The sequence below is a fragment of the Peromyscus leucopus genome, chromosome 5 (assembly GCF_004664715.2).
Source record: "Peromyscus leucopus breed LL Stock chromosome 5, UCI_PerLeu_2.1, whole genome shotgun sequence".
Lineage (NCBI taxonomy): Eukaryota > Metazoa > Chordata > Mammalia > Rodentia > Cricetidae > Peromyscus > Peromyscus leucopus.
Window position 1 is genome coordinate 76,652,305 of NC_051067.1, and position 72,089 is coordinate 76,724,393.

Consider the following 72,089-nt stretch of genomic DNA (forward strand, 5'->3'; position numbering starts at 1 on the left):
GTTGGAGAGAAAATGAAATGGGACTAATTAGGACTCAGTGTGTTTTTATTTTGCTACACAAATCTTAATATATGGGAAAACACCGAAATGGGCATTTTCTTACAGGTAAAACCTTATAGTATGGAAACCATAAAGTGATGTCCTTAAGGCACTTACAAGTCAAACAACTTCCCTGTTTGCAAATTTTTCTTGTTCTAGTAACAAGAGTGAGTAGCTGGGGATTGCTCAGTGGGGAAAGCAGCTGTTTGGCATATACATGGGCCTGAGTTCAGTCCCCAGCACCACACCCACCCACCCACCCCCCCCACCCACACCCTAGGCAGAAGAACTGAAGACTGCTGAGCAACTGTTTTATAAACCTTTATTGGAAAGGCTACAAAGTTTATATTATCACTGCATTGCTTAGGCTTAAAGAATGGGGAAATAACCTCAAATACAAAGCCACTGTGCTGCTGGCTCTTGCCCAGGCTTGTTGTGAAATATTTTTGTACAATGGAGGTAGAGTGAATAGGGCAGTAATTTAACACTCACAGGTCTTGATTAGTTTGGGGACACTTTTTTCATCCAGGTTCTAATATCTCTAGAAATGTACTCCAGTGCCATTAGGCTCAGAGATGGTATAATACACTGAAAAAGAATCTGAATTTCCTGTTGTTCCTTTGACAAATGTAAAATGTCTGTACTTGGTGTCGCTTGGACCTCAAATGATGAACATGTTTTAAAAAAATACTCCAGAGTGAAAAAAGTAATCATCAGAAGATGGAAACACATCCTTTCATTCTATTAGGATGGTTGTAATTAAAGCTAGGTGCTGATCAGGACATTCAAACTGAATATTCCTCACCGCTGTTTCAGCCACTTTGTGAACATCCGCTATCCTAAGCGGATGAGTTTTCTACGTTGACTATCAAAAAGCCAATGCTTCCTCAAATTCAGAGATTCAACTTAATGAGACAGCAATTTCTCCTAATATTTAATTAAAACAATGTTTCAACAGGTCTGTGTAAACATGGTTCTACTATTTATCTGCTATTACCTTATTTTTCAAAAAGTGGGGTGCAAGAGAATAACAGAGGCCTGGGCTTGTCCCAATTTTTAGGGTAACCTGGGAGTTAGATAACTTGGATGTTCTTGGTGCTCGAGTCAATAAAGCCTGTTTCAACCAACCTTAGTGTTTGTAAACTATAAAATGGGCAGGTACCTGAGGCATAAGCTTCAGGCCAATGGATTTTTAAGGGCTGTTTAAAAACCAGAACCAAAGACTCCCTCTTCAGTGTAAGGATACTTTTTTATAGTTCAAAATATGCTTTTCTTTCTAAAAATGTGACACAGAATAATTTACACCAACTGCTTTTTATTATCAAGTTTCAGAAACCTTTCACAAAATGGTTTTTAAAAAAAAGCCAAAAAACTTTACAACCATGGCTAATGTAATTTTTTCTACTGTTCTCAGTCAGCTTCAAACCCATTGTGTGCAAAGCCCATTTTTCCATGCATCTGAATGATAGATACAGGCTATGAATTCTTTATTCTAGTTGTAGCAGCTTATGCAGGTGCAGCCAAACACAAAGCTTCAGGACAAATTGTACAAACTTTACAATGCTGGATTTGAGTTTAAAATATGAAACATAAAGTCTACACAAAACTGATAAAAATCAAGCAGATACCAGGACTGAGACTTGGAACCCACATGTGAAAGGGAGTCTTATTTCAAGTGCTTTACTCTGCTACAGAACAGTCGAAATGAAGATGGAAAGCTTCGTGTTAGTTTAAATTATACACTCTGTGGATACTATACCAATTTTAGAAGTTACACATAGATCAACAGACGTCCGTCAGTTCATCTGGACTCATCAGGTACTCCAGCAGCTGGCAAATCCGGCAAATGTGGAAAGAAAATCCACCTGTGCAGCCGCCACCTGCGGTTTACTGATGGGCACACTGCACTCCAGGTCCATGATGGCTGCTGCTCTCTTCATCAGAGCTATCGTTATAGGCCTCACGCCTCTGACCACCTCCAGAGCCTCGAGTACTATCAAATTCCTGAAGCTCCACTTCTTCCGTCTCTCCAATTACATTAGGAACTTCCGGTCTAGATGGCAGGAGATCTTCTAATTCCTTCATGAAACAAAACAGGAGATATGTCTCATGACGTATCTGACATTCGCCCAAATTAAACATCCATATTTAAACACTAGAAAACTGCAAGGAGGAAAGGTTCCCTGATACTTCTAAACAGAATGCCAGCTGAGGGATCTGCTCTCCAGAGAATTTAAAGACTCTCACCAGCACCTCATACCCAGCCTGCTTGGTCCCACAAACATTTATATTAGCCAATTTCATCTTCAGAATGACCAGAAAAAACATCAACCATGCAAACATTAAAAAAGCCACCATGGGGACGAAGTCTCAAAAGAGCTGGGAGTGGTTGGTCACATCTATAATCTCAGCAATCAAAAGGCTGAGACAGAGGAACCGCCATGAATGAGTTCTAGGCCAGCCTGGGGTGCAGGCAGAGGTCCTATATAAAAACAAAACAAAGAGAAAAGAAGCACACAGGGAGGAAGCAGGAGCGAGAGGAAGCAGAATGGACAACCACATTAGCTGCATGAGGAACTGAAAAACACTTACAGAAAGCTTGTCTGGGTTAATCCAGTTGTTTTCAGGAAACTGCACATCAAATTTTATGTAAAGATCACCCTTTTCAAAGGGATTACGATACTGCGGCATTCCTTCACCTCGAACAACACGAACACATCCTATTATTTAAAAAAAATTAGGTAAGAATTTTACCCAAGAAAGGTATTCAAAAATATTCCTTTGTTACCCACCATAAAATTTTAACAACACATGAACAACCTGGATCAGATGAAATCCTTTACCTGGTTCAATTACTTTGCCAGGGGGGTATTTCACCACAATCTGACGAGCATCAAGATGCTTAAATGTGAACTGAAATCCACACAGAGCTTCCACAAGTCCTATCTTATATGTCATATGCAAATCATTCCCGTCTCTCTGGAACACCTAGGGACAAAGCACATGCAAAGCAGGGTTTTTTGTTTGTTTGTTTTTAAAGATTATGAACCCATACCATCCTGTTGCATTCAAGTCAATTTCAGAATCTTAATTCTACCACCCACTGCAAGAGCTAAAATGCCACTGTCTCTAATTTCCAAAATTTTTATTGGCAATGCTAGGTATTCTAAAGGAGTATGCCAGAAACTTCTATTAGGAAGGCCTGACTATTAAGAAAAATACGTAGGACACAGCTGAAGGCACTGCTGCAATTGTATTCCATTTCCTAAATCTAACGCCAAATGGGCTTCACAAGAACAGATTCAACCTGGAATGTCCCCTAGACATGATCCCAATGAAGCAAGAAGGAAATTCAAGTTCAATGTTAAAAGTGCTCAATTAGACCCAGCCATTTAAGTTACGGATTTAATTCTGCACTTCATACATGTATAATGAAATTTTATCTCACTTAAAATTCAAACTTGGGGATGGAGACAGTCAGTGGTTAAGAATATTTGCTGCTCTTGCAGAGGTTTAGTTCCCAGCACCCACATGGTGGCTCACTACTATCCATAACACCAGTTCCAGAGGATCCAACAAGGGCCTCTTCTGACCTCCAGTGGGCACCAAGGCACACATGTGGTACACATATATACATGCAGAGAAAAATGCATAAACATAAATTAAACAACAACAACAAAAAAAAACTAGGCCAAGTATAGTGGTGCAAACTTTTAGGCCCAGCACCCAGGAGGCAGAGGCAGGCGGATCTCTGTGAGTTCGAGGCCAGCCTGGTCTACAGAGTGAGTTCCAGGACAGTCAGGACTGTTACACAGAAAAACCTGGTCTCAGAAAAACAAAAAACAAAAAAGAAAAAAACAAAAGGCATGCACCTTAATACAACAGAGCAGCATCTCTGTGATTCAGCAGCTACAATACTCAAAAGCAAACTAACAGAAACCGTCTCGAAAAAAAAACAAAAAACAAAAAAAAAAAAAAAAATTCAAACTTGCTTAATGTAAATTACACAGCAAATGCTAAAGTTGTCTTATTTCATCTTATAGTATAAGCTTATAGACTACAAATTGCAATTGCTGTGATTCAGTTTCCAGAAAGAAGCTACATCTGTGAGGATGATAAAACCAGAACACTGCAGGTCCAGAGCTCGATGACAATTTACCTTGGGCTATCTTTAGTCCCCAAATTAGCCATTTGCCTACTGCTGTGTTAGACCTAACATCCCGTGACTTAACAGATAAAAGCTTTTTGGAATGTATTAACAAAAACCTGTAGTTTCTACCTAGCTAGGAGTCATCAGACAAGCCTCCGAGGCCTGTCGCTGAGGTTGCTGTACTTTGCTATAACTGCCTACATTTGGATATGTATTTCCTGTGTTTGGATAGTGTTTTGGCTTATGACTTTCTTTGTTCTATTACTGCCCCCATGTTGGAACATGGATTTTGCTGCAACCTGAATCCATGTTACAGGTTATGGTCATTCATTTAGCTCCAGAATAAATTCTCTTGTCCCCTTGGAGGTGAGAGCTGTGTTTCTACACCAATGTTGCAAAGGTTACGGAGTAAGTGCTAAGAATGTCTTGAGCTTTGATGTTTAGAGAAAAAAAAATCAATTCCAAAATATCTAACTTGTAATTTTTACTTAAACTTGCCAAATCTACACTTAAAATTTGAAATTTAAGTTGAAATAAACTTAACTGTAGTGAAAAGGTCACCTATATTTGTTCAATAGAAAGCGTGCTGGAGCCAAGAGTGGTAGCACACATCTTTAATCCCAGACGTTGAGAGACAGCCTGGTTCACATAGTGAGTTCCAGGACAGCCAGGGCAACAGAGACACTGTCTCATAAACAAAAACAAAACAAAGCAAAACAACAACAACAAAAAAGTCTTGGTTATCCCGAGTAATAAATGAGCCAGCTTAATTTCTACCCAAGCTAATCTTAGATATCTATAGGCAATAAATAGGCTAAAAGAAAGTGGTTGGACCAAAGACAGGTACCAAAATGGCTACCAGATCATCTTTAATTTCATTTAATCCCATTTGTACGCTAACTGACCCTGCAACGCCGAAAGAAGAGACATGGCAACCACTAGAAAGAACCACGAGAAGAATTAACACCTACATATCAAGGAAATCTCGTCTCGGTCCTAGAAAACACACGACTACTTCTTCCATTTATAAGCCTCTCCCATTTCTTTTCTTTTTTTCCAAGACAGGGTTTCTCTGTGTAGCTTTGCACCTTTCCTGGAACTCACTCTGTAGCCCAGGCTGGCCTCGAACTCACAGAAATCCCCCTGCCTCTGCCTCCCGAGTGCTGGGAATAAAGGCGTGCGCCACCACCGCCCAGCACTTCTCCCATTTCTTCAGATGGGCTTTCTCTTCTGAGTGTGATTTATGCAAATGTGTGCACAGAGGTGTAGAGAAGACTTCCGGGTGTCCTGCTCTATCACACTCACGGAACCTAGAGCTAGGCTAGTGGCCATTAAGACACAGCAATCCTGTCTGTCATCCCCATGTCAAAGGGGCACATGGGGTCATGCCAACATTTCATGTGAGTGCTGGAATCCAAACTCAGGTCCTCATGTTAGTTCAGCCAGTGTTCTTATCCACTAAGCCAGCCCTCCAGCATGGTCTCCCATTTCTTCATTAACCTCTAGCCCTCTGAGGGTTTAATAACATGATTTGCAAGTTCATTTCATACTTCTATTTTGGCAAAGAGTAGAAATGCCCTCTGTCAGTCAATTGGTGCTCTCTCTTACTGGTTCCAGAAATCTGAGATGCAATACCCAGTAACATCTCTGAAGAACAATCTTGGCTGGTTTGTAAGATACCTGAAAAAAATTATTCTTTTCCTAAATGATTCTCCTACATTTATCCATGAAATAAATTATCCTAAGCATGGCTTCAGAACATCAGCTTCAACAGTACTAGAAGCATGTTAGAAATAATGTTTTGGCCCAGCAACCCAGAATGTAGGTTTAATGCACATTTACTCAGGGTCTCTCATAACAGGATCATCAAGACTTTAAAAAAGCAGGATGCTTCGGGGCTGGAGAGATGGCTCAATGGTTAAGAGCACTGGCTGCTCTGCCAGAGGACCTGGGTTCAATTCCCAGCACCCACATGGCAGCTCACAACTGTCTGTAACTCCAGTTCCAGGGAATCTGGCTCCTTCACACCAATTCACATAAAATAAATTTTAATAAATTATTAAAAAAAAAAAAGCAGAATTCTTCAATGCTATTAAAAAAAACATGCTAGCCAGGCAGTGGTGGTACATGCCTTTAATCCCAGCACTCAAAGGCAGGCAGATCTCTTTGAGTTCCAGGCCAGCCTGGTCTACAGAGTGAGCTCCAGGACAGCCAGGGTCACACAGAGAAACCCTGTCCCAAAATACCAAAAAAAAAAAAAAAAAAAAAAAAAAACAAAAGCAAACAACAACAATAAGCTATAAATACTACAAAATGCCAATGTTTCAGGATACCAATAGTCCAAGAATAATTTTTACCAAATACCAAAGAAAGAGCAAGAAGTAACACCATGTTCTGGTCTAGAAGCGTTCAATCAAAAGTAACTACAACTAAAATAATACCAGAGCGGTGGTTGTTGTTTGGGGGCAGGAAGAATGAATGACTTGATAATTTGACACTAATATTTAAACAGATAAATGTCTAACTCCCCCCCTCTTTGTGTTGCCAGAGAACGTATGAAGGACTACCAAGCACTACACAATAAGACATTCAGAAGCTGCAATCATTTCTGAAGCAGTTATGCGCTTGTGCCGTACAGACAGACACCAGCACTCAGAGAGCAGCACAGCAAGGATGAACGCACACAACACAGCACTCCCAAAGCTCATTGGCTTTTATCACATTTATATCAATTCCACCCAACCTAATAATGGTCTCAATTTCTTCAGTTAGCTACTTGGAATGAGGGGAGAAAGGTCAAAATAACCAATGCTTTTCTTGAACATTAGCAAGCCCTATGTTCTAGTTCAAACCACAGTAGGTTTGTTGGTGGTTTTTTTCTTCCAAGAGAGATGAATTAAGCAAGCTGTCTAAACCTTATCCTTGGCTCACACTGACTGCCCTGGTCACAATAAAACCAGAACCTGCACTCTAACTTCTGCCCTTTACTACTTTCTAGCCTAGGCAATCAATTCCATGCAATCCTACTGCTGATTAAAGGTATGTGCAACACTCAGAATACCCAAATGACATCTGTTCCATAGAACACTGTTGTTTAATCTACACTATCAACTTTCAACAATGTGGCTATTTATTTAGCTTTCTACCTCTTATGTCTTATAGGTATTGTGAATACTAACATTGAATAAATGAGGAAGTAGCTAAAATGCCATCAAATAAGAATCTTGAATAATAAAATTTAGGGCTTGGAAATGTGGCTCAGAGACAGAGCATTTTCTAATACCTAACAAGACCCAGGCTTCATCAAAGAATGATGAACATTTTATCCTTTATGACCTAAAGCAGAGTTCTGGAAACTGTCTTTATTTTCCAGCCGTCTAGAAGATCCTTGTCATCTCAAATATGCAACACCAAGTGAGGAAAAGGGAAAACAACCAGGAACACACCTCTCTTCATGAGAACAGAAGGGGCAGTCCAGAGAGCAAGTCACAAGTTTGTGAGAATAAGTCAAATTCTACAATGTGCTTTTTTTTTCTTTTCTTTTCTTTTTTTTTTTTTAAATTTTTCGAGACAGGGTTTTTCTGTGTAGCTTTGCGCCTTTCCTGGAACTCACTTGGTAGCCCAGGCTGGCCTCAAACTCAGAGATCTGCCTGCCTCTGCCTCCTGAGTGCTGGGATTAAAGACGTGTGCCACCACCGCCCAGCTACAATGTGCTTTTCAATATGGCCTAGTTCGCTACTGAAATTTCAAAAATGATTTTACTTTTAAAATTGCAGCTTCTTCCTCAGGGGAAAAAAAACAAATGGTGAATAGAGGAAGGCTTGGGAGCCCACAGTGGCTACAGGATTTAGCCCTGTGTTGGTATCTAGCACTGAGGTCATGGAACACAAGGAACACAAAGCCTAAGAAGGCAAAGCCTAAGACAAGGAGTGGATCCCTGTAACCAAGCTCGACTGCCGATCAAGGACATGAAGATCCAGCCCCAGAGATCTACTTGTCTTCTCTGCTCCTCACAGAATTTGAGATTGCAAAATTTTACCTAGCAATTATCTCTATGTATGCTATGTTAATTGTGATGACTGTTCTTGATTGTCAACCTGACTACCTAAAACCCAAATGGCTGGGCACACATTTGAGCTTTTTTTTTTTTTTTTAAATTAGTTAAATCATTTGAAATGGGAAGACCCACTCCTATTCCGGATTTGAAATGGGAAGATATACTTTTAATTCAGATCTTTTCAAGTGGAAAGACCCATCTCTGGTCTAGGCCACACCTTCTGCTAGCAGCCTATATAAAGGATATGAAAGAAAGCAGCTTGCTTTCTCTTTGCTTGGTTATTCTCACTCTTGACAGCAAGTCCATTCCTTCACTGGCATTAGAGCCTACTTTGGGATTCCAGTGTACACTGAAGACCAGCTGAGGCATCCAGCCTTGTGGACTGAGCAGCTACTGGATTCTTGGGCTTTCTGTTGGTAGACAGTCATTGTTGGACTAGCTGGACCACAGCCTGTATACCATTCTAATAAATCTTTGTGCGCTCTTGCGCTCTCCCTGTCTCTGTCTTTCTCTCTCTCTCTCTCTCTATATATATATATATATATAAATCACATATATGAATATATATATGAATATATACTATATAAATATATATTCATTCTATAAGTTCTGTTCCTTTAAAGAACCCTAATACATTAATTTTATTTGTGTGTGTGTGTGTGTGTGTGTGTGTGTGTGTGTGTGTGTACACGTACATATGTGAACCACATGTATGCAGGTACCCAAGGATCAGAAGAGGGCATCTGATCCTCTGGAAATGGGAGTTAAAGAAGATTATGAGCCACCACGTGGGTGCTGGGTACTGAACCAGGTTCCTCTACAGCAGCAGCAAGTGCTCTTAACCATTCAACTATCTCTCCAGCCTCTGGCAAGCATCTCTTAAGGATGAGGTTTTAAAAGATCGAGCCAGTGCAGAAGCAGATTTGGCCTGGCCAGTAGACAAAATCAAGGCTACTGGGGGATCAAGATTAGAAATCTCCACACTACCACATGATGGGCCCTGGGGCTCTGTGCTGGTGCATCTCATTCTTGCCAGAGGCAATGGCACTGTCTCTTCTCCTGTGCCCAAGGAGCTGCTGCTGACGGCTGGGACAGATGCAGCTACAGGCCGCACTGCCAAGGGCAACTTTGCCAAGGCCACCTCTGATGCCATCTGTAAGACCTACAGCTACCCGAACCCTGACCTCTGGAAGGAGTCCATGTCTATCAGAAATTCACCAACCACCTTGTGTGAACCCACACCAGTCTCCAGGAACCAGCTATGGTTAGCACATTCTTATTCTTTCGAAACAGGGTTTCTTTGTGTTAACAGTTCTGGTTGTCCTGGATCTCACTCTGTAGACCATGTTGGCCTTGAACTCACAGAGATCTGCTTGCCTCTGCCTCCTGAGAGCTGGAATTAAAGGTGTATGCCATCACTGCCAGGCTTTTAAGTTTTTTGTTGTTTTTTTTTTTTTTTTTTTTTTTAATTTTATGTGCATTAGTGCTTTGCCTGGGTGTGTATCTGTGTGAGGGTGTCAGATCCCTTGGAACTGGAGTTATAGACTGTTGTGAGCTGCCATGTGAGTGCTGGGACTTGAACCCAGGTCCTCTGAAAGAGCAGTCAGTGCTCTTATCTGCTGAGCCGTCTCTCCAGCCCTGCACATAGTTTGTGTATGAGAAAAACAAAGTGAATCAAGTCTGTCTAGAACCCTGTGTCAAATGTTTTCACATGCAAGGACTGTGTGCTTCCTGAACAACTCTTTTATAAACAAACAGCTGCAGACACATTCTTTAGGACAGAAGTTGACAGGATACTACAATGTAGGCCATTAATTTTGTTTGAGGAAGAGTCTCCCTATATAACCCTGGTTAACCTCAAATTTGTTTTCTCCTGTCTTGGCCTCCTAAGTGCTGGGATTATAGACATGGGCCACCAGCAATTACAAATTATAGGTGAGTCAAGCATGGTGGTAGAGGACAGAGAAAGGAGGATGGCAAGTTGGAGGTCAGCCTACTGATAAAACAGAAAAGGGGGTAAGGGGAGTAACTAAAAAACAAACAAAAAAAACATGTTCAGTGGTATGATCAAAATAAAAACGGCACACAATGACCTCATTGCTAGACAAGTTCATTTTGCTCAAACATAATAGATATAACCAATACACATTCAATCACAAACTAATTAAAAATGTTTTAAAGCTCTAGAACTTGGGCCAATGAGACAGCTCAGAGGATAAAAGTACTTGTCACAAAAGACTGACCACCTGTGCTTGACCCCCAGAGCCCACTGTGGGAGAACCGATTCCAGAAAGCTGTCCTGATACACACTGTGACATGAATAAGCTTCCTGCTCCCGTCACACCAATAAAACAGAGTAATTTAAACAACAAACTCCTGACCTCAGAAAACTTAGCTGCCTATCCAGTTAGTACAATCAATTAGTCAAAGGGGAGGTGTTGAGAGTGAAGCTCTCTCCACCCACCATGCATCCAAGGAGCTCTACAGTGAAACTGTTCCTGACACTATCCAGTCCAGCGCTCTATGTACATAAGGAAGAGGGAGGTGCAGAGACAAAAGGACTGTTTAAGGCACGTGCTGAGCTACAGTCACGACGGGGCAAAGGGACACTAACACTGATGGCTTCTGACTACACCTGACATAATGGTTTTATTTACACAAGTCGTTCTTTAAGTAAGCCAGGCTCACCGTGAGCTACAAATTAACTACTATCCTATTTCTCATAAGCAAGGTCAATTTTTAATGAAACAAAAAGGGGAAAAAAGGGTAAAAAAAAAAAAAAATCAAAAGGAAATTACCTCATGTTCCTTTTCCTGTAGCAAAAGAACAATGTCTCCAGGTTCCACTCCTGGGGCCTGGTCTGCTTCCCCAGTGAACGTAATCCTCTGTCCGTGTTTCATGCCTTTGTCGACATGAACTTCAAGAATCTTGACTTCCTTGATCACCTTCTTCCCCTCACATTTTTTACAGCGGTCTTTCTCATTAATGACCTCTCCTGCAAAGAGAGGGCATTCAAGCTTGTGGAAGAAAGAATACCCCAGTCTTAAGCTGAGTCTTGACAGGGCCATTAATTCAGAAAGATACAGTTTAAGCATCAATGGTTACAGTTACTGTGAATGACAAAACTTCTATCTTACTAGGGGTCACCCAAAGGGTCCAGCTACCCAAGAGTACAGAGTAAAACACCTTGACATTTTCTTAATTCCTGGCTCTACTCCCTAAAACTAATGAACAGGAATATTTGGGCAGTCAGATGCTGGAGCATCTATGAACACTTCTGCAAACGTTTTCAGTTTCAACTCCAAGCAGGTTACTACCAGACAGAGACAGTCCAAGCCAAACTTTTTCTTTCCAGTAGGGATTACTGAACCTAAAAAGCTCGCTATAGATCTGTATTCAATCCTTAAGTATCCTTGATGGCCCATTACTAAACTGTATAGTTGGTACTGGAGTTTATTTGAAGACTAAATCTTGCTTAGATACTAGCTGGGCATTAGCTCTAGAGCTCTGCACAGGCTCTACCACTGAGCCGTCCTTCCTACCCCAATCCTGCTTTTATGTAGCTTGATTATTACTGAAAATTCTCAAAACCAACTAGAGATGTCTGAGTGTTTAGCTAGCGCTGAACACCTCTGTACCAAGTTCAGGACAACAGTTTTTCTTTTGCAGATATTCTCCTCTAATATTTGTTTATGGTATAATAAATTAAAACCCAGATGTATGTAACAGTATAAAAAAAGGCAGGCTTTCTAATCACTGAGCACTGGTGCACTTGTGACAAAAAGAGGTCATGTTATGTTGCACCGGCAGGCCTGAACCTCACTATCCTCCTGCTCTGCTGACTTTGGTTTCTTGATAGTGAAGCTAGTAATTTTAACAAGGTAATGAAGAGGCACCTCAGGAGAATACAGCATGCAGCCGGGGAGGGTGACACCCTCAAGGTGTCATTCCTCAGCTGTCCTCCACTCCACTTTTTACAACAGAATCTTGCACTGACCTAGAGGTTAGTAGGTTAGGCTGGCTGGTCAGTGAGCACTTGGGATCACCTCTCTCCTGAGCACAGGGATTTTAAGGGTGCACTACTGGCTTTTCTTCACATGGGTTCTGGGACTGTACCCATGGCTAGGCTCTCAGGCTAGCAAGGCAGGCACTTATTGGTACACTTATCTCAACACTTCAGAATTCAAGATCATCCTTGAATACACAGTTCAAAGTCAGCCTCAGTTAGAGACACTACGCCCAAACAGTAATGGTATAATAATGTTCTGTTAGATCTCACTTTTAGAATAAAATGAATATAAGCATATTTAGAAAAATTACAAATGTTTCCAACTTCCATGTTCCCAACAGACTCTAAAAGAAAAACAATGAAAACACTGGTGCATTTACCTTCCCCATTGCAATCGGAACACACAGACTGCATCTGCTGCACCATCCCCGGAGCCAGCTGTCTGATCATAATGCGCACACCTCGACCCCGGCAAGCACTACATTTCTGAACAGCTCCAGACTTTCCACCTTGGCTAAAGCAGAAGTATAAATTACACTCTTGTCCACAAACCATTACAGTCATTAAAAAATAACAAATTGTGTTCTTTACTCCCCGCTATATTACTTTAATTGGCCTTCAGAGGTATCAGAAAATGCCTGGCTGCTTATTAAGCTTTAAAATGAAGAAAATATTTTACCTGGTATAGATTTTGAGCAGGCCATTCAAAAAGCAGACAGAGATACTGCCTAAGCAGCAGTGTACTTACCCACTGCATGCACTACAGAGCACATTCTTGCTAAGCTGTAGTTTGGTTGTCTTGCCATTATACAGGTCTTCTAAGGATACTCTGAAGAAAAAGGAACAAGGTTCAACCTAATGTTACACACATTATTAAAAGATAGAAACAGCTTACAGAGCAAATTTCACTCTGACTTTATAACAAAGAACCCAAGAAAAACTTTATGAATATGGACAATACACGTGGTGTTATTACCACTCTTTAAAGGACAAAAGCTTCTTAACCCCACACTGGACCACCTGTAACTACATCTCTAGGAGATCCAATGCCTGTGATTTTATCAGGCACTTGTACACACATGCACATACCCAGAAGCAAGCAAGAAGGCAGCGCACGAGCACGCACACACCCCCTAAAAACACACACACACACACACACACACACACACACACACACACACACACACACCCTAACCCAAAACAGGGACTCTCTGTATAGCTGCCCTTGAACTTGCTCTGTAGACCAGGTTGGCCTCCAACTCAGAGATCCAACTGTCCCTGCCTCCAAGTGCTGGGATTAAGGAAGAGTGTGTTGCCACCACCACCCAGCAAAAATAGTAAATCTTTGAACCTACTTGCTGTAATTTATACAGTGATGACTCCAAGTCATTAGTAACACCCTAAAGACAGGATTTTGTTGTTCACACTGGCTTCAAACTCAAAATGCAGTCAAAAATTACCTTGAACTTAATGGATGTCCGTGCCTCTACTCCCAAGTGCAAGTATTACAGACATACACCATCTTGTCCAGTTTTATACAGAGAGAACCCAGGGACTCCTTTGTACCAGACAAGCACTCTAGCAACTAAGCTAAATCCCCAGTTACTAATCGTAATTATTATCCAATTTTATATGATAAAACCAAAGGAGAAGTTAACTAACTTGATCAAGGTCAGAGCTTTCAAGTGGGAGCAAGCTATAGAAGATTAGATTACAAATGTATATTATAGCTTAAGATAGGTTCTTAGGGAGCTGGAGAGATGGCTCAGTGGTTAAGAGCACTGCTGCACTTCCAAAGGACCTGGGTTCAATTCCCAGCACCCACATGGAAGCTCACAACTGTCTGTAACTCTAGTTCCAGGGAACCTGACTCTACTTACCTCCACAGGCACAAGACACATGTGGTGCACAGACGTGTATACAAATACTCATGCAATAATTTCTTTAAAAAAAAAAAAAGGCACTTAGTTGTGTATGTTTTAAAAATCACATACTGGCTGGGCAGTGGTAACGCACGCCTTTAATCCCAGCACTCGGGAGGCTGAGCCAGGCAGATCTCTGTGAGTTCAAGGCCAGCCTGGTCTACAGAGTGAGATCCAGGACAGGCATCAAAACCACATACACAAAGAAACCTTCTCTGGGGGGTAGGGGGTCACACACTGTTGAAGAAGAGGAAAGAACAATTTCAACAGAGAAACTTTCAATCTTTTCAGTTTCTAAAGATCCTGCCAAATCATAATACAGTATATCTGAACAACTTTTATTTATTTATTTATTTATGTCTCTAAACCACTGATTTCTCCTGTTAGGAGGTAGACATCACTATGGGTATATGAACACGGAACACTGCATGTAGCAAGGCTCCAAGAATGGCAGTGCAGATAAGTCAGGTCAGTATTCAAGTGAAGATGGAAACATTCCAGCCCTGGTTGGGCAAGTTCAAGTCACAGAGTTGATGTAGATCTGGTTTGGGCTGATGCACAGGCAATCAGGCCACTAGGTCATATAGCAGCTTGCTATAGGAGTGGCCAAATGTGTTGTGATGTACTGGGTCAGCTTGCTGGTGGCCTGTGCTAGCTGCTGGGTGAGCACAGAGAGGAGGCCCTCTGACATGGAGTCAGGGGCACCTTGGTGTTCATGATGAACAAGAGCATGGTGGCCCTGAACATTTTTTAATATATCTTCAAAGTACCTAACTCAAAAGGTAAAAGGTTGAATAAAAATTACCAGTCATTTGTATATATCAAAAGTATACAATATTTTATATTTTCATCATACCTTAAAAGTGGTACAGAAAAAAAAAGGCTACATAAAAATATACATGGAGGCTACAAAGAGGGCCCAGCAGTTACTTGCTGTTCTTGCAGAGGACCTGGGTTCAATTCCAAGCACCCACATGGAGACTAACAACTGTCTGTAATTCCAATTCCAGAGGATTCAACATCCTCTTCTGGCCTCCACGGGCACTCACTGCACATGGTACACAGATATACATGCAGGCAAAACATCCATACACATTTTTTTAAAGTAATAAATGGGGGCTGGACGGGCGGTGGTGGCGCATGCCTTTAATCCCAGAACTCGGGAGGAGGCAGAGCCAGGCGGATCTCTGTGAGTTTGAGGCCAGCCTGGTCTACAGAGTGAGATCCAGGAAAGGCACAAAGCTACACAGAGAAACCCTGTCTCGAAAAACAAAAACAAAAAACAAAACAAAAACAACAAAATGGGGGCTGGAGAGATGGCTCAGAGGCTGCTCTTCAAGGGGACCTGGGCTTAATTCCCAGCACCTACAAGGCAGCTCACAATTGTCTGTAACTCCAGTTTCAGGGAATCGGACACCTTCACACCAATGCACATAAAACAAAGTTACATAAACTACAAAAAGAGCAATGTTTCTTAAACATCAAACAATTTAAAAAGTGGATCTGCTAGGTGTGGCAGTGATACCTACAATCCAATACTGAGACAGGAAGACTGCCAAAAGTCCAAAGCCAGCCTTTTCTACATAGGCCAGACAAGTTTAAGTAGGAACACTTAGTCCTAAGCAAACAAACTATATGTACATGTGTGCATATGTACATAAATAACTCATAAAACACAACTCAATTCTATTCATATTTAGCATACTTCAATTATAGGATCAATTTCCAAACTAATCTCAAAAAACAAAACAGCCCCACCCCTCCCTGAGGAGCTGTAGCTAATGGTTGCTGAGGGAGGGGACTCATATTCTCAGTGATGCTGCCAATGGTAAGTTGCCCTTGTTCAAGTAAATAACCCCACCATCCCTGTTCATGGAGGAAACTGTAATTAAATACAAAGGACCAAGGGAGGAACAGACAGAAAGCAGGAGGGCTTGTTGGGAAGAAAGGAGGTTCAGCTGGAGGGGAAAGCATAAGGAAATGTAACAGGAAAATCATTTGTGTATGAAATTGTGAAAGAATTAAATAATCTAAAGATTTACCAATATCATCCACTTATAGATTTAACAATACTCTTGTGTGTTTTTTGATTGGTTTGTTATACAGAGTTTTACTATGTAGCTGTATAGATCAGGCTGGCTTCAAACTCAAGAGATCCACTTGCCTCTTCCTCCCTTTGTCCTCAGTGTTGGGATTAAAGGTGTGAGCCATCACGCTTGGCTATTCTTGTGTTTTGAAATCTTTTTTACCCCACATTACTTGGGGTGAACCCAGGACCTCACCCATGCTAATAAGTAGGTGCTCTGCCACTAATCTATTCACACCCAGCCTTTAAGCCTTCCTTACTACTTTAAATCCCTTGAATTTAGGTAAAGGAACAAAGAAATAGTTCAAAATCATTCTCCAAGGCACCAACATTAACAATTTTTACAGAATTGTTACTTTAAGCTTAAACTTTCCTATACTGCAGGCAGTATAAAAGGAACATTTATAGGTGGGCAAGATGGCCCTTGCTGGTGACCTAAGTTCAATCATGGTGGAAAAGAACTCCCACAAGTTGTCCTCTGACCTTCGTATCCTCTCCCTGGTTCATGTGTCAGTGTGAGTGTGCAGTGAAAAATGTAAAACCACTATGGATAAAAAATGATCAACAACACACCATCACATCCAATTTAATGACATAGTGATCTACATCTTGAGTCTTACAAAACAAGGAAAGGAAAACTGTCAAGAATGATCTGAACATTGGCACTCTCTGGTGAGGTGTAAACTGGCAAAATTCCTCTATAAAGCAAATTATGTGGGTTTTTTAAATCAGCTTCAAAACATGGATGTCAACTCAGGAATGGTGCCTCACACCTGTACTGCTGTGAAGTCAAGGATAGCCTTGGCCAGTGTGATACTCTATCTCAAAAAGAAAGCAAGCTATGGATGCTTGGCTGGGAATCTGCCAAAGAGAGATAAAATTATACAAAGAAATGCACAGCAACAATATCTATTATAGGTCACCTGCCCAGCACATAAAAGATGAGTGATTAATCATCATGAAGTGAAATTACAAAGCCACTCAAACGAATATGTTAGCAGGCAGGTATGGTGACAATACCTGTAATCCTAGCATTCGGGAGGGAGAGATAGGACTATTGTGTGTTGGAGGCCAGCCCGGACTACTTAACAAGCTCCAGTTCAAAAAAAAAAAAGAGGGTGGCTCAGCTGGTAATGTACCTGCAGCACAAGCATTAGTATCTGGGTTCAATCCTCAGCACTTGTATAAAAAGGCAAATATCACCGGTGGGGCTGGAGAGCTTATTCTTGCAGAGGACCTGGGTTCGATTTCTAGCACCCACCTGGCAGCTCACAACCACCTGTAACTCTAGCTCTAGGGGACCTGACGCCCTCTTCTGATCTCCTTGGGCACCAGGCACTCGTGTAGTGCACATACATACATACGGGCAAGTAAACACTTCAAAATCAAATATATACATCTAAACAAACAACAAAAAAATCAGACAGGCAAGATGGCTGCAGATAAAGGCACTCACCACCAAGCCTGCCTCCCCGAGTTCAATCCCTGAAACCCACAGGGTAGAAGGAAAGAACCAACGCAATCACTTCCACATCTGTCCTCTGATCTTCATGTGCACTGTAGCAAGCGCGTGCCTCCATAACAACAACAACAACAACCATAACTGAAATACTTTCAATAAATAGCTGAGAGCCAGGCATGATCATACACCCCAGTAATCCAGCACTTCTGAGGTGGAGGCAGGATATCAGAAACTCATCTCACACACACACACACACACACCCCTACCTCTCAATTCAGTCTCTAGCATTTGTTACTAAAACAATTATTCATGAAAAAATTTACAAAATAAAGTGAAAGTACAAAGTGAAATGGATATTTTCAGATTGTAGAGGGATTGTGGAGTCTTAGTCCAAAATCAAGGTCCACATCATTTGTTTGTTGGCAGGTTAATGCCAAGCTGAAAGCCAGTAAGCTCCATGGAAACCAACTTAGGAGAGTTAGCATTGAGGATCAAGTAATGAGGGACTTTACCATGTAAATAATCTAAGCAAACAACCATTCTTTTTAAAGCTTGGATTTAAATGCTTCAACAAATATAATCTTCACACTTCGAAATTGTAAATCACATAATAACAAGCAACCTCAACAACACATGAAAAATAAATCTCAAACAACAACTATTCTTTAAGATCTTAGTTGTTTTGTTTACAGACAGGCTCACATTTATCTCAGGTTAGCCCTAAACTAGATACTCAGCTGAGTATATATGACCTTGAACTGCTGATCCTCTCGTCTCCCCCTCCCCAGTGCTGTAATTATAGGTAAAAACCACCAAACCTGGTTTACTAGCAGTGCCCAGATTGTGTGTGTGTGTTCAGCACTTTACCAACTGACCTACATTTCTAGAGCACCCCCTTCATCCTTTAAGATCTGAAGCAAAATACATTCGATTAACTAATTTATTTAGTTACTTTCTGAAAGCACAGTAAAAAATCTAAAATCAATTCGATAGTGACTGTGCTCTAAGCACCAGCACTTGGAAAAGCACCTACTGGAAGACAAAACAAGACTCACTTCAGGGGATGCATCATGTCCTCGCCTCTTCTTCTGCCATTCCGACTTCGACTCTGGTTGCCCATGAAGCCAAACAATCCTCCACCAAAAATATGTGAGAAAATATCATCCATGCCACCACCTCCGCCGCTACCTTCTCGTAGACCTTGTTCTCCATATCTGTCATATAGCTCCCGCTTCTCTGGGTTTGACAATACTTCATATGCAAAACTTATTTCTTTAAACTATAAGGAAAAAGTAAAAATGAAAACAATTAGGTTTTTCTGTGCAAGAAAGTAAGAAAAACTTCAGAAACACAGAATCCATTTAATTCTAATAAAAAGCTTCAAGTTTCCTTTGGTTTCATTTTGATCTCTTTATCACCTATTGCTCAAAATCTTAGTATTCTCACTGTAAAACTAAACTATTCCTCTGAAAGTCATCATTATTATTGTATATACGTGGTGTGAGTGTGGAAGCATGGTGGAGGTTGAAGGACCACGTGGATCAAGCTCAAGCTGTCAGGCTTCCGTGGCAAGGACTTGTAAGGTTGAGCTATCTCAGTTGCTATAATTTCTCTTTCTCTTTTGAGATAAGGTTTCTCTGTACAGCCCCTAGCTGTCCTGGAACTTGCTTTGACCAGGCTGGCCTCAAAATCAGAAATCCACCTACCTCTGCATCCCAGGCGCTGGGATTAAAGGCATGTGCTACCCACCACCTGGCTAATTTTTCTTATTTTTAAAGAATATTACAAGCATTAGGTTTCATTATGGCATTTTCAAGTAACTTAATAACACAAGTTTTGCTCTGTAGGCACAAATGGATTTTCTTTCCCTATCACATTCCTTGTTTCTGTGAAAGTGATTTATTTTAAATTTCAGTTTAAATAAAACTTCAAATAACTTACTTTGTCTCCAGCATTTGGATTCTTATCAGGATGGTATTCTTTGGCTAACTTTCTGTACGCCTTCAAAAAAAAAGATTTTTGAAAAAGAGTTATACACAGACAACAATTTAAGAAATTCACTTTTCTGAGATACAATGTTCTAAAGTTACAAGCCTTCCCCAAAACGCCACTTACTCATCAGAACCTATTTGACATTTTCCATTTCAATATTGCTTACTTGCTAATAATGTACCAAAACAAAGTAAGTTATTGCTGAAAAAAAAATTATACTGAAGAAAACTACAAATAGAACAAAACTACAAAGAAAGATGCAGAAACATTATTCCTTGGTGTTTTTCTTTTTTTATTGTTATTAAATGTCTTTGATGGCCAGTAACCAGACCACGACCACAAACCTAACAAATTCCAGATTAAGTGACTACATTACAGAAACCTAAGCACTTATACAAATTAAGCAAAGGTAGAAGAAGTATCCCTGCCGGTACTGGCTCCTGCCTGCCCTCTAACAGGAAAAGCCCCAGATGGTCCTAGGTGATGATGTACTAGCACATGGTAGGTTGACTGGGGTCGGAGGTGGTAGTGAAACCACCGATTTGGGCAAGCACCATTTAAGTCTTCACACAGACTCATGAATTATATAACACAGCCTACCATTTCCGGTAGGGTAACAGGAAGTCTATTTTACTTTGGACTTTACCAGTCCCACTGCTTACGGGACAGTCTCATTTTTTTCCAGGTTCACAAATTCAGATTCGATACCGACAGCCTGAGAAGATGCTGCGGGACTTTTTTTAATACGTAAAGTGCTCTGAAGTCCCGAGATGGTTTTGTACCACTACGAAGGGCAACAATGAGATCTGTCTCATTTTCAGTGAGTGCACACTCAAGTGTCTGGCTGGGACACACGACTCATCCCTGCTGCCACCGCGGGGTATCTGGATCACCTGCCCACAGAACAATGCTTCCAAACAGACCCACGCTGCTCCGGCTGCCGGGGCGAGCGAGGCAGAGGGAGGAGCTTCAGCGCCGGAGACTGCGGCCCTCAGCCCCACACCGGCGCCGGCGGTCAGCTCCTCCCCGGCCGGGCGGCGCGGGCACCGCCGTCCGACCTGTTTTTCCGGGTGGCCCGGGGCGCCGGGCTGGCGGGCCGCGTCTGCGCAAGGAGGGCGGGCGGGCGGAGGCCCAAGGTCAGCCGAGCCGACTGCGCCCCCGGCGCCGCCGGGCCTCAGCCCGGCTCAGGCCGCCCCGACCGCGCAGGCCCCGCGCCCTCGCCCCGCCCGCCCGCCGGCTCGCTCCAGTACCTTCTTCAGCTCGTTCTCACTGGCGCCGGGAGGGACGCCCAGGATGTCGTACAGCTTCGTGTCGGCCACGTTCGCCATGGCGGCCTGCCGGACAGCACTCGCAAGCAGGCGGCGGAGCGGAAGGAGCGCGACCCGGACCACGAGCGGCGGCGGCGCAGGCCGAGGAGACGGCGCGGGGACGCGGGCGGGGCTGAACTTTGACCCGGCGCAGCGCCGTGACGTAGGCGCACAGGCCCGCCCCCGGGGCCGGGCGGGGCGGTTGGGCGGTGGGCGCCGGTGAGCGGCAGGTGGGTCCCTTCCCTGGCGCCGGTCGGCGACGCGCGAGCTCGGTGGACGGGAGCTCGGTGCGGCGTTCGTACGGAACTCTCGGTGCGGCTGAGGCCCGAGGGAAAGAAGCCGGCCTGGAATCCTCCTAGGGTGAAAACCAGCACGTGGGTGTGAGTGTGTGAGGCTCCCATATAGCGTGTGACACCCCTAATGTGATTTTATCAATCCGTTCACCAATTCATTCCATCTCCTTAACTCCCCGCTTAGCACCCCCGAGTACGGGAAACACAGGAAACAACTAAATGTTCATTCTTAAACACTCAAGTATATCTATCTATCTATATATATATACCTAGCAGATGAATTTTTAAAGGCATAGCCACGCTGTCACATCGAAGAAAGGGACAATTCTTTACACATTGCCAATAGCGCCCTTTTACAATTGGTTTGGGGCATCCAGATAAACCAAGGTCACCCTGTTCCACCGGGATCACGTGTGAAAGTGTCTCACTTGACAGCTTTAAAATTAGCTAACAACAAAGGTTTGGTTGGCATAAGGCAGTATGGCTGCGTGCCCTCACTTGGTGATTGTCAGTCGATTTTCATTTGTCTAGCTCAAAAGATTTCTGTGCTTCTACCACGTGCCAAGATGTACAGCTTGCCTTCTAACTGGTTTTTCCGATAGTAAACCTGGTCCGTTGAAACCTGAACTGGTAAACAAATGCTTGACGCAAGTCAAGCCAATCGAGGTAATATGCCTTTCTTGTCATTTTTCCTGGTGGAGTTGTGGAAGGCCAAGGACGTCTGAAATTTAGCCTGAAAACTCTGAGGAGTCTGATGAGCAGTTAAGGTGCTCCTCCTACCGTTCAACACGCTCCTTCACCTGTGACATTCTCCTTGATTCGTAACCTGGTGGACCTTGTCTTATTTGAGGCCCTACTCTGCTTGTTTTGTAGACAAGTATGATCTATAATATGAATGCTCTTCTCAAATGTGAGTCTAAATTCTTTATCTGGCTTTGAAAACTTATTTGCAGGTTCTAGCAAATGATCACAGCTATACCTAGACCAAAGACAAGTCTCCCTCTATTGGGGAAGGTCATCCTTTTTGACCAAATATCTGGTTTCATGGGACAATGAAAAGGAAAGGGAACACCCAACTAGACACCCAGATCAGCCAAATCAACCCTGCTGACAGATGTCAAGGCTAGATTCACTTACGGCTTTGGGTGTTACAACCCCCCCCCCAATAATTCAAGAGCGTAATTCCTATTACTGTTTAAAGGTTGGCCAGGAATTTTCTCTCATGTAATACTATGAAATGCCTTTCTCCACTTTTCACCTATCTGAGGTGTTCCTATAAAACAGTATAAAAGTGCGAAGTTAGACAATATAAGCTGGTAGCCTGGCCCTGCCTTCTTTTAACAGGGAGCTGTAGCAATTTGTTTTTCTGAGGTTATTTCCTTAGTGTAAGATGGTATTTATCAATAGTATTTACGGTCTGGGGGTGTGGCTTAGTTGGTAAAGTGCTTGTGTAGAGCACACAGAGACCCTGGGTTCAGTCTCTAGAAAAAAGAAACAGAGAAGCTAGAAACACAAAAGGCAACTTTTGATTCAGCTGCTCTAAATTTCTCATTTAGGCTGCCCTTTGGCTTTGTAACAAATCAGCGAATAAATTGGCTTTTTGAGGCCCTGATTCTATCCCCAGAACCACTTGAATGCAGTGTGGTAGCTCACACCTGTAGTCCTAACCCTTGACAGTAAGAGCAATGAAGTGTTAGCTTTATTTTTCACCCACTTACCTACAGGCTATTTCTGCCTGTTTCTGTATTCACCGACCTATCTGACTTCCCTGCGCTTCCTCCAGTCCTCCATTAATGATTAATGCTCTTCCGTCCTTCTCATGTTCTCACATTCCTAGGGGTCCTGCTTGCTGATTGGCTGCGTTTCTTTCCCCTTTCGGTCAGTTTCAATGCAAGTACCTTTGTGTAGTTACTATTTTTATCTTATTTCTGTCCATGAACAGTTGGAAACAGCAGGATGTCCCCTTTGGTTTCACTTTTAGTTTAGTTTATCCTTTTTCTTTTTGCTTTGTTGTAAGGAAAAAAAAATCTCCACTTGATTCAGTTTCGGCTTATGATATTCTGGTGACCAGTGTCTGGAAATTCCCTCAGCTCTGTTATTTTATTTGTTTATTTATTACTTACCTCTAAACAACCGTTTTTTATTTTCATTTATTTATAATGTTCTGTTCACTTCTGAGTTGTAATTGTAGTCAGCATTTTATCTGCTAGTTTCGTAGGGCTACAAGTTATTTCAGAATAGCTCTGTGCACCATCTGCCACGTGCTGACGTCCCTGATCACGTGAACCTGAGTTAAACCTCTGTCAGGGTGAGCATCTTTTCACTTCAGCCATTTTCTGCGTGTCAGAGATGCTTCATTTAATTTAGCTCGGTTATTTAGTTAATGCCAGGAAAGAGGAAATACCTTCATCTCATTTCATGACTCAGGATCCTAAAATGCTGAGTCACAGTGCATATGAGGGCTGTTCTCATTAGGCAAATAATTGAGTTTGAGGCTAAAGTGATTTCCGATTTCTGCCAGGCATCCACTGTTGTTCAAATCCTTTATTTTATTTGATTCAGTATGCTTGTGATTGGGTGCTATTGGGTTGAGATAAGGGCCTAGGAAGGCGTGTATGAATTACATTGTTATATTTTGAAGGCCATTCCTATTCACAGGTAATTAAATGTAGAAATGTGCAATTGATTATTTTAGTCAACACTGTATGTATCATTCAGGCTACTCAGAAAGTAGTCCTGCTTTCTGCCTTTAACTAGCTCTTCGTTTTATTTAACTTTAAATTTTTCTTTTCTCAGGGCTGACCATTTGGTACTGGATAATCGGTTGGTTTCTCTTTCCTCAGTTGCCTGAGGTCCTTGGTGTAGAGCTGAGGCTTCGTGGGATCCCCCGTCATCTTCAGCGTGTCTGTTGCTGTTGTCCTTGCTCAGCCCATGGTTGGGCAGTCACGTGGGTGAGACTGTGGGTGTAGCTTCTGACCTTAGTGGAGATGCAGTCTCACAGCAAACTCCCTGATCCTCTGGCTCTTACAGTCTTTCCATCCCCTTTCTCAATGTTCCCTGAGCCTTAGGTTCAGAAGTTGTTTGGTAGATGTAGCCATCGGGTCTGGGCTCCACAAGTCTGTGCTTTGTTGTGGTTTTCTTAATGGCCCCTGTCTGTTGCAAAGAGAAGCTTCCTTGATGAGGATCGAGGACTGCACTTACCTGTGGGTATTAGGACAAATATTTAGAATGTAGTTAGGGCTTAGTGAAGTAGTGGTTGGAGGTTTTCCTCCAAGATCCGTGACTTCACTAGGACGAAGGAGGCTAGGTTTCCAGGAATGGTTTCTCTGTTGTTGAGCAGATCTTGAGTCTAACTAGGAACTGTTGGTTAGCACCAAGGAGTGTGTGTGTGTGTGTGCTACTGCTGTACCCTAGGGCTGCTAGGCCCTGCTGGCTGCTGTTGTAGTTCACAGGCATCATAGCGGGGCAGGACTCTTCGTTGGTTGCTTCCCTCCTTTGGAAGCTTGCATGGCAATCTTCTGCTGCTGTGAAAGCTAGTCCTCAAGGAGGTTTGCTTTCTTTTTAAAGATGGGGGTCTTTTTTAAATTCCTTAAGAGTTTCGTACGTGCATATGTTTTAATCAGATCCATCCCCCATTTCTTCCCTTCCAGTTTCTTCCTTATCCTCTCTACCACTTTTTCCTCCTAACTTCATGTACTCTTTTTAAAAAGAAATTTATTTTATGTGTGTATGGGTGTTTTGCCTGTGTGAAAGTCTGCATGCCATTTGTGTGCCTGGTGCCCACAAAGATCTGTAAAGTATTTTCGGTCGCCTAGAACAGGAGTTACAGATAGTCTGGAGCCGTCAGGTAGGTACTGGCAGTCAAACCCAGGTCCTTTGCAAGAGTAGCCAGTGTTCTTAAGCCCTGAGCGTCTCTCCAGCCTCACAGTGCTTTCAGTGCCGCCTATATGTGACGGGTGTAGGGCCATCTGCATGGTAACCTCTGAGACTATATCCCTGAAGAAAACTGACTCCCCCAGTGGTTATCAGTTGCCAATTCCACAGTTATGGGTAGGAGAGACTTCTTGATCTCCTCTCCCATCCATGCTGAAATTGTGATCTTGTACGGGCAGTCCCAGTTGCTATGAGTTCAAATGTTCGATGACCCTGTCATACAGAAAATACTGTTTTATAGAAGTTATCCTCTACCTTTGGGTCTTACAGTCTTTCTGCATTTTCTCTTCTGTGATGATCCTTAAGCATTGCTGGGGGTGGGTAATATAGAGATGTTAAAAGGTTGAGCTCTTCATGGTCTCTTATTCTCTGCATGTTGACTAATTGTGAGTCTCTGTGTTAGTTGTTATCTACAGGGAAAAGAAGCTTCTCTGATACACATTGAGAGATGTTATAATATATGGGTATAAAGATAAGAACTTAGTGGGCAGTTTATTACTATGTCCACTTAGCAGAACAGTCATGTTAGGTTCTTCCTTAGGGCACGTGACCTAGCCAGCCACACATTTTTGGCCCAGTTAAAGGTACCAGGCATGAGTTCCATTTTGTGGAGCGGATCTTATACCCAATCACAAAGTTGCTGGTTACTCCCATAACATTCGTGTTACCATTGCACTAGTGGGTGGATTTCACCAGGATAATTGTCATACTTTGCAGGGCCCACAGCTGAGTAAGACTGTTGATTGTTCTCTCCTTCATTCCCCAGGTACCATGCATAGCACCTTCCAACATTATGAAAGCTAGCCAGTGTAGAACAAGCTTCCAGACTGGTACCAGTTTTATTTCCCCATGCAAGACAGGGTCTTAGGTAGTTCAGGTTGGTCTCAATCTTGCTATGTTGCTAAGGATGACCCTGATCCTTCTGCTTTCACCTTCTGAGTGCTGGAATTATGGGCATGTGCACATGCCTGATTTATTTGGTGCTGGGCATTGAACCCAGGGCTTCCTGCATACTAGGATCTAGTTCTATAAATTGAACTCAATCCCCAACTAGATTTTAATATATAAAAGGTGATGAAGTTAAACTACTTTTCAGGATACAGAAGGTATTAATGGCTTTTGTTATGAGGGTGTCAGACTATGTTAAGATTTGCTGGGTACTCTGAAGAAATACACATGAAATTTGCATCTTTGCACAATCTCTAAATACCTTGCAGTGCTTAAATAAGATTATTCATCAAGGGGACAGCAAGGTAGTATTTGTATTCAAGCTCTACCTTTCAAACCCTGCTGAGGATTCTGATTCTACTGACTGTACCACCAGTGCATACCTAGTTTTTGTTTTTGTTTTTGTTTTCTATCCTTCATTCTTTCTTTCAAGACAGGGTCTTAGGTTGGCATCTAACTCACGGTCTTCTGCTTTCATCTCCTAAGTGCATGCCATCACACTTGGCTCAAATATTTTAATTAGATTAATTTATTATTCTGTGTGGTATATGGGCATGGAAGCCCATGTGGAGGTCAGAGAACAACTTTGTGGAGTCAGTTCTCTTCCTTAAGTCATCAGGCTTGTACAGCAAGCACTTTTACCCCCTGAGCCAGCTTGCTGCCCCTTAGATGTTTTATGTTATCACAGTGGTATAGGAAGCAGAGGAGCTGATTGCTAAGTTCAGCTGTCTGATCATTTGAGTTGGGAAAATAATGGAAAAGAGTGAAATCCGAGGATCTTCAATCCCCAGTACAGTGAGTATGTGGTGCACACTTGTAATCTGAGAGCTGAGGAGTCAGGGAAAGGTAGATTTCCTGGGGCTTGCTGATTAGCCAGCTTCCTTAGCCTAGTCAGTGAGCTTCAGGCCAGTGAAAGATCCTGTCTCCAAAACCAGGGTGTGTGGAGGGAGGTAGTGGGGAGGGAATAAGAGCCTCATGGGGGTCAGGGGGGACACACAAACAAGCCTGGTCTTCATTGGGAGTTCCAGACCAGCCAAGGCTATGTAGTGAGAGCCTGTCTCAAAACAAGCAAACAACAAAAAGTGGGCTGTTCCTGAAGAATGGCATTCAAAGTTAACCTCTGGTCTGCTGTGGGATGTCTTTCTTTATGCTGTGAATGTGTGTGGTTTCCATTGTGTAACAAATAAAGCTGTGTCGGCCTATGGCAAGAAAGCTTACTGCCAGGTGGGAGATTCAAGCAGAGATACAGAAAGAGGAAGGGCGGAGTTGAGAGAGACACCAGCCTGCTGCCCAAGGAGCAACATGCCAGCAGACTAGTTATGCCACAGCCATGTGGCAAAACACAGATTCATAGGAATGGGTTAATTTAAGATGCTAGCACTAGCTAGCAAGAAACTTAAGCCATTGGCCATACAGTGTGTAATTAATATAAGCCTCTGATTATTTTATAAGTGGTTGTAGTACCGTGGGGCTGGGTGGGACTGGAGAAACTTCTGGCTACACTGGTCTCCAAGTGCACTTACATACATGTGTGTATACCACACACATATACACAAAATTATAGAGAAGGTGTGTCGATATTCACTCAGTCATGTATATAGTGGCCCTACTATGTGCCAGGTACTGTTCAGTGCTGTAGATACCACCATAAAAGAAAATCCATCCTCTTTTCAGAAATTACATCCTAGTGGGGAAGGCAGGCAGAAAATAAGTAACCCTATAAGGTATTGAATGGTAATGTGCCTTCTACAAAAAAAAGAAAGGTGAGACCTTGAAATTTAAGCTGATCTTAACAAAGTGAGGCAGTTAGCTGTGAGGACATTTGAGGAAAGAAATCCCTAAAGGCAGAACATGCCTGGCTTATTACAGGAAAGAGGCCAGGATGGCCAGGAAACAATTTAGGAAGGTCTTGGAAGAGCTAATGTCAGAAAAGTTGTGGGAATTTGGGTCTGTTATAAATCTGACTAAGTCTGAGTGAGAAGGGAAGGTCATTTAAAGGTTCTGATTAAAGTGAAAAGTCACAAGGGTTTTTGTTTGGTTTCTCTTTTCCTTTCCAGTGCTGGGGATTAGACTCAGGACCTTTGCCATGTTATGCAATTGTAGTGCCTCTAAGCTAAATCTTAAACCCACAAGCTGCATCTTGAAACTAGCACTCAGCTTGATTGAAAAGCTGTTGTAATGAAACCCAGTCTGGGTGAGTCAGGAAATGGTACCACAGACCTGAATCTTAACACCCAGGAGGTGGGGGCAGCAAGATCCCAAGTTCCAGGCCAGGTTGGGCTATGGAGTAAAACTCTGTCATAAAAATCCAAAATAGGGGGGTTGGAGATTTAGCTCAGTGGTAGAGCACTTGCCTAGCAAGTGCAAGACCTTGGGTTCGATCCTCAGCTAAAAAAAAAAAAAAAAAAAAAATCCAAAATAGGGGCTGGATAGATAGCTCAGAACTTAATGTTCTAACAGAGGACCCGAGCTCAGTTCCCAGCATTCATGAAAGTGGCTCACAACCATCTGTAATTCCATCTTCAGGGACTCCAATATCTTTGGCCTCTGTGAGCCCCAGCACTTATGCATAAACCCACATGCATATATACACATCATTTAGAAAGTGCATAAACTATATATATGATATATATCATATATATATAAAACAATATATAACATGTATGTATATACACAAAATAAACAGGAGCCAGGGAAAAGGCTCAGATGGTAAAGGTACTTGCCTCCAGGCCTGATGACCTGCATTCAATCCCTGGGTCCCACATGGTAGAAGGAGAAAAAAACTGATTCTTTTTTTTTTTTTTTAATATTTATTTTATGTGTGTCGGTGTTTTGTGTGCATGGGTGTCTGTGCACCATGTGTGTGCCTGGTGCCCTTGGAGGCCAGAAGAAACCATCAGATCCCCCAGAACTAGTGTAACAGATGATTATGATCCACCATGTGGGTGCTGGGAATCGAACTCAGTTCTACTGGAAGAGCAGCAGTGCTCTTAACCAATGAGCCATCTCTCCAGCCCCAGAAAACTGATTCTTGAAAGTTGTTCTCTGACCTCCATATGCATGCTATGGTATGTAACTATACAGGTGCACACACATAAATAAATGTAATAAACTTTTTAAACCCCAAATAATAAAAAGACCCAGGTTAGAAATTATTTGGACTAATGTAGAAATGATAGCGTTGGTGAAGAATGGTTAAATTCTGGATATATTTGAACTTAAGGTGGAAATGAGGGTGAGGTAAAAATAAACATTCACTTAAACTACTAATATAGCCCATGTGGTGGCTCAGGCCTATAGTTCCAGTAATGAGGCGGGAGGATTGCTATTAGTTTGAGGCAATCCTGTCTCAAAAAACAAAAAACCCCACTATCAACAAACAAATTGTGTTGTCTGCGTCTCCTGTTTCTGTGATAAAATACAATACAAAAGCAACTTAAGGGAGAAAGGTTTATTTTGGTTCATAATTTGAGACTACAGTTCATTGTGACATAGAAGTCAGTGCAACAGGAGCTTGAGTTGATCATATTGCATCCATAGTCAAGAAGCAGAGATGGACGGGTGGTGGTGCTACACGCCTTTAACACCAGCACTTGGGAGGCAGGGGCAGGAGGAATGCTGCTTACTGACTTACTCCTCATTACACAGTCAACCAGCTTTCTTAGGGAACCCAGGACCACCAGTCCAGGCAGGCCCCACCCACAACGGGCTGGGCCCTCCTCCATCAATCACTAATTAAGACGATGCCTTACGGTAGGATTTTAGGGAGGAATTTTCTTAATTGACATTCCCTGCTCTCAGGTGTCTAGCTTGTGTCAAGTTGACTAGCCAGAAGGATAGTGTATTATTTACTTCTTTGTCTTTTGGTATTTTAAGATAGGATGTCACTGTGTAGCCTTGGATAGCCTGAAACTTTCTATGTAGCCCCAACTTTTGACCTTTTTTGCCTCAGCAGATTGAGTCTGGAGTGACTAAGAGAAACATTGTCATCCTCTGTTGTGAACCAAGTGATGATGGCGATTTAATCCAGAAGGAACTTCTCTAAAAAGTTAAAAAGACAGGCTAAAAATATAAGTGTGTGGATAATTAGGAGGAAGGAGGTGAGTAAGAGGATAGCCAGGATAGGGGGGAGCCAAGAGCCCATCCAGAGGAGGAGGCTTGTTGAATTCTCTGTCTGTTTGGTGTAGAAGCAGCCTTGTTTCTGGAGGAGCACAAATCCCTCTCTGGGCAGCAGTCGGGAAGTCTAGTCCTCTTTGATTTGGCCTTGGGCAGTTAAGACACTAGGCCTGTTTTTCACCGCTGCAGGTGGACACTGCAGTGTTGGATTGAGCCAAGGTCAGGTCTTACATATGAACAAAATTTTTTTTTTGAGAATTATCAGTGAGAGATACAGTGATATCTGAGGAGTGCAGTCCCTTGGATTGTCTCAGAAATGTGCTGATTGTTTTAATCCTGGTTATACTTCTGCTGGGTGTTTTAGGCCATGTAGGTGACCAAAATGAATTACTTTCATTTTACTTCCAATTCCAGTTGAAGATCTAGACCTCAGGGGCCGGGCTCTTAGGTTGGGGAGGATCCTAGGCTCCTCTAGTTGTTTCTCTGCTGCTTGTTCCATCTCTGTGAGGGTAACTCGAGGCCTTTGGTAACCATTGTTTCACTTGGAAGTATGGAAGAAATTTCTCCTCGTTTGACCTTCCTCTTTATAGACTAGACACTGGTTAGAGTTCACCAGATACATCTCCACACTGTCCTGAACAAGAAATAGGTGACTCTTCATGGTTACAGAATATTCCAAGAGATGCTCCCACAGTTCCTTGGGATGTAGTTGACCTTGGAGGGGGAAATTCTTTTAATTCTTTTGACCACATCAGTACAGGCCTCTAAATATGGCTATTGAACACCTAGAAGGTAAGTCACACCAGGCTGGTATTTTAACTACTGTCTAATATTTTAAAAACCACACTTTTCTAAATAGTTTAAAGAGATACATTTTAGCCAGGCAGTGGTAGCACACACCTTTAATCCCAGCACTGGTCTACAGAGAGTTTCAGGACAGCCAGGGCTACACAGAGAAACCCTGTCTGAAAAACAAACAAACAAACAACAATAACAACAACAAAAAACCAACAAAGGCAAACAAAAAACCATTAATGCCATATGCATCATCTCTAAATTTCACCCTTTATATCTCTTAACTAACTCACTCAGACCTTTACAACTTATACAAGCTTTCTCATTCTGGAAATATATCCAGCCATCTCAATCATCATACAAAAATGCTTTACTAAAACAATTTAAGTGGTTTTTTTTTTTTTTTATTGATTACTACCCCCCCCCCCCAGGAGGGTTTCTCAGTGTAGCTCTGGTTGTCTTAGAACTCTCTCTGTAGATCAGGCTGTCCTTGAACTCACAGATCCATCTGCCTCTGTCTCACAAGTACTGGGATTAAAAGCGTGTACCACCATGTCTATCTAGCCTATTATTTCCTTTCTTAATAGCATAGACATAATAACTTTAACAAATAAATTTTCCATTTGTTGTGAGGATTTTCTTCTGGGGTGTTGGAGGGAACTAAGTGAGGTCTATCCTTTTCTCATAAAGACCCAGTGACAAACGAAGTTTGATTTCATCGAAGATTAACTTGGAGAACCAGTGAGCTTATTGGGTTTACTTACAGAACATGAGTAAGGAGTGTTGATGACCCAAAAGCAGTTACCCTGGAAAGGCTTCACCCAGTATTGTGAGGGCTTCCGCATACTCAACACTGGCAGAAACAGAGTTTAACTTGGAAGATCCTGTACTTATAATTAGTTTGTGTGGGCCTGCAGACAGGCAGACAACCTGAAAAGCTTAACATATCTGTATATATTTTTTAATGTTCCCTTTTCATCTTGTCCCTAGGACAGATGAAGTTGAGTCGCCCAGCATCCTAAGAGGTAGACATTAATTGCATTAATTGCCTTTGACTCTTACCTGTGGGACAGATCAAGGTCGGTGCCTGAAGCTGAAGAGATAGAACCTGCAGTGGGCTAAGGTCCTGTTGTTTGTTGTGATGTTTTGTAAACTGAAGTCACCTTTTGTCTGTGTAGAGGGGAGTGTCCCTCTAGCCCAACACATCTCAAATAATAGCCTGAGGAAGTGTTGGCTGATGAGAGTGCACGAGGCCTAGCTTGGCCTGACATAAGCTCTCAGAGTTCCCAGCAGGTGGAGGAAGGAAGGAAAGGCACATGTTCTTCCAATTGAAAGAGAAAGGAGAGGAATTCCTCTGCACCATGCTCCCTGACCTCATGGTTGTTTTCTTACTCTGTAAGAAGTGCACACTACAGTTTTAGAAATCCGATAGATAGGAAGCAGGCATGATAAGCACTCATGGTGATCCTCTTTTTCTTTTCTTTTTTTATTTATAGAGAATTATCTTCATTGGGAAAACTTTTTTTTCCTATTAAATTTTTTCATTTTTTTTAACATACCAATCACAATTTCCCTCCCTCTTCTCCTGTTCCCTCCTTCCACCTCCTTCCTATCCCCCGCCCCCATCCCGCCTCCATTCAGAAAGAGGCAGGCCTCCCATGGGAGTCAACAAAGCATGGCATATCAATTTGAGGCAGGACCAAACTCCTCCCCCTGTATTAAGTTTAGGCAGTGCATCCCAGCATGGGGAATAAGTTCCAAAAAGCCAGCTCATGTGCCAGGGATAGGTCCTGATCCCACTGGTAGGAACCCTACAAACAGACCAAGCTACACAACTGCCACCCACATGCGGAGGGCCTGGGTTGGTTTCATGCAGGCTCCCTAGCTGTAGGCCCAGAGTCCATGAGCTCCGACTAGCTCAGGTCAGCTGTCTCTGTGGGTTCCTCCGGCATGATCTTGACCCCCCTTGCTTGTACAATCCCTCCTCTGTTTAGCTGGACTCCCAGAGCTCAGCCCAGTGCTTGGCTGTGGATCTCTGCATCTGCTTCCACAGTTACTGGATGAAGGCTCTTTAATGACAATTAGCGTAGTCACCAATCTGATTACAGGAGAAGGCCAGTTCAGGCACCTTTCCATGACTGCTAGGAGTCTTAGATAGGGTCATCCTTGTGGATTCCTGGGAGTTTCCTTGGCACCAGGTTTCTCCCTAACCCCACAATAGCCCCCTCAATCAAGATATCTCTTCCATTGCTCTTCCCCTTCTGTCCTGCCCCCAACTCTACCAATCAGTCCCTCATGTTCCCATCTCCCCATCCTCTGCTTTCCACTCTCCCCCTCCCCCTGCCCCCAGTTTACCCGGAGATCTCTTCTATTTCTCCTTCCCAGGGAAATCCATGTGTCCCTCCCTCTTAGGGTCCTTCTTGTTGCCTAGGGAAAGCTTCCTTTCAATCACCACATGTAAACTGGGTTTAAGTCCCTTTAAGCTAAAGAATATTAAACACAGGGGGAAAAAAATCTAAGAACTCAGATGGTGATGCATTTTAATCTTTTTCTATACTGTGGGGCAGCCAGTGCCTGGCAGTTTGTCCTTTGAGTCCCTGTTGGAATCTGTGCTTTACCAGTATTCTGCTGGTGGTGCCTGCAAATTTCAGAGTGTTAGCTGTCTTTGTTAGGAGGCCAGTGTTGGAGGCATGTGGTGGGAAAATGCTTCATGTTTTTTGTTTGTTTTAGTTTGGTTTGTTGAGACAGGGTTTCTCTGTGTAGCTTTGGAGCCTGTCCTGGAACTCACTCTGTAGACCAGGCTGGCCTTGAACTCACAGAGATCTGCCTTTTTCTGCCTCCTGAGTGCTGGGATTAAAGACATGTACCACCACCGCCTGGTCTCTTCAGTTCTTTTTAGAAGCCAGTAAATAGTGTCATTTAAAAACAGTGTTGCAATTAAAACAAAACACTGAAAATTTTTTAAAAAAAATCTTGACTGTCTGGTATTACCTCCTTATTCTGATTTAAAAAAAAAAAGGAGGGGGTGCAGTGATCCCCCGAGGGCTCAGTGGGATGGGGAAGTTTTATGGTACCAGTATTTTGGTTTATGATAGTAACCAAGATGGTGGTGAAGTCACATATCATTTGCTGTCTTTGTGATATCATTAGCCAGGATGGTGATAAACTACAAGGTTGTTTTGCTTATGAGCGCAGCTCCATGATAAAGCAAGCCCATTCCCCATCAGGGCATGGGTCCCCATGAGAACCCCATAAATGAGCCCATCCTCCCTTAGGGCATGGCTCTCTGTGGGATCCCCACATCTCACAGATTAAATCTGGATAGTCTTGTTTACATTGGGATGAAGTCCCAATGACCCTCCTTTCTCCCTCCTCCTACAAAGGAAGAACTACACTCAGCAAGCCAATCATCAGGATCTTTTATAAGCCTCCATAGATGCTCTTATGGAGATGGTAGTTGTTTGGCCTAGAAGATAGTGTTGTGTAATGCCATCTTAATAAAGAAAGTTCAATCCAAACTACATATACAGGTGTGGTGGTTTGATTGGAAATGGTCCCCTTAGGCTCAAATATTTGGATGCCCGCTCCCCTGCAGTTGGTGGAACTGTTCTGGAAGATTAGGAGTTGTGGGCTTGTTGGAGCCTGTGTGTCACTGGGGGTGGACTTGGAATTTTAAAAAGCTCATGCCAGTCCCAGTGAGTCATCCCTGTCACCTCCTGCTTCTGGATCAGATGAAACTCTCAGCTACTGCTCCAGCACCATGCCCGCCTGCTTCCATGCTCCCCTCACCCTCTGAAACTGTAAGCAAGCCCCCGGTTAAAAGCTTTCTTTTATAAGTTGTCATGGCCATAGTATTTTGTCACAGCAATAGAGAAGTAAGACAGTAGGATAATGTAATAACATTTACCTGTGTACATACTGTGAAACTCAGGCTTTGTAAATTTCCAGGTAAATCTTAGAGAAAACACAAGACAGTATTTCTACATTGCATGGTGTCATCTATAATAACCATGCTTTTGGGTTTGAATGAATCTACATAGCAGATACATAGCAAAACATTTACAACCTCTTCTAGAAATCAACCAAGGAAGCCCTGACAAAATTATTATATTTGGAATTATTGGTTAAAAGACTTTGAGGTGGAAAGTCCTTTCTGTTTTCTCTGTGGATGAGCACCCCATTAACTGCTTATATTATAGACATCTCTGTATTGACATAAATAGTAACCTATGCTGGATATAGTTAATGTTAGTATTCTGACCCGGCCCTTGGCACCGCCTTGCATCCTGACGTAAAAGCCTTATTTTAAGGAAAAACCCTCCCTTTCCTCTCTTCCGCTCTTTCTTCCCCGCCACGAGATGTGCACACCTCTGCTTTTCTTCGTTCTCCTTCCAGTCTCTTTATCTCCTGTTATAATAAACTCATTTCCACGAATGACTGCTGCAGCCCTGCCGTCCTGCCTGCATGGCATGGATCTCCTGCCAGCCCCCCACCTCCCCGTTGCATCTGCCCTGCATGCCAGCATGTTTCCCTGCACATGTGGTTACCCTAAGGGTCCCCCGTGCAATATATCATAACAGTTCATCTATTAGCTGACCTTAAGGGCACAGTGCATTTACTCTTGGGTTGCTTTATTATTCTTTTCCTTGCCACAGAGTTGGGACCAGCCTGATGACCCAGGACAGAGGACATTTTGATACAAACATGTTTGAGTCTGAAGTGGGCCAGATCCCATATCCAGGGTCAGCTTCTCAGGAATCTTAAACAGTTCATGATAATGTGCCAATATAATATATAGATAAAAGACATTTGTTTTTCTGTAAAATGAACTCAATGGTTTAAAATCCAGACACCTTAAAGAATCCTGGAACTGGCGTCAGGGCCACGGGAAAAGATCAGGTGTTTGGACCTGCACAGCTTGCACAGTCTGGTCTGCTGGGGACTGGACCTGAACTGAAAACTGGCTGGGACACTTCACTTTGCAGTGAGGTCCCGGTCTGCAGCTGGCCAGCTTGCTGAGACTCCTTGGGTCTCTTGTCACAAAGAAGAGGCTGCGGTCTGTGAGAGGACATGGCTGTGCACCCCTGCTGCCATGGTTTTTACTCCAGCAGCTCCTGGTGGGTAGCAGAGCACAGGTGACATTTTATTGTGGCACACCTGGGGTAATTAAAAACCACCAGCAACCATGTGGAGCAGAACTGTCTTCTTGTTCTGGGCAAGATCTGGGGAGTCCTCCAAGAGGGAAGAGATCACAGATCTCAATGGATCTTTTGTGTCAAAGAAAAAGAGGTCTATGGACCATCAGTTCAGTCCTGAGGCATAGAGGGGACAAATTTAAGAAGCTGAGGAAGTTAGAGGGCAGTGGTGGATGATTGTGGAGATGGGTGTGGGGGAAGAGAAGGTGTGTGCGGAGAGGCAGAGTGGGAGGGAGCCTTGATGAAGTTTGCTAGGGAAGGGGCTCATCTGCTGCGTCAGAATCTGTGAGAGGATCCGAGGAACTGGGTGTAGAAGTTCAAGCTTAGTAAAACCTGATGTGTGGAGTGGAGAAACAAAGGGAAGAACAGACATCGAGGTAAAAGGAGGCTTGAAGATGGGGAATCGGTCACCGTTTATTTCTTTTTGGACTCACGAGGTTGCAGGTTTGAACATGCCAAACAGTAGAGCAGTTTTGCTTGTTGAGGGCATATTGGGGCAGGTCAAGTCCAGCTTGAGGCACAAATGTTTGAATTTTTTTGGAGATAGTCTAAAGGTCTATCTTTAGGAATAGGGGCTGTTGCACATGTTATAGGTCAAAATGGGCTAAGGCTAGTTTCACACATTGTGGAAGTTGGAAGTTTCATCAGAATGAAGTTTCTGAGGGGTCCTGGATGAACTATTAGGAAGAACAGAAGACCCCCAGGATCTGAAAGGAAGTAAAAGTCCCAGGGTCCTACTGGGGATGGACGGGGCCTCTAACAGATACCTGTGTCTGAGAAGGACCCAGGGGTGCAGCAACAGCAGGGTGCAGAGTCCCGAGAACAGTGTCTGTAGCCCAGAGTGAGTGAGAGTAAGGGCCTGGCTTCACAGACTCACAAATTGCTTTTGAAACTCCTTGGACCCCATATTTCCTGGAGCTGTGGGTCTGTTCCATGGCCATGTCTTTTGGGTAGGAGATTTCCTTTATTAAAGTTTCCCTTATTCCGACAGTGTATAAGGCTTCCCTTTTCTCCCTTTCTCCCTTTCTCCCATATAAGCACTGGTTGTCATTTGTTTTTTCCATTATAACCATTCTGACTAGCATGAGATGGAATCCCTGAGTCATTTTAATTTGCATTTCCCCAATGGCGAAAGATATAGAACATTTTCCTAAATATGTTCTTTTCATTTATATTTGTTTTGAGTACTTACTGTGTGTTCAGTTTATTGACCCATTTATAGTCTTTTTGGGTAGCTCATTTTCATAAATCTTTATATTTTCTATAGCCTATATATTGACCTTTCATTTGAAGGATAGCTGGTAAAGATGTTTCTCCTGTAGACTGTTCACTCTGCTGTTATAGCTTCCTTTGGCTTATAGAAGCTATTTATTTATTATGTGTGCACATGTGTGCCCTGACATTATAGAAGACAGAGGACAACTTTGTTGGTACCCGCCTTCCACTTTAACAAGAACCTGTATCCACAGGCCATCTCCCCAACCCCTGCAGAAGCCTTTTAGTTTAATGTAACCTCATTTTTTCAGTTCCTAGGGCTATCTCCTGCTCTATTGGGGTTCTTTTCAGAAAGCTTCTGCCTATACTTCTATCTTATATTTGGAATTGTTTTCTCTATCACTTTCTGTATTCCAGGGTTTTTTTTTTTGTGTGTGCTGGTTGAGGAATAGGGTTCTAATTCCATTCTTCTGTAGGTTTTGCCAGCACTGGCTATTGAGTAGGTGATCTTTTTTCCAGTGAATATTTTTTACATCTTTGCTAAAAAGTAGGTGTCATAGCTGTGTGAGTTTATTACTGGGTCCCCTATTCTGTTCCATTGGCCTACATTTTTATTTTTATAGCGTTACCATACTGTACTATAGTAGTGCAGGCAGATATTACGAATTCAGAGTCAGCCATGTCTACACAGCAAGTTCCAGGCTGCTAGTGAGACCCCTCCCCCATAATAAGAATGTTAAGATACAGCAAATTAAATGCTCTTAAAGTCCCAGACATACCCAGACATCCTTAAAGTTAGAAATATCCAAAGATTTGGGTTAGCTCTTGTCCAAATTAAAATATATTTCCCTCATCTGCTACCTTTACTTTTTTAGGTAACAGTGTGTCTTATTAACTTTAGAAATAATACACATATATTACAGGTAAATGTTACTCAGATACATAGGACAAAAGAAAATACTCAGACCTAAGCCATGATGGCTAGTAGATTCAGTATGATCCACAGATTTCTTAACAGCTTTACCAACCACCTCACTTTCCTGAAGACTGACCTCCTGCATAGTCAGCCTCATCTATAGCATGTCCCAGGAAGAAGCCTTTCTAGTACCGAGAGACATAAGACAATATGTTCTAAATACACAAAGTGACGTGCTTGACTAACAGGAGAAGTAGAAACTCAAATTCCCAGAACAAAAGTCACACCTTGGTAATTAGACTTTCAGCAACTTACTTCAGCATTTGTGGAGAGTTACAGGATTACAGGCAGGCCCAGAGCTGTATTGGAGATCACCTTGACAAAACTTGAATCATCTAGGAAGAGGGAATGTAGTTGAGGAATTGCCTCCATTAGACTGGCCTATAGGTAAATCTGTGGGGCATTTTCTTGGCTAGTGAATGATCAGTGTGGAAGTGACCATTCCACTGAGTGCCATACCTGGGCAAGTGGTTCTGGGGTTTATAAAAAGCAAACTGAGCAAGCCATGGAGCAGCCCTATAAGCAGCGCCCCTCCATAGCCCTGCTTCAGCTCCTGTCATGACTTCCCTTTATGATGGACTACAACTGTAAGCTGGAATAAACCGCTTCTCCTCCCCAAGTTGCTTTTGGCCATAGTATTTATCACAACAATAGAAACCTAACTAAAACAAAAGCCCAGATGATTTGGGGTTATTTTAGTCTCTTAACATAGCAATTTAATATTTTTTTTTCAAGAGAAATTTTATGTGCATGGGTATTTTGCCTGCCTCTACATCTGTGAATCACCATTTGTGAGCCTGGTGCCTGCAGAGGCCAGAAGAGGGCATTTGATTCCTCTGAAGCCAGAGTTACAGATGTTGTGAGCCACCAAGTTGGTGCTGGTAATCTAACCCTGGTCCTCTGAAAGAGCAGAGTACTCTTAACCACTGAGCCATCCCCAGTCCCCATAGCCAATTTATTACCTACCTCTGTGTGTGATCCAACATTCCTATAACAGGACTCGTGGCAAAAAACGGTCAGTCCACAGGTCAGCTTGCCTCATGTGAACCAGTGAAACATCTGCAATTCCTTTCTAGAACTCCCCCAACCAAAGAGATAATTGATGATTAATGGGGCTGCTCTGAGACATAGTGTTCCGGGTTGTAGTTCTAGCATGCCCCTTTTCATGCTAGACCTGTGTATGAGCACTTGCTTACTTTCTCCAGAGGGAAGTCATTCTTTGTATTCCAGTGTTACCTTAGCCAAGCCTTTCTCTTCTTTTTGATGTCATAAACACCCTAAAAGTCTTCCTTTTGCCTTTTTTATTCCCTTCCATGATCTCCACCTCTAATACCAGATAATCAAATTATTTCTTTCCAATCTTACCCTTTCTAGCTCTCTGACTTTACTCAAGGCTGAAGCTACATACAAATGGCATCTGCTCAAGAGTGGACTTTATGAAACACAGGGAAATATATGAGACCAGCCATTATGGTTCTCTGCCACTCAATGATTATTACCCATCTTTTCCTAAAAAGGTTTCTTAAGACAGTGCCTAAAAATGTGCTACATTCATAAACTGACCGTAGTGGAAATTTATCTCACAGGGGCTCTTGTTTAACCTAGATTCCAGCTAACATTACCTTTCTGTTTTTATAATAAAGGGTCTGTGACCTACATGTAAAAAAAAATTCTAGCGGCCGGGCGGTGGTGGCGCACGCCTTTAATCCCAGCACTTGGGAGGCAGAGGCAGGCGGATTTCTGTGAGTTCGAGGCCAGCCTGGTCTCCAAAGCGAGTTCCAGAAAAGGTGCAAAGCTACACAGGAGAAACCCTGTCTCGAAAAACCAAAAAAAAAAAAGAGAAAATTTCGGGGGCTGGAGAGATGGCTCAGTGGTTAGGAGCACTGGCTGCTCTTCCAGAGGTCCTGAGTTCAATTCCCAGCAACGACATGGTGGCTCACAACCATCTATAATGAGATCTGGTGCCCTCTTCTGGCCTGCAGGCAAACACGCAGCCAGAACACTGTATACATAATAAATAAATTTAAAAAAATTCTGCTAATCTCTGCCAATATATTTTCCTAGTGGAAACTCCAAAACTATGTAATCATTTAGCCAAGATTAACCTTCCAGGCATTCTCAACAACCCTATTCCAAACTATCTTTACTCTGATGCCTTCCCCTCCAGCCTCCTCTAGCCTATCAAAATACCAAATATATTCTTCAGGGAGCTGATACAATAGAAACTTGGGTTTCATAGGCATTGCTTCCTCTGATGGGATCTGTTCTATATTAACTATTAACCTTTCTATTCACTCTCAATCCTTTCTTCTTAAACTTATGTATTGATTTCTTCTAGAATTCAACAAATCCAATTCCAAGTGGCTTTACAACACATGGACAATGTCCTGCTGATACATAAATTCAGTTACAAGCTACTTACCCAAAGACTAATATCAGACTACCCATTACCAGATGAGAGGGGACTACCCCGATCCATTGAGGCCTCACTTCAGCAGGAAGCATCCAGAGATTTGAGTCATATGCCCCCCTAATCCCTTTATCCTCCCATCTCCTTCCCTATTAAAAATCCCTTATTTTTTATTTTTAAGATTTACTTTTATTATATCTCTGTGTGTTTTTTCAGCATGTATGTATGTGCATCATGTACATGCCTAGTGCCCATGGACCAGAAGAGGGTGTTGGGATCCCCTAGTACTGGAGTTAGAGGTGGCTGTGAATCACCATGTGGGTGCTACAAACTGAACCCTCATCTTCTGCAAGAGTAGCAAGTACTTTCAACTACTGAGCCGTTGTCTTAGTTACTTTTCTATTTCCATGACAAGACACCATGACCAAAACAACTTACAGGAGAAAAGTACTCAAGTTCCAGTAGAGTCCGTGATTGTGATGGTAAGGAGGAGGCAGCAAGAAGCAGGCGTGGTGCTGGAGAAGTAGCTAAGAGCTCTCATCTGATCTGTAAGAATGAGGCAGAGTGGGAACTGACAATAGTTTGGGCTTTTGAAAACTCAAAGCCCACCCCAGTGACACACCCCTCCAACAAGGCCACACCTCCTAATACTTCCTAAAAGTTCCACCAACTGAGGACCAAGCTTTCAAACATATGAGCCTATGGGCCATTCTCATTCAAACCACCATCCCATCTCTCCAGCCCCACTCTGTCTTTTAAAAATACTTTTTATTGTTTGAAATTTTTATACATGCATAGAATGTGTTTTGATCAAGCTCCCCCCCTTGTTCCTTCCACTCCAATTCCTTCTGTCTTCCTGTCAATTTCCCCTCCCACTATATGTTTTCTTTTTAAAATCTCACTGAGTCCACTTAGTGTTGTCTGTGTGTGCATGAGTGTAGGACTGTATTAGCCACTTTCTATTGCTGTGAAGAGACACCATGACCAAGGCAATTCTTACCAAAGGAAGTATGTAACTGGGGGCTTGCTTACAGTTTTAGAGGGTCAGTCCATTGTCATGGCGGGAACATGGCTCAAAGGGAGGACTGGTGCTGGAGAAGTAGCTGAGAGCTACATCCTGATCCACAGGCAGCAAGCAGAGAGAGAAATAGAGACTCAGGCCTGGTGTGGGATTTTGAAGCCTCAAAGCCTGCCCCCTAGAGACACACCTCTTCCAGCAAGAACACACCTACTACAGTAAGGCCACACTTCCTAATCTTTCCAAACAGTTTGCCAACTGGGGACAAAGCTTGAAAATATGTGAGTCTAAGGGGGCCATTCTCATCCAAACTTCCATGGGGACCATCTACTAAGTCATGGGTAGTCTCTCACAGGCCACATCCCTAATAAAAACTGGCACTCCCTCTCCCAGAAGACATCAATAGCTCTTCAGATGGGGTGGGACTTCCTGAGCACCTCCCTCCCTCATGCATGCTGGGATTTTGATGGCTTGATCTTGTGTATTCTTGTGCCTGGAGTCTCAGCTGCCTTGAGTTTATGTGTGTAATGGCATCATCACGTCTGGAAATCAGTGTTTTGCCACTGGCATCAACTCCCTTGGGCTTTCAGTCTTTCTGCCCCTTGTCTGTGATAATCCCTGAGCCGTAGGGAAGGGGTATGATGTAGATGTCTCCTTTAGGGCTTAGCTTTCACAAGTTTGGGGTAAATACATCCTGGTATGGCCTTGAACTTGTCAGACTGGTACATAGGCTAGAGGGCCCTAATGGTATGAGAAAAGGCTGGTCAGGCCTTTGCTTTAAGCTACCAGATTTTGCTCAGGTGAGCAGGTGGAGGAAGAAGCCAGCCATCTTGGAAACTTGCCATCTTTATTGCCTAGTCATGCCTTTATATGCTATCAGGGAGTCAGTCTATCCTAGTCCTTCAGTTGGATTTATGCCACCACTAGCCATATAAGAAGATACCATCATTCAGATGCTTAGGAACAATTGGTAACACAAATAGTTTTAAAATATTTATTAATTGGTAAGTAGAAATGACATTTCATACTTTTAACGCAACTTAAAAATACTTTATTACCTAACTTTCTGCATTGTTTATCCATGACTCAAAAACTCATTTTTTTCTACTTGATCAGTCTCTCTCCCCTCCCTCCCTCCCTCCCTCCCTCTCTTTCTCTTTATTTTGGATAGGGTTCAGTGGCATGCCTGGAACTCTATGTAGATCAAACTGACCTCAAATTTACAGTGATTCTCCTGCCTCTGCCTCTAGTTGCTAGGTTGGTCAGCCATCATGTTCAGCTGTTTATATTTTCTTACAGATTCTGTTGTTTTGTTTTTGTAACCCAAGCTGGTCTTGAACTTGGTTTCCTAAATTTTGGGATTACAGGCCTTTGCCACCACATTTGGCAAAGCAATGAATATTATGGATATGTGGATATTATCCACAACCCAGTACTGGGAATTGAACCCAGTACCACATACATGCTAGGCAAGCAACTTACCAGCCCTTGTTCCTAAAGATCTTTAAATATTTACATATAATTAAAGAAATAATTGCCATGTATTTCATCCTTTTCTTAGTTTATTGCTGTCTTTTTCATCGTTTCATTTTATTTTATTTTTTTTTCATTTTGTGTGTGTATGTGATATCAGGGAGCAAATCAAAGGTATTATTTATGTTAGGCAAGCACTCAACCACTGAGCCTTAGCCTTTTTTTATAATAAAAATTTGTATAGTCAAATAATTCTTCTTTTCCTCTCTTCCTCTCTCTCTCTCTCTCTCTCTCTCTCTCTCTCTCTCTGTGTGTGTGTGTGTGTGTGTGTGTGTGTGTGTTTTGTAGAGACAAAACAGCCAAAAATAAAATACAAAATTTGAGGCTTGTTTTAGTTAGGGTTTTTATTGCTGTGAAGAGATACCATGACCACGGCAACTCTTTTTTTTTTTTTTTTTTTTTTTTTGAGCTTTTTTTGACTTTTCGAGACAGGGTTTCTCTGTGTAGTTTTGGTGCCTGTCCTGGATCTCGCTTTGTAGACCAGGCTGGCCTTGAACTCACAGAGATCCACCTGGCTCTGCCTTCCGAGTGCTGGGATTAAAGGTGTATGCCACCACTGCCTGGCCACGGCAACTCTTATAAAGGAAAACATTTAAATGGGGCTGGTTTACAGTTCAGAGGCTTAATCCATTATCATCATGGTGGGAAGCATGGTGGCATGCAGGCAGATATGGTACTGGAGAGGTAGCTGAGAGTTCTACATCTGGATCCTTGGGCAGTAGGAAGAGAATACCACACTGAGCATAGCTTGAGCATCTGAGACCTTAAAGCCCTCCCCTAGTGGCTCACTTCCTCCAACAAGGCTGCACCTACTCCAACGAGGCAATACCTAACAGTGCCACTCCCTATTGCCCATGGGGGGCATTTTTATTCAGACCACCACAAGGTTAGACATGGTTGTGTCTGCACTTAATCGCAGCACTCAGAAGGCAGAAACAGTGCTATCTGTTGTGTTGTCTCCAGCCTGGTCTACATAGACATAGCTAGTCCCAGGCCAGCCAGTCTGCATAGTGAGAGTTTGTCTCAAGAAAGAAAAAAAATCCCACTCTCTGGCAGATGGTCCTTAACAACTTGGAGCTTACCCAGTGTAACCACATATTAACAAGAGGAGCTTAACTCCTAATGGCCCCTGGTGCCTCGTAGGAACTGGCCTGGCAGAAATGAAGATAGTCAAGAGAGACACTTGTGCCTCTCAATCTAACTACCAGACTATTGAAACAACAAACCCCAAAGAAATAGAGATTTCGGACAACAGCCAGAGGGGAAACTTGTCTCCTGGAAAAGAGATTTCACACAGTCCCACTTCCTTACAGAAGACTAAAGCCCAGACAATGATGGGCCACTGATGTCAGGACCACATCTGCCCTGGACTTCCATTTAATCTTTACTCTCATTTCAAGTTCCTGAAGATGGCCTGCCAGCCCCATCTATCCTTTCTCCTGCCTCACTATTGGCTGTTTAGCTCTTTATTAGAACATCAGGTGTTTTAGACAGGCACAGTAACACAGTTTCACAGAGCTAAACAAATGCAACATAAAAGAATGCAGCACATCTTTGCCTCATTAAACAAATACTCCATGACATAAACAATGTAACATATCTTTATAATATTCTACAACACCCAGGCCTCATCCTTTTTCTTCTTTCACCACTAGATTCCTGGGGGAATTTCCAGTTTCTTGGGGTCTCTTGTTTCAGTAGCCTAGTGGTTATAGTGAAAGATACAAATGTCTCTAGGATATACTCATTTATACCACTCCAGTTACATTAAAACAACAACCTGAAAATTATGATTTCTGCCAGGAATCTTGCCTGCCTGCCAGGAAAGGATTTCACCCAATTCTGACAGGCTAACCATAAATTAGCGTATGCCTATTATCTGGCTTTTATTTCATCCCTTCTTCCTTTTTTATTTTTATTTTTTATTTTTTGATTTAGATTTATGCATATGGGTGTTTGCCTGTGTGTAAGTCTAAGCCCCACATGCATGCCTGGTGCCTGAGGAGGCCAGAGAAGGGTAGAATCACTGGAACCACAGTTGTTAGACAAGGTTGTGAGCACAGTGTGAGCACTGAGAATCAAACTCAGGTCCTCTGGAAGAGCAGCCAGTGCTCCTAACTGCAGAGTCCTCTCTCCAGCCCCATAATATTGGTTCACTTCCATAAGAAAGGTGGAGGGATTTTAGGAAACTCCCTGGTGTGGACAAACAATGAATAACTTAATTTTTCTATACCAATTTTTGTTTCTTTACATCTTTAGGAATACAGAGAAACCATATGTGGTGGCTCACATATGGAATCCTACACACAAGTGGCTGAAGCAGGAGGATTGCTACAAGTTTGAGGGTAGCCTGGACTACAGAATAAGATCCTGTCTTAATAAACCTGAAAGAGAAAGAAAGAAAGAAAGAAAGAAAGAAAGAAAGAAAGAAAGAAAGAAAGAAAGAGAGAGAGAGAGAGAGAGAGAGAGAGAAGGAGGGAGGGAGGAAGGAAGGAAGGAAGGAAGAGAGGAAGAGAGGAAGAAAAGAGAAAAAGAAAGAAAAGAGAGAGAAAGAGAACGGAACAAAAGAAAGAGGGAAGAAAAGAACAGGAAACTGAAGCAATTTGGTTTATCATTCTGAGTGACCTGCAACGGTTTTGGTGAAGTCACCCACCCAGGAGCAAAAGTTGTTTCCTACAGTTGGATCACAGGGAAATTCCCTGCTGGTAGTTTTTTTCTAGTTTCCCCCTGGTTCTCAACTCTTAATATTGGTTGCCTATAAACCCAGCTGGATGAATTGCTGAAGAAAAGAACTTTTTGTCTTGACCCAGTCGTACTTGTGAAGAAGTATTTTAGTTGTTCAGCTTTATGACTTAGGGAGCCCCTGGTTAAACCTTGTGTTCTGGACCCTGGTTTGGTTTGTGCTCTTGATACCAATTTTTTAAAAAGTTACAGTTGAAATGCTTATCATTTTGAAGACTCAGTTGAGCCATTCACTGAATGGTGGTTGGCAATGTGACAGCAGGGGACAGAAACAGTCTGATTTGCCATTGGTCTTTAGATTTTAATCTTTATCTACGTGTTTTAGATGTGAAAGCCATTTGGACTAGCTGACAGAGTAGGAGATACTATATAAAAAAGATCTAAAAATATACAAAGAACTAAAAAATTAACATGAAATCAAACAACCCCATCAACAAATGGCCTAATGAAATGAACACACAGTTCTCAAGAATTTCTCTTATTGCTTTGACTCGCTGAGGTCTTCTACTTCCATATGTATTTTATGATTTTGTTCTCTATTTCTGGGAATGATGTTGGAATTGATGGAAATTGCATTGAATCTGTAGACTGCTTTTGATAGGGCAGTTCTCTTCTTTTCTTTCCCTCGATCTCTCCCTCCCTCTCTCCCTCACTTCCTTCCTTCCTTTTGGGCTTTTCAAGACAGGGTTTCTCTGTGCCCTAGCTGTCCTAGAACTCACTCACTCGGAAGACCAGCCTGGCCTAGAACTCTGAGATGTGCCTTCCTCTGCCTCCTAAGTGCTGGGATTAAAGGTGTGCACCACTACCACCTGGGTGCTATGTTCATAATATTAATTCTTCTAATCTGTGAGCATAAATCTTTCCATCTTCTAGTGCCTTCCTCAATTTCTTCTTTGATGTTTTAAAGTTTATATCATAGAGAAATTTCACTTCCTTGACTAGGTTTATTCCAAAGGGGGTGTGTTGGGGGAGGGTTGGTTTGTTGATCTTTTGTTTGTTTCTTTGTTTTGAAGCTATTGTGAGTAGGATTGTTTCCCTGAGTTCTTTTTCTGTATGCTTGTCATATAGAAAGGCTATTGATTTTTTTAAATGACATATTCTACTGGTTTGCTAAAAAGTGTTGATCAAGCCTAAGAGTTTTCTTGTGGAGTGTTAGGGTCTCTTATCTGTAATATAATCATATCATCTGCCAATAGGATACTTTGACTTCTTTCTTTTCTGTGTGTATCCTTTTTTCCTTCTCTTGATTTACTGTACCAGCTAAGTCATCAAGCACCGTATTTAACAGGAGTGGAGAAGGGAGATGGTGTTGTCTTGTTCCTGATCTTAGTGGAAATGCTTTTAGTTTTTCTCCACTTACAAGATGTTGGGTATAGGTTTCTCATATGCATCCCTTATTATGTTGAGATATGTCCCTTCCCGTTGTGGAATATTATTTTAAGATATGTTACATTTGTTTATGCTGTGGAACATTTGCTTAATGATGTAGAGATGTGTTGCATTCTTTTATGTTGCATTTGTTTACCTCTGTGAAGCTGTGTCACTGTGCCTGTCTAAAAACACCTGATGGTCTAATAAAGAGCTGAATGGCCTGTAGCAGGAGTAAGGATAGGCGGGGCTGGCAGGCAGAGAGAATAAATAGAAGGAGAAATCTGAAAGGGAAGAGGAAGGAGCAAGATAACAAGGAGAGGAAGAGCCAGGGGTCAGCCACCTAGCCACACAACCACACAAGAGTGAAAGTAAGATTTACAGAAGTAAGAGAAAGGTAAAAGACAGAGGCAAACAGTAGACAGGATAATTTAAAGTTAAGAAAAGCTGGCAAGAAACAAGCCAAGCTCAGGTGGGCATTTATAATTAAGAATAAGCCTCTGTGTGGGATTTACTTGGGAGCTGGGTGGAGGCCCCCCTCCAAAAGAGCAAAAGAGTAAAAAACAACCAACTACACCTTCCATCCTTAGTCTCTTGGGGTGTGTGTTATGAAAGGATGTTGGAATTTGTCACAGCCCATGTCAGTATCCGTTGAAAAGATCCTGTGGTTCTTATCCTTGATTTGCATATGTTGAATCATCCCCTGCATCACTAGGATAAAGACTACTTGATCATGATGACTGATTTCTTTTTTTAATGCATTCTTGAGTTTGGTTTGCAAGTAGTTTATTGGGAATTTTTGCACCAATCAGAGAGATTGATCTACTTTTTATTGTTGTGTCTTTATCTGGTGTTGGTATCAGAATAATACTAGTTTTATAAAATAATATGGGAGTTTTATTCTTCTATGGAATAGACATCATGGAGGAATCTGAAAAGGATTGGTGGTAGTTCATCTTTAATTGACTGATTAAATTCCACAGTGAATCCATCTAGGCCTGGACTTTTTTTTTTTTTTGGTTGGGAGATTTCAAAACTATTATTGCTTCAATTTTATCCAATCCTCCCACCCCCATCTTCTTTTTCTTTTTTTGGGGGGTGGTTGGGAGTGGGGACAGGGTTTCTCTGTGTAGCCCTGGCTATCCTGGAACTTACTCTGTAGACCAGGTTGGCTTCACACTCACAGAGATCCTCCTTCTCTGCCTTCTAAGTGCTGGGATTAAAGGCATGCAGCACTACATTCAACCCCTTTCTGTAAGTCTAATTGTTTTTTGTTTTTTACATTGTGTATTATATGTGAACACATGTGTGAAGAAAACTCCTGAGAAGAAGCTATGTCTTCAGAGACTGATTGGCTGATTAGAGTTGCAGTACTGTGGGGAGATTGGAATGTTGTAGGTCCAGAGGTTAATTATCTTAATTTGGGCTAGTGCTAGCCCTCCAGAACAACCGTTCCTTTCCCCCTTCCCCCATGTCAGAATTAACATCTTGTGACAATAGATCAGTACCTTTTGGAGTGTATTAATTTAGCAGACCACTAGCTTCTACCAACCCAAAAGCTCAGATAGCATCTTGGGCCTATAGAAAAGCTTCCCTTATCTCACTGTACCTTTCTCTTTGATGTACTCAACAATGTATTTTAAACTTTCCTTGATTTATGACTCTCTTTGTTCTGTAAAACTGTACTCACATTGGAACATGGACTTTGGGGTAACCAAAATCTGCATTCCTGAGCCATGGTTACTCAAAATGACCCCAGAAAAAAACTTATCTCTTATTACCTTTAAGATGGAAGCTTTGGTTTTTACATCAGCATATGCATGCCATGGCATGCATGTGGACATCAGAAGGCAATTTGCCAACTTGTAGGAGTCAGTTCTCTATCATGTGGACACCAGGAATCCAGCTTGTGTGCTCAGGCTTGGTAGCAAGCGCCTTTACCCACCGAATCAACTCATCAGCCCTAAAATTTTAAAATCGCATTCTAGTTTAGCTTTTATAAATCATATGCATATAGAAATTGATCTTTTCTTCAAAAATTTCCATTTTGTGGCATATAAGTTTTTATGGTATATTTTTATTATCTTCTGAATCTCATTGTTATCTGTTGTAATAGCTCCCTTTTAATCTCTAATGTTATTAATTTGGGTTTTCTTCCTTTTGGCAAACTTGTCTAAGGATTTGTCTATCTTGTTTATTTTTTCAAAAACCTTTATTTATGTGCTTGTATATATGGGTGTGCACGCCACAGCATGTGTGTGGGAGTGAAATGGTAACTTGTGGAGTAAGTTCTCACCTTCTGTCCTGTAGCTCCCGGGGATCAAACTCTGGTCATCAGACTTGGCAGCAGGTGCCTTTACCACATGAGTATCTCTCTGGCCCAAAGAACCAACTTTCTGTTTTATCAATTCCTTATATTACATTTTCCTTTCTATTTTATTAATTTCTGGTGCATGCCTCATTAAGTTATGTATTTGAGGCCTCTCTGCTTTTTTCTCCTTCCTTCCTTCCTTCCTTCCTTCCTTCCTTCCTTCCTTCCTTCCTTCCTTCCTTCCTTCCTTCCTTTTTTGAGATAGGGTTTTATTACATAGCCCCAGCTGACCTGAAATTTCTATATAGACCATGCAGGTATCAAATTTATAGAGATCCAGTTACCTCTAGAGTGCTGGGATTAAGTGAAAATGTTTTTATTTCTTTCTTTCTTTTATTTTATGTGCATGAAGTATAACAGGATATCGGATATCCTGGAACTAGAGTTAAAGATGGTTGTGAGTCACCATGAGGATGCTGGAAACTGAACCTGAGTCTTCTGCAATAACAACATGTGTTCTTAACCACTGAACCATCTCTCCAACTTCATAACTTTTATTTTACTTTATGTGTATAGGTGTTTTGCCTGCATGTATCTCTGTGTACCATATTCATTCAGTACCGAAGGCAAAAAGAGGGCATTGAACTCCTAGAACGGGAGTTACAGCTGGCTGTGAACCACCATGTGGGTTCTGGGAATCAAATTCTGGTCTTCTGGAAGAGCAGCAGTGTTCTCAGTCAATTGTTGAGGCATTTTTCCAGCCCCATTTTGTTTTGTTTTCTTTTTTCTTTTTTTTTTTTTTTTGAGACAGGGTTTCTCTGTGTAGCTTTGTGCCTTTCCTGGATCTCGCTCTGTAGACCAGGCTGGCCTCAAACTCACAGAGATCCGCCTGGCTCTGCCTCCTAAATGCAGCCATCGATATATCTTGTCTTTTTACACTCACACAGCGCAGGTGGTTTCTTTCCTGACCCTGTCTATTTGGTGTCATATGTGCCTCTTGTACTTAGATGAACCACTTTCCCCTAAATCTGGGGAGTTTTCTGCTATGATTATATTAAAAATATTTTCTATGCCTTTGTCTTGAAGTTTTTCCTCTATGCCCATAACTCATAGATTCAGTCTTTTCATAGTGTCTCAAAGATTTCACATGTCCTTTTATATATTTCTGTTAACTTATTTTTGTCCTTGACTGAATGGTCTAAGTTGTTTCAGACTCATAGCCCCTACTGCAAAGATGGATCTGCTCTGGGAAGTTCTGAGATGATTTCAGTCCAGTGTTGCTTTGGAGATCATAGAACTGTATTGCCAATCTAATTTTTTTTTTTTTTTCAAGACAGGGTTTCTCTGTGTAGCTTTTCACTTTTCCTGGAACTCACTCTGTAGACCAGGCTGGCCTCGAACTCACAGAGATCTGCCTGCCTCTGCCTCCCGAGTGCTGGGATTAAAGGTGTGCGCCACCATGCCTGGTGCCAATCTAATCTTATTCATCATCAGCTCATAACCTAATCTTGGCACCAAAGAGAATCTGACAGAACTCTGGGCCACAAAACCATTGCTATAAAACTAAAACAGAGCAAGGAAAATGCCGTGTGCTGTCAAGTCATGTGTGCTGGACTGAGACACACTGTCTGTCTCTGTCTGCTGATGTAGTATGTCCATATTTTCTTCTGCCTCTGTGATGTTACAATGCTGGAGGGCATAGGACTGGGAGACCCAAGCAGACACAGTCTTTAAACAGAGATTTCAGTCTGTAAATAAAAGACTGCATTGTATTGGGATGTTAAAAGGATGGTTGAAAATAAACTTAGACCTGAAAGGTGGATCAGTGGGCCAAGGGACTCACTGCTAAGTCTAACAACCTGAAATCAGTGTCCAGTAATCACATGGGAGAAGGAGAGAACTGACTCTCTTTGGGTGTTCTTTGACCTCCACATGTACACCATGATGCTTGCACACATGTACACACACACACACACACACACACACACACACACACACACACACTTTTTTTTTAATTTAATAAACTTTGAAGTTGGGCAGTGGTGGCACACGCTTCTGATCCCAGCATTCTAGATTAAAGGTAGAGGCAGGCAGATGTCTGTGAGTTCATAGCCAGCCTGGTCTACAGAATGAGTTCCAGGACAGCCAGGACCGTCTCACAGAGAAACTGTCCTGAAAAAAAAAAGTTTGAGTAATGTCCAAGCAGCATTCAAAGAGCTGAAAAATCTAGGAAGGAGCCAGAGAATATACCCAAACTTTTATACAGACTCCTAGCAGTGTGCATGACATTGGCAAGAGCTGTATGAACACAGAGCCAGTGTTTGTAACCAGAGCCCTGGAGGAATGTGAAGAGATGTGACCAGATCTAGACTCCTCCTGGGAAGTGCTGACCTCAGATTGAGACATCAGTAAACACATCATCCAAAAGAAGACTCAAAAAGGAGAGTAGGGTTGTCTATTGCAGAGGACCTCCCAGGGGCAGGGAGGGGTTATGAGAGAGTCTAAGCAAGACCCAACAGTTAGTCCCGTCAGCTCTCATAGTCCACATCCCACCCAGATCTCTTCCTCAATATCCATCTCATCTGTGTTAATGACCAGTGTCACTTTAACAGACCATCCGGCCTTCTTCTGTTCTTGCCTTATAGCATGCCGCCCCTCACCTTTCCCCTGCCTTTTTTTTTTTTTTTTTTTTTTTCTATTCTAGCCTGGTTTGTAGGGTCCCCGTGTCTCAGCCTCCTGAGAGAATAGACTTTTTTTTTTTTTTTTTTGGTTTTTTTGAGACAGGGTTTCTCTGTGTAGCTTTGCGCCTTTCCTGGAGCTCACTTGGTAGCCCAGGCTGGCCTTGAACTCACAGAGATCCGCCTGGCTCTGCCTCCCGAGTGCTGGGATTAAAGGCGTGCGCCACCAACGCCCGGCGAGAATAGACTTTTACATTTTCATTTTCCAACAGAATATCTTTCCATGCCCTTCTGTTTTTATAGTTTCTGCTGAAAGGTTATTGTTAATTATTCTGGTGACCCTGAATTTATATGTGACTTAGTGTTTCTTGCTGCTCGCAACACACTCTGTTCTGTATATTCAGTATTTTAGCTATACTGTGACATGGGGAGTTTGTTTTCTGATCCTGTATAGTCAGTGTTCTCTATGTCAATTATATTTAGATGGGCTTCTCCTCCTCTAGTCTTAGGAAATGTTCTGCTATGATTATACTCAAAGTATTTTCTGTGCCTTTGGCATTAAGTTTTTTTTCTTCTTCTCTGCCTATAATTCATATACTTGGTTTTAACATGATGTCCCAGAGATCTTGCATGGCCTGTTCATTTTTGTTGTTGTAGACTGAATACACCAATTCTCTACCTTGTTTTCAGGACCTGATGGTCCATCCTCCCTGTGATCCATTCTGTTAGTCAAGCTTTCTACTGACCTTTTAAACTGATTTGCTGATTTTCCCCCCAGCATCAGTTCCTTTTGGCCTTTCTTCAGTATTTATGTTTATTGACTTCTATTTTTATATCCTGCATTGTCTTCTCTATTCCATTCAGCAATTTGTCTGTATTCTCTTGGAAGTCATTTTGGACTTATTCATGTTTTCCTTCATTTCTTTCAAAGTATTTGTCATCAATATTTTAAAATTTTTATCTGAAATTTCATCTAAGCCACCCACATTTGAGGGTTATTAATCTGGGATTGTAGGTGTTGCATGCAGGGATTAGTCAACATATGCAAATCAGTAAATGTAATACATCACAAAAATGAACCTGAGGACAGAAACTACATGATAATTTCAATGGATACATAAGAGGCCTGTGACAAATTTCAACATTTTTCATAATAAAAAAACGTGAAGATCCAGGCATGGTGCCCCAATGCTTTCAATATTAGCACTTCCGAGGCAGAGACAGGTATGTCTCTGTGAGTTCAAGGCTAGCCTGGTCTACATAGCATATTCCATACCAGCAGAGCTGCATAGTATGACACTGTCTCAGTAGAAAATGAAAACAAAATCTCTGAAGAGACTAGGTGTGGGAGCCCATTTTCAGGTTCCTTGGTGACTTTACCCAGCAGGTCCGCATAGAGTATAGCTGAAATGGTCTGCACTTGGCTGTGCTGAGGGAGGAGGTCTTTTGCTCTACCCCTTAGTGTCTCTATAAATACCCTGGGGCAGAGACAGTCGGGGCCGTTGGAAAAGGTTCCAGGCCCTCTCAAGGCTATCCTTTATTTTCTATCTGTTCATCTCCACAATCTAAATCCTTCTATCTAATATTTCCTGCTGCTTGCACTCAAGAACACTCTGGGGAGCTGAGGGGTTGGTGGGTAAACGTCCCAGAACTAGGAATTTGGGGACATGTCTCAACATAATAGGGGATACATATGAGAAACCTATACCCAACATCTTGTAAGTGGAGAAAAACTAAAAGCATTTCCACTAAGATCAGGAACAAGACAACACCATCTCTCTTCTCTACTCCTGTTAAATACGGTGCTTGATGACTTAGCTGGTACAGTAAATCAAGAGAAGGAAAAAAGGATACACACAGAAAAGAAAGAAGTCAAAGTATCCTATTGGCAGATGATATGATTATATTACAGATAAGAGACCCTAACACTCCACAAGAAAACTCTTAGGCTTGATCAACACTTTCAGCAAACCAACAGGATACTTCATTTAAAAGAGAAAGAAGAATCTATAGCCTTTCCTTTAAAAATTTTTTTAATTGATTTATTTTATTTAGGCCATAATGCTTTCTTTTAAAGCCTCATTTGTAATTTTTATTTATTTAAAGTCAATATATACATATACACACATATATATATGGCTTTATTTTTTTTAAAACAACTTTTTATTTATTCTTTGCAGCTTTCACATCATACATCTGGAAGTGTCACTGTACCTGAAGCTTTACTACAAAGTGATAGTAAAAACAGCAGGGTCCTGCTTATGCACACACAGATATGTCAATCAGTAGGATGGAACAGGGGGCCCAAATGTAAGTGTACACAGTTGGTTTTTAACAAAAATGACAAAACCACATATTAGAGAAAAGGCAGAGTCTTTGACCAGTGGTTCTGGGTAAACGGGCTATCTTCATGTAAAAGAACAAAACTGGAGCCTCATCTCACCGTGCACTCAACTCAAGCAGATCAAAGACCTTTATTAACATCAGTCCTGAAACTGGGCTAAAGGAAAAAAATATGAGAAACACTTAAAGATATAAGAATAGGCAAAACTTTCTGATTAGGACTTTGGTTACTCAAGAAATAAAACCAATATTGGACAAATGGGATGTCAAAACTTAAAGACCTCTGTACAACACAGGAACACTTTAATTGAATGAAGAAGCAGCCTATAGTAAGAGAAAATCTTCAACTACATGTCTGACAGAGGGTTGATATCTAGAATATTCAAAAACCGCAAAAACTTAAATATTGGTGGCTGGAGAGATGGCTCATCAGTTAAGAGGAGGCTGCTCTAGCAAAAGACTGGGGATTAATTCCCAGCACCCACATGGCGGTTCACAGGTGTCTGTAACCCCAGACCCAAGGGATCTGGCCTCAGTGGACACTGCATGCATTTGGTACACAGACATATATGCAGGCAAATCACCCTTATCTGTAAAATGAAAATAAATATAAAAAGCTGGGTTGTGGTGGTGCATGCCTTTTGTCCCAGCACTTGGGAGGCAGAGGCAGGCCTGTGAGTTGGGGGCCAGCCTGGTCTACAGAGCAAGTTCCAGTACAGCCAAGGCTGTTAACACAGAAATCCTGTCTTGAAAAACAAAACAAAGCAAAACAATATAATATATATAATATATTATTTTTAAAAATTAAATGTCAAGAAAACAACCAAATAAAAATCTGGAATATGGAACTGAAAATAGTTCTCAGGAGAAGTACAAATGCCTAATAAATACTTCTTAAAGGGTACAACATTCTTAGCCATCATGAAAATGCAAATTAAAACTACTTGAGATTCAGTCTCACCTAAGTCAGGGTGGGTATCCCTAAAAAACAAATGCTAACAAATGCTGACTAGGAGACGGTTGGAGGAGGGACCTTTTTTACCTGCTGTTGAGGGGTCTGTCACTTGTCAAACATTGTGGAAATCAGGGTGGAGGTTTCTGAAAAAGCCAAAGCAATAGAACTGCGTGTTACCTGGCTATAGCACTTCCGGGTTTACCTCCAAAGACCCTTGGCCAGGGAGACACCTGCACAGTCTGTTCTTGTGTTCTCTTTGTAATGGAAAAGCACCGGAACCAGCATAGGTGCCACCAGCAGATGGCGGGACAGTAAAAACCCAGTGTTTAGTGGTTGTTGGAGGAGAGAATCAGTTTTCTTCATTGACTTAGTCCCTTGATAAGTTGTTCATGCTCTAGTAAATATCTTCCCACCCATATTCGAGCAAGCAACTATAAACTCAGAATCACAAGAAAATGAACAAATGTGAAAATAAGGGGGAGGGAAGTGATTAAGAATAAGGGATCAGCAGGTGTGAAAAAGGAACGGGGAAGCCATGAAAATGACTAAAATACACAAGAAGTGTTTGGGTTTGTCAAAGAACATTAAAACATTAAAAACAACTCCTGGCATCATTTTAATTGGTTCTGTTTCTGTAGGAAAGGTGTCTTCCCTATTGAAAGGATGATAAACGGCGCTGGTGGCAGTGTTGGGTACCACATGGAAATGACAGAACCCAGTGTTAGTTTTCAGAGCTTTATTAGAAGGGAAAGCTGGGGAAGGAGAGCCAGCCTGGAGAGAGAGAAAGATGATGGTGTGGGTGGAGAGGGGAGCAGAGCAGAGAGAGCATGGGGTCTGCGTCCAGCTTTTAAGGCACAGATCGTGTGACCACGCAGTGTGTACATAGTCATCAGCACCCATTGATGATGTAAGACGCAAGACCCCAAACTGCGCATGTGCAGTCATGTAGCTGGAGTGAGGGCAGAATTCCAATACCCACAAATAGACCTTAAATTTAGCTATTCTTTCTAGGTGTGGCAGTGCATCTCTCGGTACTTAGGAAGCTGGTGTATGAGACCTCCACAAGATTGAAGCCACCCATACTACTACGTAGTGACTTCAAAATCTGAACTATAATGTGAGACCTGCCTCAAAAAAAAAAAAAATAAGTGTGCACACACACACACACACACACACACACACACACACACACACACGTACTTCATGGTCTTCAGAGTTGTCCATGAAATTTTAACTAAAATTCTCAGGCCCACCATCAGATTTACTGAATTAGAGATAGAGGAAGGGATCATAGGATTTTGGATTTGGCATGACTGGACGGATCTTTCAGACCTATTTTTCAACTTTGCCTGTGTCCCTTGAGCAAATTTTATTACTTGTGGGAGCTTCAGAACCTTAAAGAAGAGTGACATGAGGTGAATTGATGAGACAGCACATGCCCAGGGCCTCCAAGGGTTGGCACAAAGGCAAGGTACCATTCAGCATTTGGTGAGTGGAACTGTCCTCTCCTTCCTGAACCCCTAAAACCACTGCCATTACGACTTATTACATAATAAAAGTGTCCTAGTGTTCTATGGCTGTGAAGAGACATCACAACCAAGGCAACTTATAGCAGAAAGCATTTCATGGGGGCTAGTCTATGGTTATCATGGTGGAGAGCATGGCAGCAGGCATGTGTGGTACTGAGCACTAGTAAGAGCTTGCATCCTAGCTGGGCGGTGGTGGCACACACCTTTAATCCCAGCACTCGGGAGGCAGAAGCAGGCAGATCTCTGTGAGTTCGAGGCCAGCCTGGTCTCCAAAGCGAGTTCCAGGAAAGACGCAAAGCTACACAGAGAAACCCTGTCTCGAAAAACAAAAAAAAAAAAAAAAAAAAAAAAAAAAAGAGCTTGCATCCTGATCCACAGGGAGCAGGCAGAAAGAGTGGCCTGGGCCTGGGCCTGGTGTGGACCTTAGAACGTTCATAACCCGCCCCCAGTGACATACCTCCTCCAAGAAGGACTCACCCAGCCAACCCTTCCTGTTTACAGTCCTGTCATCTAACTGGGAACTAAGCATTCAAATTGTCATTCAAACCACCACATTCCACTCTCTGCCCCCCCCCCTAGGCTGTATCCATATTGTAATGCAAAATGTGTTCAGTCCAGCTTCAAAAGGTCCCCATACTTCCAATATACATTGTCACAGAATATACATTACCATTCCTAAAGAGAGAGAAAGGGGCATAGTGATGAAATACTGGAACAAAGCTGAACTGAAACCCAGCAGGGAAAACTAAATTCTACAGTTCTACAATCTATGCCCAAAGGTTTAAATCTCCCATTCCTTTCAGTCTTGATTGCAACACACTTATCTTGGGCTGGTTCTACTCCCAGTTTGTAGGTCTCTTTGGCATTTACCCCACGTTTCTGGCATCTTCAACATCTTGGGTTCTCCTATGCAATCCAGGCTTCATTTTCACAGCCTCACAGAATGGCCTCTTTGGGTCTCCCCTGACACATGCCTGGCCTCAGCGGCTCTAACTAACTGCAGAGGAAGATTCCATAACTCCTTTACTCCCGTTTCCTTAAATCCAGAACCACAAGGCATAAATAGTCAAGTTCTGCTGCCTGCTGAGGCTGGAACCTGGCCCCGTCCTTGCCTTACATTTGCAAACAGATCTAGGCCAGCCTGGTCTACAGAGCAAGTTCTAGGACAGCCAGGACAACACAGAGAAACACTGCCTCAAAAACAAACAAACAAAACAAAACAACAAAAAACAAAACTAAAAACCTTGGTTCTTTTTCTTCTCACACTATGCATTTTGTGTTTCTTTGTGCCCTGCTCGCTTGTGTTCCCTGCAGATCTTCAGAAGAGCAGTCACTAACCACCCTGTGTAGACGTAACCAACCGTCTTATTAAATAAGAAACACAGAAACAATGTAAAAGAGAAAGCCGAGAGGTCAGAGCTCAGAGCTAAAATCTCACCCTTCCTCCTGCTGTCCCAGCTTCGCGAAAAGAGACCTACTTCCTGTCGGTTCGTTTTTTTTATAGTATGTTGTTCTGCCTTCTCATTGGTTGTAAACCCAAACACATGACTGCCTCGTCACTGTCTGAATGTACAGCCTCCTAGGTCTTAAAGGCATATGTCTCCAATGCTGGCTATATCCCTGAACACACAGAGATCTTATGCCACCACCGCCACACTCTTGCTATGGCTCTAATAGCTCTGACCCTGAACACACAGATATCTATGGGATTAAAGGCGTGTGCCACCACCGCCACACTCTTGCTATGGCTCTAATAGCTCTGACCCCCGGACAACTTTATTTATTAACATACAATCAAAATAATAATTCAGTACAATTAGATTACCACCACAACCCTGTGACACAGCCGGTGCTGGGCTGTTTGAACTCTCCACTGCCAACGACATTAGTTCAAGACTCTTCAGTTTGCTTCTGGCAGGTACTTTGGACAAGGGCAAAAGTCAGCCACCTTCTTTACCAAAATATCACAAGAATGGTCCCTAACTCAGTTGCTGTTGTTGCTTTCTGAAATCTTGTGAGCTGGACCTCCATAGTCCACATTGCTCTCAGTCTACTGTTTTCCAAGTTCCTACTAAATTAAGGACAGAATGGGCTGGAAAGGTGTCTCAGCAGTAAAAAGCAATGGTTACTCTTACAGAGGACCTGGTTTTGATTCCCAGCACTTACATGGTGACTCACAGCCATCTTTAACCACAGTCCTAGGGGATCCAGTGCTCTCTTCTGACTTCCTCAGGCACTGCACCCACACATGCTGCACACACAGAAATGCAGGCAAAGCACTCGTACACATAAGATAAAAACAAATCTTTGAAAAAATCAGTAACCCCTGGGTGGCAGAAGACACCCGAGAGCTGTCCTGGCCTCATGGTCTTGGGTGGCTGGCACTACTACAATGAACAAATGTGATGGAGCGGCGGGAAAGATAGAAACATAGGCCAGTGTATGCACTAGTGGAGAGAACTGGAGATGTGTTGGTGACAGGCGAGAGAGGGGGCTGAGGTTGACATGCTGTCCTTGTCCAGTCACGTCAGCCCCATGCTGTACAGATGCAGATTTGCGCCCCCTCCTGTCCCCCCGCCCCCGTCCCCCCCCCCCCCCCCCCCCCCCCCCCCCCCCCCCCCCCCCCCTGTCCCCGTGTCGTGGTCCCTCCCCCCTCCCCGCCAGCTGCCTGAGGTCCAAGATGAGGAAAGTTTCCCTTTCTGGGTTTGACCTCCTGGGAGGAGCACCACGGTCTCAATGCCACTGGAAGCCATGTTGGTGTCTGTGGTCCATGCTACTGCCCCAGGCCATGAGGAACCCTGGGATCTACGTGGACATAAGCAGTCTGTGCTGCTGCTGTGGCTGCTGTTTTCGGGGCTCTGCTGCCTTGGGGAGGGCATGCTGATGTAAGTGCCATGTGTAACCACCAGAGGCCATGTTGAGGTTCATGGTTCATGCAGCTGCTGAGGGCCATGAGTGGGTCAGTGGTCCTGAAACGGCCAAGGGCCATGTTGATGTCTGCGGCATGTGTCACCACTGAAGCCCACGCAGATGCTGGAAGCCTGGGTTGCTCCCTAAAGTCATGTTAATGTCCATGGGCACTGAAGAGCTGGTCCCACCCCTCATGGGAGAGCTGGCCCCCACCAGCCCACAGCATGGTGATACAGGTCATGGCATGGGTGTGGGAAGCTGGCATCACCCTACTCTAGGCACAGATGCAGGGGGAGAAAGACGCATCCTCCCTTGTGGGGGGGCTGGCCACTAGGAATTTGACCATGCTCCAGTGAGTATATACACAACACAAAATGGACATTTTTTGGGGGGACAGAGGTCACAGGGGAGGGAGCAGACACAGAAAGACTGGAAGGCGAGTGTGTTTGGGATGCATGATGTGTGGTTCCCAAATGATCAATAAAAAATAATAATAAACCACTACAGAGGGGCACTGGAGAACTGTCTCGGTAGCAGTTAAGAGCATTGGCTGCTGATCCAGGGGACCCAGGTTCAATTCCCAGCACCCACATGTGGCTCACAATCATCTCTAACTCCAGTCACAGGGGATCCAACACCCTCTTCTGGTTTCTGCAAGTCCCAGGTACACAAGTATAGTGTACAGACATACATGCGGCCAAACATCCATACACATTTTTTAAAGCTACTAGAAATATTTATAGGAAAATAGGTGGAACTGGAAAATATTACATTAAGGTAAATAAACTAAACTCAGGACCCCCCCTCCAAAAAAAAAGAAAGAAAGAAAGTAAACAGGATGGGTATCTGGGATGCTTCAGTTCAGAAGGAAGAGGGGTAAATATAATAAAAATGCGTTTTATGCATGTTTGAAATTCTCAAAGAATAATGAAATTGTATCTGTTTAAAATAAGTAAACAAAGAGTATGGAATTGAGGTCTTGGGAGGAATCTCTTACCATGTTCTCAGGCCTATTTAGTGGATTTGTTGGAGATCTATTTTTATTTTAATTATGTGTTTATGTGTGTGTGGCTCTGGGTATGTACACCTGAGTGTAGGTGTCTGTGAAGGCCAGAAGAGGGCACCAAATCCCCTGGAGCTCGAGTTCGAGGTGGTTGTGAACCCTCTGACAAGGGTGCTGGGAACTAAATTTAGGTTCTCTGGCAGAGCAGCGTGCTCTCTTAACCCTGGGCCATTTCTGTTTCTGGCCCTTCACTGAACTCTCTTGACATAGAGGTGAGTGATAGTCATACTACATTTGGGGCTTAAGAATCTTTTGTTTTTATCTTTTTTTAAAACAAGGTCTCCTTTAGTCCAGACTGACCTTGCACTCACTATGTAGCTAAGGCTGGTCTTGAACCTCTGACCCTCCTGCTCTTCCTGTTCTTACTTCCTAGATGCTTTGATCACAGCACACATTACCAGGCCCAGGTTGGGGCTCAAGTATCTTAAGTAATAGGACTGAAAAAGCTATATGATTCATTTGTCCAGAATTTGTAAAGCTGCCTGTTTCCTAGCGTATTTAAATGGGAACTACGCATGCTCTCTAAAGTCTCCAGGGTTCACACGATGGCTTTCCTAATTGTATGCTTTCTAGAAAGAAGAACAGCCTGTTCTCTTATTTCTTATCACCTGGAAAAGATGGAAAAGCAGATTGTCAAATCTTTTCTACCAGCTGGATGGTCCGTACTGGTCTGTGTACAAGGTGTGCTGGTTAGGTTTTGTCTACTGGAAACAAGTTAGAGTCATCTGAGAAGAGGAATTATTCCCTCAATTGAGAAAATGCCCCCGTCAGATTGGCCTATAGACAAATGTGTGGGGCATTTTGTTGATTAATGGTTGATGTGAGAGGGCCCAGCCCATTGTGGGTGATGCCACCCCTGGGCAGGTGGTCCTGGGAGGTATAAGAAAGCAGACTGAGCAATCCAGTAAGCAGTGCATCTCCATCATTCAGCCTCAGTTCCCACCTCCAGATTTCTCCTTGAGTTCCTGCCCTGACCTCCCTTCATGATGAACTGTAACCTGTAAGATGAGATAAAGCCTTCCCTCCATCTGGCTGCTTTTGGTCATGGTGCTTACCACAGCAACAGAGACTCGAGCTAAGACAGAAAGTGACGCAGTAGTAAAACCTAAACATCTCCTATCTCAAACTGAGATTCCTTGCATAAGTTAAAAAGGACCAAATACTCCTCCCCAAAACCCCAATCTTTACTAAATTAACTTTTACCATGGAAGAATTGGCCGAGTGTCATGTGGGCTCTAAGTAAGCACTTGAAGTCATCTTGAGAACCAGTAAAGAAGAAGTTCATGCAGCGCTTCTGAAATAACAGCAGAAGTGAGCCAGAGTGGCCGCCTCTCCCGGCACCAAAGTGCTGTGACCTGCTAAGATCAGGCAGTCTATAGTTTTACACTGTAATCATTTTAATAATCAATTTCCTGTATATAAGCAAAGACACTAGTGATGGAACAATTTTCTTCTTTCTTCTTCTTCTTTTTTTTTTAGAATAAAGCAAGTATATTTGGCGTCTAGGATGGCTCCAAGGTCTAGGACAGCTGCTCTTGCAGAGGACTCAGATTTGGTTCCCAGCAACCGCTTGTTGGCTCACAACTGTTTGTAACTCTGATTCCAGGATCTGATGCCCTCTTCTGACCTCCATGGGCACCAGGAAAGTACGTAGCACACATATATACCCGCAGGCAAAACATATATACATAAAATAATTGATCTAAAAATGAAATAGAAGCTAGTGTAGTGTTGGTAGTATGAATGACAGATAATAATGAATATCTTTATACATTCATATGAAAATATTCATGCATTCTTGCTGGACCGAGTAAAAGGAGGCTGAAGTAGAAGACCCTTCTCTTCCAACTTGCGTTTGGAGACAGGTGAGAAGACAGTGCTTGGTGTGTTCAAACACAGGCTCCCCTCAGGCCCGGTCATGAGGTGTAGAGCACGGATGAGGCACCATATTCCTGGCTGCGTGTGTGTCATATCCACACCTGTGCCTGCCCATGTGGCCCAAGCCTTGGGATTTCAAAACAAATCCCCCAGAGAAGCTGCTGCCATGGAACTTCCAGGAAACTTTCTGTGTCTCTCAAAATAGACCAGAAAACCCCCACCCCAATGCTTGAAAACTCCTGGTGGGAGATGGTAAGCGAGCCAGGCGGTTGGCAATTCTGTTCTCGGGCTTTTTTTTCTCTCCCCTAGTGTACCTTAAACACCACAGCTGAAATTTCTGCCTGTGGGGTCAGGAGCCTTGCTCTCCAGATGCTTAAGTTTTAGCCCTAATGTTAGGGAGCTCTGGGAGACAAGAGATGGATTTTATTCCGTGTCTTGATTTTTTTTTTTCCTTGATGTCTGCTGGCTTGGGGACAGCTTTAGGAAGACCCACCAGGAGGCAGGCTGTAAACTGATCTCTGGCTAGAGAGCCATCCTGATACTGTGATCCCCATGTGGGTCCTGATCGTAAACTTATTTCCAAGCATCCTAGCCTGCTTTCAGACCCATCTGTGCTGCTCAGGGCAGCTTGAGAACGAGTGGGAGGAGTTAAGGTGAGAGCCAGGGTTGGGCAGAGCACAGAGCGGAGAACAGATAAGATAAGGTTCTTTGGAGTCAGAGTTCCTTAGGTTTAGGAATGCATGTGGTCAGGAGAGAGAGAGAGAGTCAGAAAGGGAGAGAGACTTCAGAGCTTAGGTAAAAGCATGGGGATAAGGTAACTGTTTTCATTTGCCTGTTCACTGGCAGAAGTTAGATAATTCCCGTAAAATGTCGGGGTCTAAGGAACCACTTGGTGGCCATTTTTTGTTATTTTCTAAGGCATATTTGGGCCATCTCTTAGTACAGAGACAGACAAGCTTAGGAGTCTTCAAGCAAGGCATTAAGCTGAGAGGTCCGTCCCCCCCCCCCCCCCCCCCCCCCCGCCAGACAGGGTTTCTCTGTGTAGCTTTGAGCCTTTCCTGGAACTCACTTGGTAGCCCAGGCAAGCTGAGAGGTTTTAAAGCTTCCAGAAGGCATCCTGGGGGAGGTGGGACTGATGGGATTGGAAGCCTTATTTCCCATTAAGTAACCCTGAAAGTACAATTAAGTCTGGTGAGGTGGAAGTCACGGCACCAATAAAATGAATGATAAACAGCACTGGTTACGGGCAGAAAGGTCACAAGGCACGGCCAAGACTGCCTAGTAGTAGAGAGCTTTATTAGGAGGAACAGGGGTGTGTGGGGGGATACAAGAGAACCAGGCCTGGGAAGGAGCAGAGAGAAAAATGGTGGTGGGAGGGGAGAGAGCCCAGCAGAGAGAGAGGGTGGGGTCTGCGTCCGGCTTTTTAAGGGCTCCCATTGAAGTGGGCTTACGGAGCCATGAGCACGCAGTTGCCAGCACACACTGATAACATAAGATGCAAGACCCTTTGCTTAGCTTCTGAACTGCACATATGTAGTCTTGTAGCTGGAGTGAGGGCAGAAGTCTACCAACTGTGTGAAGGTCCGTCCCAGGACTGGAGAGGGCTCTGCACTGCATGGCCCATGGCTTGTTTTAGGCTCTGAGCTCACTAGCTCACTTGTACTCTTGGGAGTGCTTCAGCTTTTTAGATGAACTCTATTTTTTTAAATGAATTTTTAACTATCTATATACAGCAAATACGTTTTTTTAAGATTTATTTATTATGCATACAGTGTTCTGTCTGCATGTATGCCTACAGGCCAGAAGAGGGCACCAGATCTCATTACATATGGTTGTGAGCCACCATGTGGTTGCTGGGAATTGAACTCAGGACCTTTGGAAGAGCAGCTAATGCTCTTAACTGCTGAGCCATCTCTCCAGCCCCTCTATTTCTGTTTTTAAACATGTGTCCCTGATGTGGTCTTTTGTCTTGGTACACAAGAGCCTGAAGTTGGTGTCCTCAAGTCAGATCTGCAGCCTAACACTAAGCAGGGTTTTTCTTCTTCTTCTTTTCCTTTTCTTATCTCCTTTTTTGGGTACCAGAAAAAAGCCTAAGCATGCTTTCCCTGACATTCTGGGCTTTCTCACTATTTCTCCATCCTTTGTACCTAACCTAAAAAGCAGGGCTGTTGTAGTTTTTGCTCTTTTAGGGGGCCCAATTAAATCATACACTGAGGCTTCTTTTTTTTTTGGTTTTTCAAGGTAGGGTTTCTCTGTGTAAACTTGGCTGTCCTGGAACTCACTCTGTAGACTAGGCTGGCCTCAAATTTGCAGAGATCTGCCTGCCTCTGCCTCCTGAGTGCTGGGATCAAAGATGTGCACTACTACCTCCTGGCTGGAAGCTTATTCTTAATGATAAATGCCTGCCTTAGCTTGGCTTTTTTTCTTGCCGGCTTTTCTTAACTTAAATTATCCCATTTACCTTTTGCCTCCCAGCTTTTTCCTTTTCTTACTTCTGTAATCTTACTTTCACTCTTACTCCCTGGCTGGCTGTGTGGCTCCTAGCATCCTCCTCTCCTTGTTCTCTTGCTCTTTCTTATTTTCCTTCCAGATTTCTCCTTCTATGTATTCTCTCCGCCTGCCATCCCTGTCTATCCTTTCTCCTGCCTTGCTATTGGATGTTCAGCTCTTTATTAGACCATCAGGTGTTTTAGACAGACAAAGTAACACAGCTTCACAGAGTTAAACAAATGCAACATAAAAGAATGCAACACATCTTTGCATCATTAAACAAATGTTCCACAGCATAAACAAATGTAACACATCTTAAACTAATATTCCACAGCACAGAGCTTTTTCTCCATCTCCCTTTTGCTGGTGGTTTTCCTCCAGTTTTACTAAAATTGCCCTCAAGCTTCCTTCCAAGTCCATTTCAAAATTATTTTATTAATCAAACAAAGAACCCAAAAGAAGACCTCAGTTTCCCAGGCAATGGGGCCAAGCTGTGAGCAGTGGGGCCCAGGAAGGGGGACATAGCTCCACATTGTCACCTGTACCAGACTGGGGTGTTCTTATAGAGATCTCTACCCAGGTAAAACCAAGATTCTTGACTCATCTGCCACAAATTTCAGGATGGGTCAACATGAAACTGCTGGAGTGTATTAGGAAGATATTTAACCTAGGTTTAAGCTAATAAAGAGGGACTCAGAAAAAGATAATATGCACCCAAGTATGGGCGAGGGCTTCTCAAGAGAGTCGTGTTTGAGTGGTGGTAACTGTATATATCATTTCAGCGGCCCTCAAGTTACACCGCAAAGGCTTGCTAGAAACTCTTTTTCTCCTATTTCCTTCCTTGATTTTTCAGTAAGTTAGATTATAGGCTGCTTCTGGAAGTGCTTTGGATAACTTTATAACCCAATGATGAGATAAAGCCATGGGCCACAAAGGCTACTCCACAAGAGGGTGAAGCCATGCCTGTTACTGTAAATTGTGAGATTTCTAGAAAACTGGGGTTTACAGCCGGGAAAGGAGAATGGCCAAATACCATTAGACCTTAAGCATGACTTAGAGTTGTTTCAACATCCTTTTTAAGATTTTATTTTTAGTTTTATTTACATGTGTTAATATTCTGCCTTGTCCCCTTGAAATCCCACCCTTTGGGTCTGCCGTGCGTCCTGATGTAGAAGTCTCTTCTTAAGGGAAAAACTCTGCTCCTTTCTTTCCTTTTCTTTCTTTCTCTCTTTCTTTCTTCTCTCTCTTTCTTTCTTTCTTTCTTTCTTTCTTTCTTTCTTTCTTTCTTTCTTTCTTTCTTTCTTTTGTTCTTCCTTTCTTTCTTCCTTTCTTCCTTTCTTTCTTCCTTCCTTCCTTCCTTTCTTCCTTTCTCTCTCTCTCTCTCTCTCTCTCTCTCTCTCTCTCTCTCTCTCTCCTCCCTCTCTCTCCCTCTCCCCCTCCTCTCTCCCCTCCTCCATGCCATGAGGTGTATACCCCTCAACTTCCCTCTCTTTCCCTCTCTTTTTCTCTCTCCTCTCCCTCTTTCCTATCTTCTCTCCACCACTCTATTATAATAAACCATTTCTGCTCAGATGTAGCGTCTAGGTTGTGAATGTCCACCTGCCCTCCTGGAGTGGGTTGCCCGCCAGCCTGCTGTTGCATCTGCCCAGCAAGCCAGCATGTTTCCCTGCACTTTTGGGATACCCTCAGGATCCCTGTGTAATATATCATAGCATTGGTGTCGCGATCATAACAATATGTATAAGTGTTTTGCTTGCATGTGTGTTTGTGAACTGCATTTGTGCCTGATGCCTGTGGGAGCCAGGAGAGGGCACTGGATTCCCCTAACTGAAGTTAGAGTGTTGTTAGCCTCTGTGTAGGTGCTGGGAATCTGGAACCTGGAACCAGGTCTTCCATAAGAGCAGCAGGAACTCATAACTGCTGAGCCACCTCTCCGGCACATTAATATTATTCCTTGAAATATTTCTTTTTTTTAACATAATTTTATATTGAATCTTTGGTAATTTCACATCATGAACCCCAGTCACACTCATTTTCGAGTCCTCCCATGTCTGCCCTCCACCCTTGTAACCTCTGCCCCAAAAGAAAATAAATAAAAATAAGAAAAGAAAAGAAAAAAAAAACCCAACAGACCAGCCAACCAACCAACCAAACTCCCCGCTGCCCCGTCCTGCCCCCCCAAAACCCCTCACTGACACCCCTGGGCAACAGCTCCTCCATCAATCACAGCCTTTTGTGCATGGACAGCTCCACTGCTCCGCCTTGCCTGCCTCTCCATCATGTCTGTAGGAGCAGTGGGAGCTGTGGAGTGTCACACAGTCTGTCCTTTGGCCTTTCAGATGTTCACTGCAATGAATCATTAGTCTAGTTCAAGGCCTCTGGCTTCCGCTACGCCGTCAATACTGGATCGTCACTGAGGTTCTCAGATCCTGCTGTTGCCCTGGGGATCCTGTGGCTATGGATCCACAGGACCAGCTCTTCATCACTTCCAGCTCATAGATGGTAAAGATGTTGGGGTGGGCCGACTCAAAGCCCTGGGTCTGGGCCTGGGTGGTAGCTGAGTTGGTCATCCATTATGGTGGTATTTTATTTGTACTGAAATGTGATTTTATCTGTATGTTAATAAATAAAGTTGCTTGGGGGTCAGAGCTAATAGCAAGCCATAGCAGAGCTGGGTGTTTGTGGTGCATGCCTTTAATCCCAGCACTTGGTAGAAGAACTAGGTAGATCTCTGTGTGGTCAAGGATACAGCCAGCATTGGAGACACACGCCTTTAATCTCAATACCATAGAAGACCTGGAGGGCTGTACATACAGGCAGTGACGAGGCAGTCATGTGTTTGGGTTTACAACCAATGAGAAGGCAGAACAGAGAAAGACTATATAAAGACAAACACACAGGAAGTAGGTCTCTTTCGGAGAGGTAGGACCACCGCAGGAGGAAGGGTAAGGTTTTAGCTCCGACCTCTGACCTCTTGGCTTTCTTCTTTACATTGGTTCTGTGTTTCTTATTTAATAAGACGGTTGGTTACATCTACAATCCATGCTATCAGGGCCAGCTCTCCTTCACCCATGTCACTGCTGGTGCCACCATGCAGTGGCTGGAGAGGGGCAGAGGCAGCTCAGTGCAGCCCTCTGACATCAACATGGCTTCAGGCTGAAGTACAGACAATGGACAACCACACAGCCTTTGGTGATAATGCGGGCTGTGGACATCGACAGAGACCTCTGATGTGGTAGGGCCATGGACCCAGACATTGTCCTCGGCGGCTGCACAGACTCAGACATCACCATGGCCTCAGGAGGCAGCACAGGCCACTCACGTCAGGCTGTTCCTCACTGCCATCATCTCTCTTCATAGTGCACAAACCATTCTGCTTCTCTCTCTCATCTCTCCACCACAGATTTGCTTGCTTCAAGTGCCCTCCTTGAAATATTTCTATAATAAGAGCATTGACTTTATGTAGACAACTTTCACAGCAAACAATAATCGTGCTAGAATTCTCTTTGAATCTTTTAAACTTTATTATTACTACGTGTGTGTCTGTGTATATATGTGTATGTGGTGTGCTTGCTTCTGCTTTCAATAAAATTTGATGAGTCCCAAGACCTCCTTCCTTTTATTCTTGAAATCAGCAAAGAAAAAGAACCTATTCCTGAAACCCTAGCTGACCTCACACCTCCTTATGGGTCTCTGGGACAGGGAAGATCTCAAGCCCCACTCAGGCTGTCATTGGGTCTCAGGCCGCAGAGGAAGAGGAGGGCCACATCCTGCATCACTAGGTCCTGGAAACCTCACACAGGAAAGCTGGGCTCAGGTGGGGTGTGGGCGCTCTGATGTAGGGTACCAACTATGCAACAACCTGGAACCTCAGCATGTTTTATGTCCAGCCCGGGGGAGGGGTAGCTGGTTTGTGTAGGAGGTGTCTGCAGGTGAGCACCCTCAGGCTGTAAATATCAAGGAGGAGGAAGCTGCAGTTGCTGGCTTTCGAACACATTACCAATGTCCACACATTGTCTACATGCACACTTAGACTAGAGGGAGGCTTTGCCAGTCCTCTAAGCCTCACTCTGGGGTGAAGTTCTGCAGTTCCTATGGGTCTGGGGCATTGGGTTCTTGACATGGCAATGCCCACTTCAACAATACACACCCACTCAGGACTTCATTGGCTTTTGTCTTAGGGTTCCTATTGCTGCAATCAAACACCGTGATCAAAAAGCAAGTTGGGGAGGAAAGGGTTTATTTGGCTTACACCTCCATATTGCTGTTCATTAGTGAAGGAAATCAGGACAGGAACTCAAACAGGGCAGGATCCTGGAGGCAGGAGTTGATGCAGAGGACATGGAGGATGCTGCTTACTAGCTTGCTTCCCATGACTTGCTCAGTCTGCTTCCTTATAGAACCCAGGACCACCAGTCCAGGGCTGGCCACCACCATGGGCTGGGCCCTCCCCACTGATCACTATTTGAGAAAATGCCTTACAGCTGGATCTCACGGAGGCATTTCCTCAACTGAGGTTCCTCCTCTCTAGCTTGTGTCAAGTTGACACACAAAACCAGCCATACAGTGCTTTACACATTTCACTCAAGGCTTCTTCTGCTCCCCATGGGGAAGGAATGCAATACTGAGGGTGTGGGGGAAGTGAGGAATATCTAGTTAGGTGTACCCATTATACTGGCAGGGGGGTGTGCCATAGCCCTCTGATGCTACTAAGTCTGGCGTCTTGAGGCCATAAGCTTCCTTGAGGAAGTGAGAATGGGCCCAGCTCCCGGCATCTGGACACCTGGGGAGTAGACTCCTAGACAGGCTCTCATGGAGGTGTCTTCTCCCTGTGGCAGCAGGGAGTCCAGGATCAGCTGTGAGGATAGACAGGGAGGGCTGCAGATGGGCAGCAGCTGGTCTAGGATTCTGATAACTAGCAGGTGTTACATTATTAAAACAGCTGCAGACAGAAGTCGGAAAGACAGGCTTGGGCTGACCTGAGGTGGGACCATGTTTATCCATGGCAAGGGGATATTTTTGTCACCCACGTGTGTGGATGGCTAAGATGCCTACAGAAAAAGGTGGGATTTGGCCCTTTATAAGGGCAGAACCACTCCGTGGTCCCTCCCTTCCAGAACTGCTTGGTCTGGCAGTAAGGGAAGATGGGAAGTGTAGTCTTTTAGCAGGAAACTCATTCCTAAATGTAAGAGGATATAAAAGTGCAGGGCAGGGGCATTATAGCTGTTTTTTTGCGGAGGAGGTCCTTGTCAGAGGGGTTAGTTCTGGGTCCATAAAGGAGGGGGTCCTCTGGTCATGTGTGTGTGCGGGGGTTGGGGGGAGAGTCTAAACCGTATTAGCCGCAATGGATCATGTGATTACTCTCCTGTATTTCTGAAGAGAATTGGAAAATAATTATTAGACAGCCATAAGCAGAGGGTTTGGTTTACAGAGTAAAACAGAGATTTTTCTGGGAAGGTTGAGGGATAGGGAGGAATGGAGGCAGGAAAATGGAGTGGGCCCGTGGAAGGAAGTGGTCATAAAGCTTGTTCAAGGCGACAGTGACTGGTCCCATTGCCAGGACTGTTGCACCAGATGAGCCAGCGGATGTGGCAGGGAGGACAGGGCATCAAAGGAGGGAACAGGAGAAAAGAACGGACTGATGGGAAGGACTGTATCTGGCCTGGGGTGAAAGGCCAGTTTCTCTACAGCATCCAAAAGGTCTGTTGCAGGTGCATCAGGAGCAAGGGAGCTGATGTAGGGTAAGCGCTATCGGGAGAGCTTACGTGGGACAATTTGTTTGGGTCTAGGGTGAAGTTCACGAAGTAAAACATTTAAAAGACGGGGTGAAAAATAGGCATGAGGATAATAAGGAGGAAAGAGTGATCCAGGCAGGAAGCCAGAGTCCAAATGAACCAGAAGTCCATACATAAGAGGTGGCTTGTGGTTGAATTTTTCTGGTCTGTCTGTAGACCCCATTTCAGACAGGATTTGTTGGCCTGGAAGCAGCATGTTCATGGAGGGGAGCAAAAATAACATTCCAGCAGTCCAACCTGGTCCTATAACCTTGGAGTGCTGCAGCAGTCACGGAGTCCATTGGTCCCGAAGGGCGTTAAGCTGATCTGAGCCAGTGAGACAGAGAGGGTAATTGAGGCAAAGGAGGCTTCAGTCCAGCTGTTTCATGTGAGTCCCCAAAGCAATCAATGTTCAGAGTGGGAAGAACAGGGATGAGTTCTGTGGTCCATGACCCATTAGTCCCCTTTAGAGGTCACCTGAATTGCTTTCAGGGATTTGGGGACATCAGTCTCGGTAACAGCTTCAAGGCTGATGGAAGGGCGATGAGGATTGCAGCAGTTGGAGCGCCCCAGAAGAGGCTCTAAAACCTGA

At 43.2% G+C, this 72,089-nt stretch overlaps 1 protein-coding gene across 1 annotated transcript; it reads right to left on the reverse strand.

Annotated features, from left to right (window-relative positions):
• Positions 1–1,334: 1,334 nt before the first annotated feature.
• Dnaja2 (DnaJ heat shock protein family (Hsp40) member A2) lies at positions 1,335–21,154 on the reverse strand. Its single transcript, XM_028893966.2, has 9 exons — positions 20,968–21,154; positions 19,667–19,726; positions 18,781–19,004; positions 13,004–13,084; positions 12,636–12,769; positions 11,045–11,241; positions 2,883–3,027; positions 2,632–2,759; positions 1,335–2,118 (listed from the first exon to the last, which is right to left on the reverse strand). Exons 1-9 carry the CDS (start codon positions 21,043–21,045, stop codon positions 1,927–1,929), a joined length of 1,239 nt encoding a protein of 412 aa, XP_028749799.1. The 5' UTR covers positions 21,046–21,154; the 3' UTR covers positions 1,335–1,926.
• Positions 21,155–72,089: the final 50,935 nt, after the last annotated feature.

What these genes read in the sequence shown, in the direction of transcription:
- Dnaja2 (XM_028893966.2), bottom strand. Translation starts at nt 21,045, where the DNA reads ATGGCGAACGTGGCCGACACGAAGCTGTACGACATCCTGGGCGTCCCT. An exon ending in GTGAGAACGAGCTGAAGAAG is followed by an intron (nt 19,727 to 20,967) that starts GTACTGGAGCGA and finishes TTTTTTTTGAAG; the next exon opens with GCGTACAGAAAGTTAGCCAA. An exon ending in TGGCAAAGTAATTGAACCAG is followed by an intron (nt 2,760 to 2,882) that starts GTAAAGGATTTC and finishes TTTAAATAATAG; the next exon opens with GATGTGTTCGTGTTGTTCGA.